Source organism: Lactuca serriola, chromosome 2, assembly GCF_051521515.1.
Source record: "Lactuca serriola cultivar US96UC23 chromosome 2, Lser_US96UC23_V15, whole genome shotgun sequence".
Lineage (NCBI taxonomy): Eukaryota > Viridiplantae > Streptophyta > Magnoliopsida > Asterales > Asteraceae > Lactuca > Lactuca serriola.
In genome coordinates, this window is record NC_136409.1 from 233,425,386 (window position 1) to 233,497,474 (window position 72,089).

General features: G+C 37.0%; 6 protein-coding genes and 2 long non-coding RNA genes across 24 annotated transcripts; all 8 read left to right on the forward strand.

The window, feature by feature from the left end:
* Positions 1–1,042: 1,042 nt before the first annotated feature.
* LOC145088894 (uncharacterized) lies at positions 1,043–7,819 on the forward strand. Of its 5 annotated transcripts, none has more exons than XR_013701313.1 (5): positions 1,043–1,428; positions 2,426–2,514; positions 3,235–3,371; positions 6,758–6,877; positions 7,125–7,819. It is a non-coding gene; the product is annotated as an uncharacterized LOC145088894 (long non-coding RNA). The 5 variants fall into 5 exon arrangements; XR_013701314.1 differs by lacking the exons at positions 6,758–6,877; positions 7,125–7,819 and adding exons at positions 3,759–3,983; positions 4,071–4,510; XR_013701312.1 differs by lacking the exon at positions 7,125–7,819 and having other exon boundaries at positions 6,758–7,085.
* A 1,334-nt stretch (positions 7,820–9,153) lies between these two features.
* Positions 9,154–11,983, forward strand: LOC145090876 (uncharacterized). Of its 2 annotated transcripts, XR_013701804.1 has the most exons (4): positions 9,154–11,155; positions 11,253–11,368; positions 11,625–11,665; positions 11,801–11,983. It is a non-coding gene; the product is annotated as an uncharacterized LOC145090876 (long non-coding RNA). The 2 variants fall into 2 exon arrangements; XR_013701803.1 differs by having other exon boundaries at positions 9,154–11,368.
* A 4,641-nt stretch (positions 11,984–16,624) lies between these two features.
* LOC145090181 (uncharacterized) lies at positions 16,625–18,063 on the forward strand. The gene is made up of 2 exons (XM_079028510.1): positions 16,625–16,673; positions 16,778–18,063. Exons 1-2 carry the CDS (start codon positions 16,625–16,627, stop codon positions 18,061–18,063), a joined length of 1,335 nt encoding a protein of 444 aa, XP_078884636.1.
* A 348-nt stretch (positions 18,064–18,411) lies between these two features.
* On the forward strand, positions 18,412–20,086 carry LOC145090183 (uncharacterized). Its single transcript, XM_079028511.1, has 2 exons — positions 18,412–19,251; positions 19,304–20,086. The coding sequence occupies exons 1-2, from the start codon at positions 18,412–18,414 to the stop codon at positions 20,084–20,086; spliced, it is 1,623 nt and encodes a 540-aa protein (XP_078884637.1).
* A 15,533-nt stretch (positions 20,087–35,619) lies between these two features.
* On the forward strand, positions 35,620–38,073 carry LOC145088895 (uncharacterized). 12 transcript variants are annotated; one of them, XM_079027332.1, is made up of 5 exons: positions 35,688–35,775; positions 36,301–36,499; positions 36,592–36,643; positions 37,247–37,289; positions 37,494–38,073. In XM_079027332.1, the coding sequence occupies exons 2-5, from the start codon at positions 36,425–36,427 to the stop codon at positions 37,945–37,947; spliced, it is 624 nt and encodes a 207-aa protein (XP_078883458.1). In that variant the 5' UTR covers positions 35,688–35,775; positions 36,301–36,424; the 3' UTR covers positions 37,948–38,073. The 12 variants fall into 12 exon arrangements, 11 of the variants coding, with proteins under 11 accessions (XP_078883461.1, XP_078883462.1, XP_078883458.1 ...); XM_079027330.1 differs by having other exon boundaries at positions 35,689–35,775; positions 36,589–36,643; XM_079027337.1 differs by having other exon boundaries at positions 35,690–35,775; positions 36,301–36,495; positions 36,589–36,643.
* Positions 38,074–44,144: 6,071 nt separating this feature from the next.
* On the forward strand, positions 44,145–44,615 carry LOC145090184 (uncharacterized). The gene has a single exon (XM_079028512.1). It carries the CDS (start codon positions 44,145–44,147, stop codon positions 44,613–44,615), a length of 471 nt encoding a protein of 156 aa, XP_078884638.1.
* A 12,054-nt stretch (positions 44,616–56,669) lies between these two features.
* LOC145090185 (uncharacterized) lies at positions 56,670–57,458 on the forward strand. Its single transcript, XM_079028513.1, has one exon. It carries the CDS (start codon positions 56,670–56,672, stop codon positions 57,456–57,458), a length of 789 nt encoding a protein of 262 aa, XP_078884639.1.
* A 10,508-nt stretch (positions 57,459–67,966) lies between these two features.
* LOC145090186 (uncharacterized) lies at positions 67,967–68,458 on the forward strand. Its single transcript, XM_079028515.1, has one exon. It carries the CDS (start codon positions 67,967–67,969, stop codon positions 68,456–68,458), a length of 492 nt encoding a protein of 163 aa, XP_078884641.1.
* The last annotated feature ends 3,631 nt before the right edge of the window (positions 68,459–72,089 follow it).

The following is a 72,089-nucleotide window of genomic DNA, read 5'->3' on the forward strand; positions in this document are numbered from 1 at the left end:
TGTGAATCTGTCTCACCTTGTCCTCACATTAGACGGAATAGATTTGGAAGAAGTTTTTGGAAGAAACGATGCTGATAGTGTCTAGAGGGTACATGTGGTGAATGAGGGAGGTTACGAAGGTGGTGGTAGGCAGCGGAATCGTCGTCAGCAGCGGCTTCTCGAGATGATTGACGCAGATCTTTAGGGTTTTTCAGAATCGAAGATGCTGAAAGCTGATTCGTCGTCAGCAGCGGCGTCCTCCTCCCCTCTGTGTTCGGGATCTTTGATAGCTGAGACCTGAGAGCGTGTTAGGGTGAAAATCGAAGGCGGGGAAAGGGGCATCTTTGGTGGTGTCGATGTGAATAAGTTAGATGGCAGATCTTTAGGGTTTTTGAGGATCGAAGATGCTAAGACGTATGTTAGGGTGAAAATCGAAGGCGGGGAAAGGGTTTATATTGGAAACACTGGAGATCCGCCATGTTAAGACCTTGACTGCTTGAAGGCTGACGATCGGATTGAGGATCGAAGATGCTGAGAATCATTAATTTGTCTTCATGTCCATCTCCGGATATGTTCATCAGTGCCTCCGTATGATGTTGGAAAGGGGCATGTCAATGTGAATAGGTTAGATGGCTGTGGTTAGGAGATTAGGTAAGGTCATTGTACGGTGTAGTATATGATCCTTGTGTAGCGTATAGTATAATACGTATATTGCTTAATGTTATTGTACATGAGGTAAGATATGTTGTACCTCTTAATTTTCATAAGAGGTGGGCAATATCCTTAATAATATATATATATATATATATATATATATATATATATATATATATATATATTTCTGATGAATATAAATGACTAATTTACCATTAAAATTTAAAAGTTATTCATTTATCATATTATTGATTTATCAAATATATTTATAAAAATAATAAATATTTAAAGTCTAAATATAATGGTGATAAACTAATAATATATGTGCAAACATGATAAAAATCCAATATATAGTAAATTTATCATATATGTGTAAAAATAATAAAAATTATAAAAACTTTAAGTCCCCACCAACCCACGTATCCAATCCTCTCCAAATCCCCCTTCTTGGTATTGACAGAAGAAATTCGAAGCATCCTTCCATTTAAGCGGTGAAAACCTGTCGCCGGTCTACTTTCCGGCAACACCGACCAACCATCCTTCATCTACATTTTTCATAGAAAGCTGCATCTCCACCTTCCGATTAAATATCAAAAGCAGAGGCCTCCATCGATTACATATCAAGTACATTCAATTAGGTCCCTTTTCCACAACATCTCCCTAGAGTACACATCAAATTTCAAACTTTATAGTAGAAGAAATATGGGTATCTTTGTCGATCACACGGTTTATAAATGATGTAATCGGCCATTCCATATATCGACCGAAGAAAGAAACGTAAGCCATAAATTAAAGGTAAGATTCAACCTAAAATTGGGCCTCTTCTTCCTGTATGAACTTTATCTCAAGCATAGTAAGTTTGTTTAGTGATTTGTTTGGATGTGTTCAACGTCTGATGCAGTTATTACATATAATCTTCAACATTAAAAAAAATTATGATTTCAAGTTTGATCTAATTATGTCAAACTATCAGTAATGTAAAATCAATATCGATATAAATCATCACAAATTTTACTGTTTCTATTTACATAATATGCCAACTTGTTATAATGTTAAAGTATCTGTTATACACACAGGCTCCAAATACAAGACTCTATTTTCTTCTTAATTTGGACTTTTGAAGCATTGTTATTTTAAACAACGGAAGTAACAATGGAACTAAAATGACAATTCAGTTTAAAATCAAATGAGCAGAAGGGTATTCAAGAAACATACACTCATCCACATTATCCCACTTAAAAGCCCTTAACAGAAAGTACCATTTTTAACAACCTATTTTAATTTTTGGGGGAAGTTGGTGTAGTGAGAAGAACATAAGGGTAATTTTGTAAAATGGATATTAAGTAAAGGATTTTTGGTGAAGATAAATTGGAAGGTCGTTGATGAACGAAAAGAAGGGTAATTCTCTAAATTTGGCACACATGTAAGAGTTTTTTTTGACAATCATGAAATAAAACATAATTTTTGATTAAGTGGTGGACCTTTTCTTAAAGTTTAATTTCAAAAAAATGTCCATGGCCTTAAGAACAGTTACAAACAACTGAAGGAAAAATTAAATTAAAATGGCAGTACTGGATAAAATCAAAGTAGGATGCTATAAATCTTTTTTTTTTGTCATTATGATGTTGTTGGGAAGTCTTTAATCCTTTGTTAGGCTTGTAGTTCGATGTGGTAAGGATGTCTTTAACCAGCACTCAGTTCATACTTACACTATGGTGACATGAAGATTTTTTATTTACATTTATAGATTTGAGCTCTAGTAATTTCAACATTCCTTTTTTTCATACCACAGAACTAACAACAATCACTAAATGAGGATATAACATCACATACACACAGATTCACAGACAAAAAACGACAGCAGTGACAAGGGTAAATCAGGTAATCACATTTGACAACTTATTATTCAATTTTCCAAAAAAACAGTACAACAGTAACATAATCTTGATTGATATTTCTAAACTTTCATCCTTATAAATTGAAGTTTAGAAAACATGTAGTTTGCAGGGATATGATTATCTTGAGACCTTAATTATGATTTTCCACCTTACAGTGGGTGGTTATAATCCAGTGGCCAAGTTCTTTTCAAACATATCGGATTATAATCCACTGTTTCGAGTAAAAAACGATAACAGGTAAAAGAAATGGGGAAAAAACTGAGAAAACTTGGTTGCTATTCCTCGAAATGGTTAACATTTTAATAAAAAAGAATTCAAGAATGAAAACTGGGTTGGAATCGATTAAGATTGTGATTGAAAAAAGAACATCTAAAAGGTAAAGAACAATGTAGTCTTGCTAACCTGAAGATGAATTTTTTTCCCTCTGAAATCGTATTAAAACAGGAACGTAAACAGGTAAACGTGTATATGTATACAAATATTTAAATTAGGAAGAGTAAACAGAAACGTAATTGATTGCCTGATTTATTGGGATTAATATTCCATACTCCATAAATAGATATAGATAGAGTTAACAAATATTATCTTCCAGATTTTTTGCAGATATGTATGGTATAATTGAAATTTGAATTTGAAATTTCATGATTTACTGATTTATAGTATTTCGTTTCCTGATTTACAACTTTTTTTTTTCGAATGCAAGGGCAAAATGGGAACTTCACTTACAAGTTTTGAGCGGGAACAATGAAGGGGAAGGCGTTATTAGAATGACACGTGGCGAGTTTAGTACTGTTTTATTAGAAGAGAAGACTAGGTTAAAACTCGTAGAAACCACGAGAGGTAAGTTAAAAATTTTATATAGTACATAATAGTTAATAAATATAAAAAAGCATTTGATTGTGGATGGTAAGTAAGTACAACTTTATTTGATTTAAAAAATAAACATAAAACTTCAACATAAATTTTGAAATACTTCTTTGAACACAACATTGGAAGTTTTATTAGTCAAATTACCATCCTTATCTAAAATCAATAACTTCAGTCCTTCTCTACTCTTTACTCTTGATAAAGCAACGTATAACTGACCGTGTGAGAAAACCGGTTCTCGCAAAAACAACCCAACCCTTTTTAATGATTGGCCCTGACTTTTATTTATGGTCATAGCAAAACAAACCGCTAGGGGAAATTGTCTCTTTTTGAACTTATATGGAATTTTGTTGTCTGAAGGTGTTAAAGACAACCTTGAAATAAAAACTCGATGCCCAATGTTACTTCCAGTTAAGACCACTGTTTCTATGACGCGATTACCCAATGATACGACCTGAAGTCTAGTACCATTACATAACCTATTTTTCTGGTCGATATTTCTTAGTAACATAACCAGAACACCGACCTTTAAAATCAACTTTTGGTTTGGCAAACCGGAGATTTTATGTCCATTTAAAACATCAGGTGAATATAAACTATCATCAAACTGATTGTGAATAAACTCTGTTTGGCAGATGCTATCTGAACTGAGGTATTCTTTTTCTTCTCTAGGAAACAATGAAAGCAAACGATCATTTATTTCTTGAACAACTTCATTTTTCGGTGCAAGAATTGATCTTTTTTCAAAATATTTGGGATCGTTCAAGTTGTCAAGAAGTGATGGATATACAAACTCAATTAATGAACCTATAGGATCAGAAGATTGAGTAATCAGAAGAGCTTCAGGAATACGAATAACTGCATCACCATCATTAGAACCACCAACATTTCCCTCTCCTATATCCAAGATCCAATTTGCAAATAACCTTGTTTGTTGTATTTCAGACGGATCTTTTCCAACAGTCAACCTCATGTTCTTCATTAATTTTAAAACTTTGCAATTTGTCCATATATATGAAGAACTTAACGACACGTTGACAATTTTTTGTCTGCTACCATTAGAAACAACTGGTAGAATCTGTCTAAAATCACCTCCAAATACGATTACTTTACCTCCTAATGGGATATGTGAGTTCCTAACGTTACCAAAACTTAAAACATCCCTTAAAGTGCGATCCAATGCTTCAAATGCATGCTTATGAACCATCGACGCTTCATCCCAAATAATCAGCAATGTTTGTTTTAGTAATTTGGAGGCATCACTGTCTCGATCTATATAACAAATTGAATTTTCAGTAAGATTTAATGGAATACCAAAGCGAGAGTGTGTTGTTCTACCTCCGGTTAGTAACAAAGAAGCAATACCACTTGAAGCAACAGTCAAAACAATTTGATCTTTAGATCTGATAGCTGTTGATAAAGTCTTCCAAAGAAAGGTTTTTCCCGTTCCATCATAACCATAAACAAAAAACACACCTCCTTTATTATCTTCAATTGCTGCCATGACATCCTCAAAACACCTCGTTGTTCATTTGTTAATGAAACAATCTGAAGTTCGTTTTGAAGACTTGTGATGTCATAAGATAACTCCTCAGCAATCAAACGATTATTAGAAGAAGATACACAATCAAAATCTGGGTAACTCATGCCTTTGAAGTTCTTGAGGGTGGAATTGTTACGAAGTAGAAATGATTCAATCTCAAACAAAGTCAAGTTCTTCAATTGATGATCAGTAAGGGATAAATCTGTAGAATGGTAAATATAAACTTAGAAAAAAAATAAAAATATATGGTTTATATATAATAGGTTAAATTCATAAAAGCTAAGTATTATACCAAAAGAATTTAACCGACGTCGTTGATTGTAAAGAATTTCGTCTGAAAGGTATTCCCATGTATTTTCCCAAACAAATATTGGTCTTCCCAAACTATCAGAGATCAACATCATTGAAAATAATGACCGTAGGTAATAACCAGTAACTGAATGGCTTGCTTCTTTAATAGCTTCAATATACTCTTTATCATCATCTAGAAGCCCTAAAGTGTATCATGCATCTCTAAAAGTAGGACATATTTCTCGATTTATTGTTCGGATATCTTCAAAAGATGTTGGACCTCTGACCTTGTTTAAAAGAACTCTTAAGAAATATGCTTCACCAAGTTTAGGTGCAACAACATGAATTCTCCCAATTGAAAATCCTATTTCCTTTGGTTCCCATTTCCGTGAATTAGCTTTCCACACAAACTTTGTAGGGAATTCAACATAAGTAGATCTCGGGCTTGTTTATAGATCTTGTTACACTCAAGCCAAGATGTGAACATTGAAGATGCAACAGACGGTTTGTCAAGGATATTGTCGATATCATCATCTGGATCATAAATAACTTGTTGTTGATCAGGAAGATGAAAAGGAAGCCTAACCACAGCAAGATACCTATAATGAATATCATAACCAAAAATTCTCCATGATGTTTCACATGCAGATATATATCTACAATCATAATACTCTTTGATTTCGTCTACTGAATTATCAGTAGCACTTTCATTTTTTGATTGTATGACAGCAAGTGTAGCTCTGTCACGACCTTTATTGATATATTTGAATAAATACTTTATAGAACTAGCTTGATTGCATCACTCGACATTAATGTGTCCTTGATATCTTTTCAAAAGGTCTTTGTTATAAGCAACAACATGTATGTTATCCAATTTGACACCAGACTTTTCAACAAAAGATCCATCATTTCATCTCCTATATATCGGAAAACCGTCTTCATCGGCTGAAGTTTCATTGGAGAATGTTTTCGGAAAGTTTTTTGAACACTTATTATCACCCATGCATGGGCATTTCATATTTTCAGCACCACAAGGACCATGCATCATGAACTCGCTCACAAGTGAATACAAATCAGGATCTTCATTAATGTTTGGAATCTCGGCCGAAATATACTTATCAATTTGTTCAACGGTACGAAGTTTGTCATCGGAGTGCAAAAAGAGACATATATGACTATGAGGCAGGCCGCGCTTTTGAAACTCAATTGTATAAACAACTATAATTTTTTTAAGGAAACTAAAAATAAAAATAAAAAATGTCAGTAATATAAATAGATAATAAAAATATAAATAATAAATGAAATGTAATAATTTTGTTAGGTATGATAGTATTTATACTATAAATATGAAGATGGTAAAATTGAAAATTTAAAATCAGACATACCTCCTTGAACTTTTCCGAATAATTTTTTCTCTCGCAGGTCTTTAATCATTGCATCAAGCTTTATTTTAAATATCCTACACAGAATATTTGGCTGTCTTCAGGTTTGAGATTTGTGTCTTTAAGAAACCTTTTGATTTCAGGGCATTTTGGATTGCATGTTATGGTTATAAAAAAATCTGGATATCCAAACCATTTACAAAGGGACATAGCATCCAAATAGTTCTGTTGCATGTAACGTGCACCACCAGTAAAAGAAGAAGGTAAGATAACACGTTGTCCAGTGTTGGAAAAAGTTGTCTTCCCCTTATCTTGTACGTTTCGAAGATGTTCGTAGGATGCATGTCTAAGATTTTTTTGTTTTTTCCGTACGAAAAAGTCTCTCGCTTTCGATCATTGTATAAGGCATTAACCAAAAATTGTTGGAAAAGCCTTCTTGAATTAAGAATTAATGAGAAGCTATTAATCCTATCTTGAATTCTGTAAGCAAAAAATTATCTCATTGTACAGTTAGGGCGCTTGCTGCTGCTTGAACTTGTTAAACCTCGATGAAGGATGTCTACTTTATACCCATCGTCATCATATGGAAAGAGTAGTGGATACTGAAGAGCGAGATAAGAAGGATGTAATTCACTAATACGTTGAAGAGAGCCCGATGAATTTTGTACAATGATATCTCTATTTTGAAAAGAATCATCAATGTCTCCAACAATTAGAGCAGCAACTTCAGATGCAGACAGTAAATTATATGTCCTTCCATCTTGTATCCTTTTTCCAATAAGGCGTAACTTAAGGTCAATGTGAGGATTGTCGTGGAAACAATCTCTCACCATCCTATAAGTCTGAACCAACACATTATTTGAATCCAACATAAGTTTCAAATCGTGTATAATCTGAAGATCGACTGAATCACAAGTTGATGTAGATGCATCTTGTTGTCGACTGCAAATAAAATGTAATTTAAATGTTAATAGTTGTAATGAAAAATAATGAAAAAACATAAAATAATTTTGATATGTGTGAATATGACCGTTAAGTCTGAATATGAATGGAGCTTTTCCACTATTAATGGATGCATCAACTTTCCCACCCATTGAGGTAAATGAGAACATTGAATTGTAACGACGAATGTTGTTAATGAAGTATTTGGATTTAGAATCTGTTGAACGAAAAAGATTTAGGTAAGTTGGTGGCGCTTCTTTAGAATCTGGAACTCAACCTTGCCATAACCACAACATAGTGAAAAACTTGTATTCTGTTTATCTTTTCCTCTAATAGATTCAACTGTCCATAACTTTGCATTACATATTTGACATACAACATTCTGGTCACCATGATCAATGTAATCTGTTTAAAAAAAATCAATGTCAAATATAACAATCTATGTAGCTGTAACAATTGCATAAATTTAAGATAATAATTAATTCAAATAACTTTTTTTTATTGTGATGGTTACCTTTTGATACACCTTTAGCTATGTTTGCATGGGTATGTTGATCATTAACTTCTCCGTGTATTGTAAAGTCAAACATAGGAATTGCTGATATGTTGGTAGGCTTCCTTTTTAATCTATGGGTTCGTCTTGTTAAATTATCAGAAGAAGAAGGTTGAATTATAGTCGACGAGTTGATGGATTGCATGCCATTGGAAAAGAAATAGTGATGTCTGCTATTTGATATTGGTGTTTGGATGTTATTATAAGAATTATATATGCCTGTAAAACATGATAGAAGAATTAGACAGTATAATTTTTGCTAGAATTTTTAAACATTTAATGAATGACAGTAATAATAGGTGGTAGAAAATTACTCATACCATTGGAAATGTTAGATAATGGTGTTCTAACATTTCGAATTGAAGGAGATTGTAAGCTTCTTTGTTGATATGAAAACGATTTATAGTTACTTGTATTTTCGTTACCAACATTTTTTTAGCTGTTTGAAGGTAGAAACTGTCCACAAGGAGTGCACATTTCTGTTATACAATATAAACATTTGTTAAAAAATATATAATTATCTATAAGAAATCAAGGTATGAAAAGAAAAAAAATATATTTATAAGAAATGGAAAACGATTACCATGGATGTGCATGTTCAAAACATTAGAATTATATGGACTTTGAAAGATTGATGCGGTAGAGATTCCTTTGGATTTTCTATTATCCAAATATAACTTTCTAATCTTTCTTCTCTCTCTTGCATAATTATAATACATGTCCATTCGTTCTATAAAACAAAAGTAATGAAACGATAAAAATATTACAATAAAATGTATTCAAAATATAATGGAAAATTAAAAATGTTTCAAGATACTTAAAAAGATTTAAAAAAAAACGTTTTAAGAGATTGATATGTAATTCGTTCATATAATAATCTTGAAAATAGTAAAAGTTGGATAATAGGTTGTAGAAAATGACTCATACCATTGAAAATGTTAGATAATGGTGTTCTAGCATTTAGAATTGAAGAAGGAGATTTTAAATTTCTTTGTTGATGTGAAAACGATTTATAGTTGCTTGTATTTTCGTTACCAACATTTTTTGAGCTCTTTGAAGGTAGCAGCTGTCCAGAAGGATTGCACATTTATGTTAAAAAAGATATTGCCCACCTCTTGAAAATTAAGACGTACAACATATCTTACCTCATGTACAATAACATTAAGCAATATACGTATTATACTACACGCTACACAAGGATCATATACTACACCGTATAATGACCTTACCTAATCTCCTAACCACAACCATCTAACCCATTCACATCGACATGCCCCTTTCCAACTTCATATGGAGGCACTGATGAACAGATCCGGATATGGACATGAAGACAGATTAAAGATACTCAGCATCTTCGATCCTCAATCCGATCGTCAGCCTTCAAGCAGTCGAGGTCTTAACATGGCGGATCTCCAGCGTTTCCAATATAAACCCTTTCCCCGCCTTCAATTTTCACCCTGACAGACATCTTAGCATCTTTGATCCTCAAAAACCCTAAAGATCTGCCATCTAACCTATTCACATCGACACCACCAAAGATGCCCCTTTCCCCGCCTTCGATTTTCACCCTAACACGCTCTCAGGTCTCAGCTATCAAAGATCCCCGAACACAGAGGGGAGGAGGACGTCGTTGTTGACGACGAATCAGCTCTCAACATCTTCGATCCTAAAAAATCCTAAAGATCTGCGTCAATCATCTCGAGAAGCCGCTGCTGACGACAATTCCGCCGCCTACCACCACCTTCGTAACCTCCCTCAGCCACCACAGGTACCCTCTAGACACTATCATCATCGTTTCTTCCAAAAACTTCTTCCAAATCTATTCCGTCTAATGTGAGGACGAGGTGAGATAGATTCACAATATTTTGTCCTATCCCATTCTTGTGTATCTCGAGAAGCCGTTGCTGACGACGATTCCGCCGCCTACCACCACCTTCGTAACCTCCCTCAGCCACCACAGGTACCCTCTAGACACTATCAACATCGTTTCTTCCAAAAACTTCTACCAAATCTATTCCGTCTAATGTGAGGACAAGGTGAGACAGATTCACAATATTTTGTCCTATCCAATTCTTGTGTATCAAGTATCCAAAAAAATGCTCAAAAGGTGTGCTGCAATTTGCTTAATATAAAATCTCAGAGGTTTTTTATGAGCAAAAGTTAAAAGTTTTAATACAATGTGAAATTCAACGGAGTAAATGTTTGTCTAAAGCATAATCAAGTTCAGAGTGTTGTTGTAGCCCTTGTATCTGGTTTTAGTTTTCAAAAGAGTTACGCAAAGATAGTTAAAGTAACTTTAATTATTGGTTTTATTGGTTAATCCAATACCGTGTCTCAGTTTGTCTACAAAGATCTCTTGCTCGATTGTCACTCTCTTTCTCTCCAGGTACTTTTTTTTCCAATAAATTTTCCAACATCACTCGAACTTGTTTTGTTAATTTTTGATCTTGTCCGATTGCAGTTGAAGCAACAGTTTGATTCTTTGGAATCCCGTGTCTCAAATCTCGAATTCCTGTAAATCAAAGAAGCAAATAGTTGTTGTTTGTGTTCCTCTTTGTTGTCTTGCATATTGTCTTGTAGCTGCTACCCAGAGTCTTGTTTTGACTTTTAAATGTCAAACAAAATGCTTTTTGAGACACGAAATTGGTATGAAATTATTTATCTCGAGCTATTTACAGTTTTCAAGAAGGTTAAAAGTGCATGTCTTTTTTGCTGATTATTTGATTCTCATTATATATATGTTGTTTTATAACTGAAAACATGCACAATATGTTTAGCTTCAATGAAACATGGAGAAGGACAAGCCATTTTCACAGCAGAATGTTCACATTCATTCCATTTTCATGGTATTGCTTCAAATGTGAAACATGGGAATCACATTTGCCATGTTTGCAGAGCAAAATGGGAATCACATTTGTAACTTTATTTCCTTTTTGATTAATATATTTTTTTTTAATTCCAAACCAAGTTGATGAAAGATTGAACATATCAAAGGCTTCAAGAAAGATTGAACATACCATTTGATGAAGAAAGCCTTTAACATCAAGTATATTTTAACACTGCTTTAGATTTTTGTTTATAATAATGAATAATCATTACTTTGGAAAATAGTTAACATAAATAATAATTTATGTTATCAACAGAAAGCTCTGATAGATTTGTGGTATTTAGCATATCCAGATGTTAAACTTCAAGGTTTGACCTCAGAGCAATGGAAGGATATGGGGTGGCAAGGAGTCAATCCGTCAACCGACTTTAGGTTCAATTGCACTTTTTTTTTTTAATTATTTGAATTTCTTGATAAATACAAATATCTATTTTGTTCATGATAACATATTAGTTACGAATGTATACAAAAATTTCAAATTGTTTGTTGGTATGATTACAAATAGACGAGTAAAAAGGTCATTTACTCAAACATTACATTCAGTCCAAAAAAGAAACAGACTATTCTATATTCTATCACATCTCCTGTTTTTATACAAAATTCTTTTTTGATGGATTTTTTTCTATAGGGGTTGCGGTTTTATTTCACCCTAAAGCCTGGGTTGAAAAGGTAAAAAATGAAAATATTATCATTCACCCTAAAGCCTAATCTATATATATATATATATATATATATATATATATATATATATATATTATAACTAAATTGAAATGAGACTAAATTGTATACTTTTTGATTGTCTAGATGGGTACCTCCTGCTTTGCCAATAGCCAAGAGTCCAAAAAATGAGGAAACTGGAGCCACATTTGCTGCTTGAAGAAGCAGGGTACTACTATCTTTTTTCTATTATAGGGTAATAGCATTATTATTTCTATTTAAAAGATTTTAAAAAATAAATAAAAAAAAAACTGTATTGGTTGCAGAATACTGTCAAATTTTCTGATTTACTTTGTTTTCAACTTATATTACATTTAAGTAAATGATAAGTTTCTTTTTTAAAAATAACTAGAAGAAATTATTTTTTTTTTTTAAATGTTACTAACATTTACAGTATTTTCAGCTTCTAATATATATTTTATTTTTAGTATGATATTATTTTAATGAAAATATGATAATAATATGATTAATTTTGGTAGGATTCTTGACAGTTAGTATTTATGGTATGATTTAAAATATTTTCGGTATGATTCTTGATAGTTAGTATTTATGGTATGATTTAAAATATTTTCGGTATGATTTTTGACATTTATTATTTATAGTATGATTTAAAATATTTTTGGTATGATTTTTGACAATTAGTAATATCCGAAAATACATCATTTGATACATTATTCTGTCTATAAATCTAATGTATTATGTTCTTATTTTTTACTTTCACAACACAATTCACCACCAAGGAATCGGGAATTAGAAATTTACTTCATTACATTGGATTACATTTCGTTACACAAATTTAGGTTTTCTTTATTTCTTCTAGCTGTTTGATGAATCTTCTTCTGTCTTCTGTCTTCTGTTTTCTTTACTTCTTCTACTTTACTAGATCGAATTTGGTGTAACCATGTGAAGATTGTTTGTTAAAAATTGCATTCAGTTTGTTCCTGTGTTACTTTGTTCCTGTTCCTGTAATGGTATAATCATCTTAATGTATTTGTTAGATCTTTAAATTATTATATGTTATTTCCTTACTATATTTATCTGTCTATTGTCTGTTCGTCTGAAAGATCCATAATTCCATATGTAGAATTAAGTGTTCTTTAAGTAACCTAATGTTAGACTGATAAGATCATTGCTCTCTCTTTCAATGCATTGTTCAACAGTATGATCTGTCACTAATGATTTTAGAAACTGTATAGTTGTTCTGATCCATGTGAATGACTCATAATTGTTCAACAGTATGTCCTCACAGCGTATTCTTTAAATTATTATATGTTATTTCCTTATCATAATATATTTTTCACATCCTTCAAAACATAAAAAAAATAATAATAATAATTTTATGTAATGGTAAAAAAAACATGGTGTTCTGATCCATGTTTTCGTGAACCCAATTAACGGTTACGTTTAGAGTTCCAAAAAGAAGGTTTTAATATCATATTTTATACAATTATAGAATCAAAAAGCTTTACATAAATTGTTTTCAATATATATCTATAAAATTAAAAATAAAAGCTATTAATATTATATTTTTGTGTAGAATAAAATATAATAAAACTCAAATGACTAAAAATAATGTCTAAAACGATGATATTAGAAAAAATAAGAATTTATCAAAAAAAAATATCTATAAACATGAAAAATATGGTCTATAAACGTTAACTTCGTTCACAATTAACTACATAATATGGAGTTATTTTGGTACAATTAACTACATAAATATAGAATATATTGCACTGTATGAATTTTAACACAAAATGAACAATAGATCCCATAAAATTGTAATCTGATGGATAAAATCTTATCTCTATCTAGCTATTTGTAAAGGAAAATAGAAGAAGATAATAAAAATACTGTAAAGTATTAATTAAAGAATACGACCATATTTTCTTTTTTGTTGTTGTATATATGCTTTGGTTTTTTTGTAATATTTAATGAATAAATCATGTAATAAAAACTCTTATTGCTTGGATATTTCAAATTTACAATACATATGTTATAATACTTTGGGCATCTCAAATCAATATAGTTTTTTATATAAATAATGATGTAAATCAATTCTAAGTCAACCACATCTGACTTTCGTTTTGTAGAATCATGAATGGTAATATTTACGTTGATGCATTTTCATTGCTACTAAACTACCATTTGTGGTATATTTTGACACCCGTTCGTATGAATTTCATTTGGAGGGACTCAAGAGCCAACAAACTCTTCATGGTTCTTATTGATCAAAATGTATGTTTAAAAATTATTTATATCTTATTTGTTTTTCATAATTTATCATAAGTATTTTGTTTATAAAAATATTACATTTTCTATTAGAGAGAGAAATTGTTAGCAGTTGTTCCACAACAAATGATGCGTTTTATTTATGGAGGGAATCTATTGGGTGGTGTGTTCTCTTTAAACCATTTTCAAATCGAACCAACCTATGCTAAGTATCCGAGGTATCAAGAATACAGTTTATTACGTGGCGATTTGATGATTAAGATCAGCAATAACACACGGTTTAATCGATTGGTCGATGTTATCATATCATGGTTTCTGGTTTTTCCATTGGTTCCCTCGATAAAAAGTTTAGTAGAGGATCAGACAGAGAGAAAAATGATGATCGGTAAATTTAATAAATTATATATATTTTTAGCATTCTAAAGTTTTTAAAATAATAACAAGTTGTCGTTTTAATTATCGCTATTTTTAGATGTTGTTGGAAAAATCATCAGAGGCAAGCGAAACTATTCTCGTTACTCTGGTTTACTGACGTTAACTTCGTTCACTTTATATCTCCAAGATGGGTCGTAAGTGTTTATTATTATTATTATTATTATTATTATTATTATTATTATTATTATTATTACACTGAAACAAAATTAGGTGACTTTGGAAATATTTGATTATAAATAGGGGGAGTATAATAAAGATGAAACTATATATAACCGACCGAACACGCCATCAGATTGTGACGACTGTCTATGCGATAAAGAGAAAGTATATAATATTTGTTTCTCGGGTGAAATTAATTCATTTGGATTCAAGTAAGTTTTTTCTAGAAAATTATAATACTTGTAGTGATATTAAAATAACTAAATCAATACATTTTAATAGTTTTTATCTTATTTTCAGTGAACATTTTGATATCAACCAAACTAAGCAACATAGAGTTCCAACCGAGGATGCCGGAAGCATTTAACATCATAAATATGCCTAGAAGAATTTTTAATTCCACGTGAGACATTTGGTGGTGTTTTTTTTGAAGTTTTGACAACTTTGTTTACGAGTGCGTTGCTTTTATTGTTGATCTACATTAATGTTAGACATATTGTGGTGAATTTTTTCATGTGTGGTTTATTTTTCTTGTGTTGACTTATGAATTGATAAATAATAACTTTTGGATATCTATGGAAATTTTCATGTGTGGTTTATTTTTCTATTGTGTTTTTAGATTACAAGTTTTTAGTATAGTTGGTTATTTATTAAGGGTTGTGTTACTTTCTGAAACACACACATACATGACTACTAAATCACATGGTCTACATTACAAAATGTTACATTCTTGATGATATAATATGTGCTTATTCTTAACATTTCCATTATAGTGTTCAATGAGGAGCGTAGATAAGGGAAACGAAAACTGTGATGATTCCCAAAACCCGATAGATATAGAAAAAGGTATGTCGTTTATATAAGTATATATTTGCATTTATAATATATGACTATTTATCCAAATAATATATTTGTATAAAATCAAAAAAGATACAATAGAAACTATTATGCACGAAAAAAGGAGTAAAACAAAATGAGAAGGATAGCTAACAGTGAAGGATGTAGTCAACCTACAACACTTACAAGTTGCAGTACAATGGAGACAAACGAAACAAATATCAACGAAGATTCCTCTGTAAGTGTTATAAGTGCTGCTCAGCGGACGAGGACTTATAATAAAGAATATTATCAATGAAGAAAGGAACGAACTATGATGACAAAAAGAAGAGTATACGCCTTTCAGGAGGATCCATATGATTTTGTTTACAAAAATATCCGTATGGAACATCGTATATTAAAGGCTCAAAACCCTTGTGTTTATTGTGGAGCAAAGGAATTACAATATGAATTCCCTACCTTTTGTTGCATGAGTGGGAAGACAAAACTGGCATACTCCCCTATTCCCATAGAATTGCACCAACTCTTCACAAGGCAAGAGCAGCTAGAAGAAAGCTTCAGGTACAATATAAGGGCGTATAACTCAAACTTTTCTTTCGCATCACTAGGTGTAAAGGTGGATGAAGAATTGGCAAGTATGACTTATGGAGTTTACACTTTTTGTGCGCACGAAACACTCTACCATAATATCGATCAGTTAATTTCAAGGGATGGAAAATCGAGGTATTTACAGTTGTATTTTTATGACGGTGAAGCTGAAATATCACAGAGATCCTCCTGGAAGAATGTTGATAGAAGAATCATTCAAAAACTAACACGTATTCTAGCTTCAAATCCGTACGTTAGAACATTTAAACGTCTTTCTGATCTAGGACCGCTTGATAATTATAGAGTGACTTTGAATGCATCGGTTGAACTTGACCAAAGGGTGTACAATAAGCTGACACATCTGAGGTGTGAATATTAACATTTATCTTTACTCATTTTAAAATTAAATGTGTCATATTTATTATTATACATATCATATTAATCACCCTATTGAACTACACCTTTGCATAGGTTGCTGGTATTTGGGTTGAAGGAAATGACAACATCACTGCATATAAAAGAAGTATTATTGTCTACGGGAGGTCTAACTATAGTACTGAAATTCAACCTCACTTTGGTTGTTATGATCCTTTGTTGTATCCTTTATTCTTTCCCAATGGTGAGTCTGGATGACATCCGGAAATACCAAGATATGGGGTCGCCATGGATGAAATTCATAGTGACAATGAAGACAATGATGAAGGTTCCGAAGGTACGCCTTTAACATTCTTTTACATATTTAAAACATGTAACATATATTGCCTTAAATATATGGATATTAAATTTATATTTTTCACATAAATTATGATATCACAGAATCTACTTCAAAAAAAGGCAGAAATACTGTAAGTATGCGGGAGTACTATTGTTACAAGTTCCAGATACGGTCGAATGATAATGTGATTTTGATGGGAGGGAGATTGTTCCAAAAGTTTGCAGTAGATACCTATATAAAGATTGAGACTACACGTTTGTTTTTTGTTGAAAAGAACCAAACCAAAATTAGAGCCGATTTATACCAGGGCGTTGTTGATTGCTTCAATGCCAGTGAGGCTCAACCAAGTAGGGTTGGACAGAGAGTTGTGTTACCTGCAAGTTTCATTGGAGGTCCACGTGACATGCAACGAAGATTTCTGGATGCCATGACTTTAGTTCAAGATGACGGGAGGCCTGATATATTTCTTACAATGACGTGCAACCCAAAATGGAAAGAAATCGATGATGAGTTATTGCCTGGACAGTCAGCTCAAGATCGACCGGACCTTGTTGCAAGAGTTTTTCACGCTAAGTTAGAGGATCTCAAGGTACAGTTATTCCAGAGACATATAATCGGTGTGGTGGGGTCGTATGTGTATGTGATAGAGTTTCAAAAGCATGGATTGCCACATGCACATATTCTCTTAATAATGACACCTGGATATAAGATAAATAATCCAGACGATTATGAAAAACTTGTGTGTGCGGAAATTCCCGACCCAATAAGGTTTCCTGAAATGCATGATCTTGTCAAAAGTCACATGATGCACGGTCCTTATGGTAGCTTACGAGAAAAAAGTCCATGTATGCAGGGTGTGCCAAAAATATGTCGTTTCAGATATCCTAGGCAATTCAATGAAAAGACATCACAGGGAGAGGACTCATATCCATTATATAGAAGGAGAAATAATGGAATTGAGGTGACTGTAAGAAATACATCATTGGATAACAGATGGGTGGCTCCATACAACCCAAAGTTGTTAATGATGTTCAATTGTCATATCAACGTTGAGGTTTGTTCGAGTATAAAGTCTGTGAAGTACCTCTTCAAATATGTTTATAAGGGCCATGACAAACAAGTTATCCATATTGATAAAGACCAAGAAAATGTTGTTATTAATGAGATACGAAAGTTTCAAGACGCACGTTATGTGTCCCCTCATGAGGCATTATGGCGAGTTTTTAGCTTTCCTCTTTCAAAAATCCACCCTTGTGTGATGGCCTTGCAAATACATCTCCCGAATCAACAGTTGGTTAGGTTCAAAGACGGTGACAGAATGGAAGACATTGTTGATAGGGAGAAAGAAAAAAAATTCAATGTTGACGGCATTTTTCAAGAAGAATAAAGAAGATTCCAATGCGAGAAAATATTTGTATAAGGATTTACCAAACATTTTACATGGAATCGGAGCAACCATTGTTGGAGGACCATGGAACATAAATCAATGATTGGTTGACTTGTTTATGCTAATCCATCTGAAGGAGAGAGATACTACCTACGCCTGCTTTTATGTCATATCACCGAGCCTACCTGCTTTGAAGATTTATACACAGCCAATGGTGTATTACACCCTACATTTCGAAAAGCAGCTCTTGAAAGAGGTTTAATAGAGACCGATGATAATTTATCATAGTGTCTTGTAGAGGCTTCCTTATTTCAATTTCCCAGCACACTTAGAAGGTTATTTGCGACGATGCTGATTTTTTGTGAACCAGGAAATGTTCGCAAGTTATGGGACGACCACTATGATTCTCTTTCTGAAGATTATAGGAAACAATATGGATGTGCCGAACAAGTGCAAAATATGGTATTCATCGACATTAGAGTCTTCCTAGAATCTATGAGTAAAAAGCTTAGTGATTGCGACCTTCCAAATGTCAGTGCACACATCGATTTACAATCAAGAGGCTATCGTGAGTTGCAAGAAGAATACTCTATAAATGTGGAATATGAAGACTTACATGCGCGGGACTCTCTCAATCCAGACCAGAAGTTTGCATATGATGAGATAATGAGGCATGTGGATCAAAATATTCCGGGTGTGTTCTTCATAGATGGTCCCGGTGGAACTGGAAAGACATTTTTGTACCAAGCTTTGTTGGCCAATATTCGTGCCCGTGGTCTTATTGCACTTGCAACTGCCACGTCAGGTGTTGCGGCTAACAACATGCCAAGAGGGAGAACAGTTTATTCACGATTTGGAATTCCCCTCAATCTTGATAATAATTCGACGTGCAAGATCACTAAACAAAGTGGGAAGGCTCAGATACTTCGTGAGGCAAAGGTAATCATATGGGATGAAGCAACAATGGCTAAGAGGCAGGCAGTAGAAGCAGTTGATCAGACAATGCAAAACATCACAGATGAGAAGCTCCCTTTCGGTGGAAAGATAATGGTTATGGGAGGCGACTTTAGACAAGTGTTGCCGGTTGTGAGACGTGGCACTCGAGCACAAATTGTCGACTCTAGCTTACGAATTTCATCCCTATGGGCTTCAGTTAAAAGGCTTCGATTAAATATCAACATGAGAGCGGTAAATGACCCATGGTTTTCTGATTTTTTTATTACGAGTCGGTGATGGAAAGGAGGAAACATTGGACGAGTCCTATATTCGTATACCTGATAACATGTCCATTCCATACACTGATAAAACTAAATCCGTTGACGCTCTGATTGATGCAATATTTCCTTCTTTGCAATCCAACGGCGCCGATTCAAAATTAATCATTTCGAGGGCGATATTGTCAACTAAAAATGAAAGTGTTGATGAGATTAATAATAAGTTGATCGAACGATTTTCTGGCGAGCAAAAAGTTTACTATAGTTTTGATGAAGCAGAAGATGACAAAAATAACTTATATCTGATGGAGTATTTGAACTCGCTAAATGTTAGTGGTGTACCCCCTCATTATCTTCGGTTAAAAATTGGGTGCCCTGTAATACTTTTGCGAAATATTGATCCTTCAAATGGGTTATGTAATGGCACCAGATTGATATGTAGAGCTTTCCAACAAAATGTCATTGATGCAGAGATAGCTGTTGGCCAACATGATGGAAAAATAGTGTTTTTACCAAGAATTCCTCTATGTCCGTCTCGCGATGAGATGTTCCCATTCAAACTTAAGAGAAAGCAGTTTCCAATTCAACTTAGTTTCTCTATGACAATCAATAAAGCTCAGGGACAAACAATTCCAAATGTAGGTGTTTATCTACCAGAATCGGTATTCTCACATGGCCAGCTTTATGTGGCGTTGTCCAGAGGAATATCACGTGTCAATACCAAGGTATTAGTAAAGCTGGAAAAAACGTTTGATAATGATGGAATCTACACATCAAACGTTGTGTACAAAGAAGTGTTATGTGATTAACAGGGTACAATCAACAACTTATTATTTTACAATTTCTTCAAATATGTATCTTAGATGCTTATTTGATGTTTAATGCAGGGCTAGCAGATGAAGCAACATGATTGCAGATTGGTGTAGTTTATATATTGGACGTGTTATAAATGTACAAAACTACATGGTTGCAAATTGTTGTTATTTATATATTTTAAAATCAAGTTTGAACTATTAGATGAATTATTTGAAATGTAGACTCAACTTTTGTCGCATTGTATGACTATGCACGTAGCAAGAAACTATATGTTGAAATGAACTATTCGACACAAAATAGTCTACCAAATGGCCGCAATGAATAGGTCACGTCTAAAGGAAACTAATCATCACATTAAAACTATCTTCCGAAAGAAACTTTTTGCCGTCCGGCGCTTAGCGCGGGTAAACGGCTAGTTTATAAGAAATGAAGGTATGAAAAATGATTACCATCGATGTGCATGTTCAAAACATCTAAATTATATGGACTTTGAATGGTTGATGCGGTGGAGATTCTTTTGGATTTTCTATTATCCAAATATAACTTTCTAATCTTTCTTCTCTCTCTAGCATAATTATAATATATGTTCATTCGTTCTATAAAACAAAAGTAACAAAGACGATAAAAATATTACAAAAAAATGTATTCAAAATATAATGAAAATTTTAAAATGTTTCAAGATACTTCAAAGGATTTATAAATCGTTTTAAGAGATTGACATGTAATTCGTTCGTATAATAATCTTGAAAATAGTAAAAGTTTGATAAAAAAACAAAATTGATACTGTCATGATTTTGTTTCATGTTTAAAACATGTACGGTTGATGAATTCTGAGGGACTGAAGTAGAAAAATAAATTTTGGATTTTTTTTATCCAAATATATTTTTCTAAGTTTTCTCTTTTCTTTAGCATGACTATAGTCCATATTGTTCGTTGAATCTGCAAAAAAAAAAAAACAGTATTTAAATGTTAAAAAAGATGATATATATTTGTAAAGATGTTATAAGTATATATGGAGAGTTAAATAATCACAATCAAATAAAAATTACTACGTGCTAGGCGAATAAAAGGGTTACTAATCGAAGACTCGATCTGACTTTTTGTGGTAAAAATTATCAATTTGGTATCAATAATGACTTTTTTTTTCAACCTTAGTGGCGATTTTGGTTTTGAAAGAGGAATGAATAGATAGTATAGAAGAAAGATATATGGATGGAGGTCAAAATCTGGATAAAAGGTTTTCAAGAATTAATGGCTTTGATGTTGTAACACGTTTGAAGAAGAGGAATCAAGGTAAAACTTTTTTTTTTTTTTTTTTTTGCAGAAGATGCATAAATAATTGTTTGAATAGATTACAGATTAAGTGTTTAGTAAACTGTTTAGGTGATTGATTTTGAAAATCGAAAATTGAATTTTCATTGTTAATGTGCGTAAATTTCAAAATACAGCATGTGAAATTTTGGTTTTATATTCGATTTCCCGCTTGGTGTTTTATCATGTATTTTGAAATTAACAAAAATGATGCATTTTTAAAAATAAGTCAGTGTTCATATGACGGGGGTGTATAAAATGTAATAAAATCAAACGATTAGAAATGGGTATAATAGGAATTTTAATTATATGTTTGTTTGTTAGGGTTAGGATGCATCTTTGTTTGCATTATGTTGAGAAGAAACTATCACATTATGATAATTTTAGTATAGTTTTCTCTAATTTATGTGTTTATGAGCATTTATAAATTTCTACTTATTGTGCTTCAATTAGTTCAATATCATTACACAAGTTTAAACAAAAACTTTGTAGTTCACAAATTTCCATACGTATAGCTTTTTCTTGTTAAGATAGCAAATAAGGTTTTCCTTAGGCTTTAAATAAGGGTATCTAACACTCAAATTTATGTTAGATATAACAATATATCTGTAGTAGAAAATAAAAAATGATGATTAATATATATGTATTAGATATAACCATATGTCACCCATCTGCCCATTTTGCCCTCTAGAAATAAGGAATTAAACTTTACATTATCGTTTTTTCCAAAAATAATAAAAAGGAATAAAACCTCTCTTTTCTTTAAACTTATTTAAAACATGGACATCATCAGTACCAAAACTGAAAGGCATAAAATACACAAATGAAAGACATAAAATACATTGCATACAATGATAAACTCGATAATTGTAAGAAAGGCATAAAACTTCATAACAAACATTTGGGGACAGAAATATATTCATATCAAAAGATAATTAAAATAGAAGATGCTTTGAATGCCAAAGAAAGGCATAAAATTTCATAACAAACATTTAGGCATAAAATGTCACCCATCTGTTCCACAATTGATGGTACCAGAGGATGTATGCGGCTAGAAGATGCTTTGAATGCCAAAGAATGCAGAGTGATTGTTAGTGTGTCAAACCAACAAATAATGGGATAAAATAATAACAATAAAACTCAAATCACTGCTACTTCTTACACTAAAGATAGTATATGATAAGCTGGGTCGATCCACAGGAATACATGACTTCTTATTTAGCCTTATTCTCACACATCATACAAATAATATTTAAGTGGGGGATTATGCTTGAACTAGAATTAAACTTCGTAAGTAAACAAGATTGATAACAAAATTCAGTAAAAGAAATACATTTCCGATTCTGATTCCTATATATGTATTATATTGAAAGATGTAATATGGTTATGACTCATGTTCAATCTAGGTTGGTAATTTAGATATTATCAAGCTCTAATATCCAGGTTGACAGAAGTGTTTTATTTAAAACATGTTCTTCAAATAAAACTTCATTTAATTGGTTCAATTCAAACAAGCTCTTGGACCAAATCATTAAATGGCATTAAGTTTTTGTAACAATTACCAACAATGTTCAACATTCCTTATAAGCTTGGGATTATGAACATTTAATCTTTGATTACATTACTTTTGATCTAATTACAACCAATCAAGTGCATGTTACTAACATCAAATCATAAAACATACATGAATTTCACAATTTGATTAACTAGATTGATAAGAACCCTAATTCATTGATCAAGTGAAAAGAAAACCAATCAAACATGTAATTAAGTCCAAATCAAAGATTACTAGATAATAAACATAAAATCAAGTGCAAGTTACAACTTAACAACTAACAAATCCAGAATCATAAATGATTTAGAAATCAGCCACTCATGTCTAAGTTAAACTACAAATTCAACAAATTTAGTCCTCAATTTGACTTACAAAATGCAAATTAAAGTGTTTCCAAATGTTAATCCCTTCCAAGATCTCCCCAAAATCCCTTTTCTTCTCTGTAAAATACGACTTAACTTCCCTAGAACTGGCTGTATCTCTTTTACAAATGATAAAACTGTTTTAAAACTGGCGACACGTTTACACGGCCCGTATAAATTATAACCGACCATTCACACGGTCGTGTAAACTCCAAAAGTAAAATGCTCCAATTTGTCAGGCCTTCAAAGTACACTACTGTTGAATATACGTTTACACGGCCCGTGTAAACTAAAGGCTTTCATTTATGCGACCCGTTTAAATATCTGTAAAACCAAAATCTTCATTTTCTTCATAACTTCCTCCTCGATGCTCCAATTGTCCCGAAACTTTGTCCATATCTCTTCTTCATCACCTCAACTAAGATTCTTCCTTCAAAAGTCCCTGAAATATCCCAAAAGTGTGTGAATGGAATTGCATCATGAAAAATCCCGAAAACTATGCAAAAATGCATGAGTTTAAACCTAAATGTAATGTACTTTTATGGATTAAAGCTACAAAATGAATGCATGAAATGCACCTAGCAGTGATTGATGAGTTGGTCGGAGATTCGTGGCTAGGTTTCTTTTGACGGTAATAGTCGGACCTACCATTTTCGGATCAATGGAGAAAAAAGATGAATGCCGATAATTTCCGAGATTTAGGGATATCTACCATTTTAGGATTTCAAAATTTGAATCCAAAATGTAATTTAGGAAGTAACAGGAGATATGCAAGATTAGGGGTGAAGAAGGTGGATGGGGTACTAAGAGGCGGAAGGTCATTTTCGAAACTTCACATGGAAACTTTGAGCGGGAAAATTCGCTTAGGAGGGGCTCAACAATTGCCACGTGGCAATTGGGTACTTATATATATATATATATATATATATATATATATATATATATATATATATATATATATATATATATATAAGTCCATAGCCTTTTTTTTATTTGTTGAGTTTGGGCAATTCGGCATACAAAGGAAGAACTAAGAACATGTTCATTTTTTTTTCTAACGGTAATATTTATAATTCATAATTATTATTACTTTTTTATAATCATCAGTATTTTTTTCTAGCTTACATTGTTATTGGTATTGCTCATTCAACATTTTGATATAGTCAATTATATTTCTAGAGTTCATTTATCATAATTTTACCCTTTATCGAGTATTTGGTTGATTATTGTTATTTTATTTTCAGAAATTATGCCTCCTAAATATTTATCCGGTAGTAAAAACGTAAAAAGAGAAATAGAATTGAAGAATCAACAAAGGCTAATAGTGGTTCTCTAGATAAGTTTTTCCAAAAAAACCTAAAGTTCCTTCTCAAAATCCAAATAGTGATGATATTCCTGATAATTTGGGTGTTGATGTCGAAGGAGATCAAATTAATGATGTTAATGTTGATAATGTTAATGTCGATGGAGATCTTGTTGATGTTGAGGATGGTAATGATGATGGTTATGACATTGAAGATGATTAATGATGTTAATGCTTCTCGATGTTGCTATTAACGAAGTGAATATGGAAATTGAGTACTTAAGGAGTTTAGAGAAATAGGGTTCTCCAGGGCGATTGATGATGTGAAGGAACTTTCTGTTGAAATGAATATTTGTAACAACGTGAATTTTTCAAAATAATTTTTCATTTCAAAAACAACATAAGAGTCATATCACAATTTCAAATCCACATGATAATAGTATTTCGAAAACAATCCCAAGATCTCTAAGTAAAATAAAACTCCATTGGTGTGTGTACGGATAACGCCGACGCCTTTCCACGGTCCTCGCTAGTACCTGAGACATACAACACAACAACTGTAAGCATAAATGTTTAGTGAGTTTCCAAAATACCGCATACAACAAATACGTCACTCGAGGCTACAACTCGACCTTCCGGTCGAGGTGTCTTAGTGGGACCCTCCAGTTTCGTAGCTCGTTGGGCCCTCTGGTCCGGTCATAGCTCGTTGGGCCCTCAGGCCCGGTCTGAATCGTTGGACCCTCTGGTCCGGTCTGTATCGTTGGACCCTCCAGTCCGATCTATACAATCATATAACATGCATATATCACATAGCACATAAATTCATTCATAGAACATAATCTCATACATAGCACATAAGACCCTCCGGTCCACATAAATACCACTCTAGGTAACGTATAGTGAGAAGACTCACCTCGCGTAGCTCGGTAACTCGTAAATCTTGGAAACCTCGGACTCCGTGGGATAAGACCTAGCCTCCGCTTAATCATATGAAATAAACACTCGGCATCAACACATTTCCCAAGGCTAGACCATCCCTTCTCTTAAGACTCTCATGAGGGTAAAAGACCATTTTACCCCTCACATGGCTCAAATACCCTAAAGTTGACCAAACCCTAAAAGTCAACAAAAGTCAACCCTTCAGGTTATGCTGCGCGTACCAAACATGTACGCTAAGCGTACCCGGTGCCTTCATAGAATCGGGGTGCGCCACACCCTACGCTGCGCGTTTTGGAATTACGCCCGACGTAATGCCCAGTTTCAGTCTTTCAGCTCTTGAGGTCTTAAACAGTTAAGACTCATGTCCAACTTTTAGATCTGACCATTTCTAAGCCTCTTAAACCATAAAGTCGATGACTTTAAGCCTTTGCATGGCTGGAAAAGTCACTAGCACCCAAAACATTCCATTCTCTAACCCTAGAAGCATAATACTCAAGCATGACCTCATATCAACAACCAAGATGGGAACTTTATGGATCTAGACCACAAATACTACTGAAAAAGGACAGATCTCGGACCATGGAGCACTTTACACTCATAAAGTCTCCACCTTTGGGGTTTTATCCCTAGAAATGGCACATGCAACAACAAACCAAAAGAAGATGAAACTTTTGAACTTTATACCTCTAAATGCAGTTCCTTGCTCTGTAGATCTCAGATCCAAACTTGCACTTCAAGCTTTAGACTCCACAAGCTCCTTTCCTCCTTCTTCACTAACACACTAAGGCACTATTAGCTCCAAGAACACACACACTCACTAAGGACGACTGAAGGCTCTCACTTAGGGTTTTACTCGCTGATATGGAGGCCGAGAAATGAGCCTTAGCATCCTTCAAATAGTGCACAAGTGCACAAGTCTAATTAGGGTTTTGCATCTGGGTCGGGTACGCCCGGTGTAACTATGGGTACGCCCAACGTACCTTAACGACTTCGCGTCCAAAATAAGCGTATGAGTACGCGCAACGTACCCCTTTGGTACGCCCAGCGTACTCACTTGCAAGGCTTCTTCCACTCAAGGGCCAATCATGACAAATTGACAAAGAATAAGGGTGGAATAGATATACCTGAATCTCGGGGTGTTACAATTCTCCCCCACTAGAACCAGACTTCGCCCCCGAAGTCTCATTCGGCGAACAACTCCGGATGTTGCCCCCGCATCTCCGACTCTGACTCCCAAGTCATCTCGGACCCCCTCCGATGTTGCCACTGAACCTGAACCAGAGGCACCTCCTTGTTCCTCAGAACCTTGATCTTCCGATCCACTATTGCAACTGGTCTCTCGACATAATTCAAACTCGCGTCCACTTGGATATCCTCCAGTGGAACCACTGCCGACTCATCGGCTATACACTTCCTTAGTTGCGACACGTGGAAAGTATCATGAATCTGATCCAACTCCGCAGGTAGCTCCAAGCGATATGCTACCCTGCCCACCCTCGCGATCACTCTAAACGGTCCAATATACCGGGGCCCCAGCTTGCCCTTCTTCCTGAATTGAATCACTCCTTTCCAAGGAGATACCTTCAGGAGCACAAAATCATCAACCTGGAACTCGAGCTCGGATCGTCGCCTAACCGCATAACTCTTATGGCGACTCTGGGCGATCAACAACCTCTGTATGACCTGATGTATCTGCTCTGTCGTCTGAAGCACTATCTCCGTACTACCCATCACACATTGCCCTACCTCTCCCCAAAAAATAGGAGTCTGACACCTCCTTCCATACAACAGCTCAAAAGGTGGCATACCAATTCTCGAGTGATGGCTGTTGTTATAAGAAAACTCAGCCAAGGGAAAAAACGTGTCCCAACTCCCGCTGAAATCCAATACACATGCCTGAAGCATGTCCTCGAGCGTCTGAATCGTCCGCTCGCTCTGTCCATCGGTCTGAGGGTGGTATGCGGTACTAAAATGTAGCCTCGTACCCAATTCCTCGTAAAATTTCTTCCAAAATCTGGAAGTGAAACGCACAGCTCGATCTGAGACGATCGAGATTGGTACTCCATGCCGCGATACCACCTCCCTCACATACAACTCCGCCAACCTCTCAGCAGAAGAGTTCTCACTGATGGCAAGGAAGTGGGCGCTCTTCGTCAATCTGTCCACAATCACCCAAATCACATCGACACCCCTAGCAATCCTCGGCAATTTGGTGATAAAATCCATGGTAATCTGTTCCCACTTCCACTCGGGAATCTCTAATGGCTGCAACTTACCATGCGGACGCTGGTGCTCGGCCTTAACCTTACGACAGGTCAAGCAACTCTCTATGAACCATGCAACATCCCTCTTTATACAGGGCCACTTTTACTCCCTCTTCAAGTCCAAATACATCTTAGTGGCCCCGGGATGGATCGAGAACTTCGATCTATGCGCCTCCTCCATCAAGATGGTACGCGTTCCGCCTACAAACGGTACCCAAACCCGACCTTGGAAGGTCATAAGTCCTCGACTATCAGTAACGAACTCCAATACCTGTCCGATCACTCACTCCTTTTTCGGTTCTCCGGTCTCACGGCCTCCGCCTGGGCCCCACAAATGGTGTCCCGCACCGGAGTCATCACTGTCAATCTCATGCAAACATCTCGAATCAGGGCTCCCTCTGCCCTACGGCTCAAGGCATCGGCTACAACATTAGCCTTGCCCGGGTGGTACAGGATCTCACAATCGTAATCCTTTACCACGTCCAACCATCTCCTCTAGCGCATATTTAGATTTGGCTGATCCATCAAATACTTCAAGCTCTTGTGGTCCGTGTATATCGTACATCGAACCCCATACAAATAATGACGTCAGATCTTGAGGGCGAACACCACTGCCCCTAATTCCAGATCATGAGTGGGATACCTCGACTCATGAGGCTTCAACTGTCTCAATGCATATGCTATCACATGCCTCCTCTGCATAAGCACCGCTCCCAACCCCGATATCAATGCATCACAATATACCACGAAATCCTCCATCCCTTCTGGAAGGGCCAACACCGGGGCTTCGCATAATCTCTGGAGAAGTGTCTCAAACGAGGTCTGCTGCTCCGGACCCCATGAAAAAGCAACACCCTTCCGGGTCAACTTGGTGAGTGGCACGACGATCTTGGAGAAATCCCTGATAAATCTCCGATAATAGCCTGCCAACCCTAAGAAACTCCTGATCTCACTAGGTGACCTCGGCACCTCCCAACTCATCACAACCTCGATCTTGGCCGGATCGACCAATATCCCCTTCTGGTTAACAAGATGCCCTAGGAACTGGACCTCCCGTAACCAAAAATCACACTTGGAGAATTTAGCGTAAAGCCTCTCCGATCTCAGAACTCCGAGGATTTCCCTCAAATACTCCTCATGCTGCTCTCTAGATTTCGAATACACCAAAATATCATCGATAAAAACAATCACCGAACGATCCAACATCGGTCTGCATACCCGGTTCATGAGATCCATGAACGCTGCTGGTGCATTGGTGAGCCCGAATGGCATCACCACGAACTCGTAATGCCTGTAACGAGTCCTGAACGTTGTCTTATGGATATCCTCATCCTGAACCCTCATCTGGTGATATCCCAACCTCAATTCTATCTTGGAGAACCAAGACGCCTCCTGCAACTGATCGAACAGATCGTCGATCCTCGGTAACGGATAACGGTTCTTGACCGTCAACTTGTTCAACTCCCAGTAATCGATGCACATCCAGTGTGAACCATCCTTTTTCTTGACAAAAAGGATCGGTGCTCCCCAAGGTGAGCTACTCGGTCTAATAAACCCCTTTCCCAGTAGCTCCTGAAGCTGCGAGGATAACTCCTGCATCTCAAGCGGCGCAAGGCGGAAGGGCGCCTTTGTAATAGGTGCCGCTCCCAGTACCAAATCGATACGAAAGTCCACCTGTCTCTCGGGAGTCACACCCGACAACTCCTCGGGGAAAACATCGGGGAACTCCCGCACAATCGGAACATCATCAATCGAACTTGGCCTCCTAGCGGCCACTCGCGTGTCCACCACATATGCTACAAACCCACTGCAGCCCTGCTGTAAACTCTGTCTTGCCCTAGCCGCCGAACAAAATGCTGATCCAGAACGGGTACCCTCGTCGTACACCATAAGAACTCCCCCACTAGGATCTTGGATCGTCACCAACTGACGCTCGCAGTCTATAACAGCCCCAAAACGGCTCAACCAATCCATGCCTACTATAACACAAACGTCCCCGAGCTGTTTCAGCATCGAGCAGCAGACTTCGAGGACGAAGTCTAAAATAAGTGGGGGAGATTTGTAGCACCTGGTTCCTGGTATGTAAGATTTATCTAAGTATTTTGTATTATTGGCCTTGGACTCGGCGAGTTGGCGGCCCGACTCGCCGAGTAGAGACGGGACTTGGGACGCGTTTAAGTTGGCGACTCGGCGAGTCCGCGCTGTCTGATGAGACCCTAATTTCCAAGGGTTTGCACCCTATTTAAACCAACCATTTGCGCCCCAACTCTGTCCCCTTCACCCTCAGAACCTCCAACATCGTTCTAACCCTAAATTTTGTGAGATTGAAGTGTGTAAGTGTGTTCTTTTGAAGATTTGGAGAAGAAAGGAGAGTAGATCAAGAGGAAGGGAAGGAGGCCAAGCATCTGTGTGTTATCACAGTGATTTCTTTGAGGTATAGCTCGTTTTCCCTCTGTTTCTATGCTTTTAGTCCCTTATAACTCCATTAAAGTCCTTCTTGGGCCCTTCCCTAAGCTTGTATGTGCAATATAGTTCGTAATAAGCTAATTGACCTCTAGATCTAGGCATGGTTGAGCTCAAGGAGCTCAGATCTACTGTCTTTTTGGAGCCATAGTGCATGAAAGCCCTAGATCTACTCTTTTGATGCATTTTGAGCCCTAAAACCTTTATAAGTGATTATGTACACGTAAAGTTTGGAAACTTTACGTGTAATCCATGCCCTAGAAGCCCAAATCTGTGAATGGCATGAGTTGGTTTCAAGCAAAAATCGAGTGTATAGTATTTGCATGTAACCGACTCGGCGAGTCGCTCTTTGGACTCGGCGAGTCGAGTCGCGAGTCCCCGAGTTTTCCCCCTTTTCGTGTTCGTGGGGTGGAGTAGTGAGTCATGGGGTATGACTCAGTGGGTCGGAAGCCAGACTCACTCATGTAGAAACTCGGCGAGTCAATGCCATGACTCGGCGAGTTCAAGGCAATCTCCTTAGAACAAGAACAGACTCGGCGAGTCACAGCATAAAGTGTTCTTCGGATGAAGATGAACTCGGCGAGTAGGATGAAGGTCTTAGACATCAGTTAAGAAGGGGAACTCGTCGAGTCAATTCCTAACTCGACGAGTAGAGATAGGTTAAAGGACAAACGTAGGGATAGGGACTCGGCGAGTTGGCGAGCCAACTCGGCGAGTCGGGTCAACTGGAAGTTGACTTTGACTTTGACTTTTGAGTTGATCAGGGGTAAAATAGTCATTTTACCCCAAGGGACAATTAGCAGTGTTTGATTGGGTGTTTTGTGGGATTTATAGTCGGAGGATTTCCGGAGCAGCAGCAGCAGCAGACAGTCAGTTCCCACGCAGATCAGCAACTACTTTGAGGTGAGTTACCTTTCAGTAATGGTGGGTCTAAGGCCACAATGCCGGCCCACCAGTAGGAGATGTATGATAGATGATTGTCTCTGTGATATCATCTAGGTTGCTACTACCTGATACGTTATATGCTAGCATGATATGTTATATGTGATAGTAGTAGAGATCGGTTGTTAGGACTGAAGGGTAGTCAGACACCCCAGATACGTCTGACAGTATGTGATGATATGTTTATATGCTAGCATGATTTGTTATATGAGATAGTGGTAGTAGGAGGGGGAATGGTCCCCAAGTTCGGTTGTTAGGACCGAAGGGTAGATCGGACACCCCATATATGTCTGATAATATATTATGTTATGATATATGTGATAGTAGCAGTAGGGGTGAAATAGTCCCCGAGGATCGGTTGTTAGGACCGATGGGTAGTCAGCACCCCAGAACGGCTGAACATGGGTAGTCAGCACCCCATAATGGCTTGACATGGGTAGGACGACACCCCAGAATGGCCGCATGGGTAGGTCGGCACCCCAGAATGGCTGTATCGGGTAGTCAGGCACCCAAGAATAGTCTGGCAGTATTTATGTTATGTGATTGTATGGTATGTGGTACGACGGGGGAACTCACTAAGCTACATGCTTACAGTTTTAAGTTTTGTTTCAGGTACCTCTTCTTCGAAGGGGAAGGAGCTGGCGCGGTAGCGGCACATCACACACATGCCTTGTATTCCGCACTATGAGATTTTCCTGGGGATTTGTACTCTGACATTTCGATTATTTGTATGTTTTGGTTCCTAGACATGGTTCACGATATGATGTGGTTGATCTAACAATGTTTTAATTAATTAATGTTTTTCTAAAGTAATGTTTTTAAAAAGAAATTTTTGGACGTGAATTTTGGGTCGTTACAATTTTGGGGATTCACCGTTCGGGCGCTGGCTGACCGTACACACCGTTCCACTCTGGATGTTTCTAAACCTCTTTTTCTTTTTAGAAAAAAAATTAGTTTTATTGTTGAAAATTTCTCAAATCCTCGGTTTGAGTTCAAATACGTCCGAAGGTGCATCCGAATCCCTCAAACCAAGGCTCTGATACCAATTTGTAACAACGTAATTTTCTCAAAATAATTTTTCATTTCAAAAACAACATAAGAGTCATATCACAATTTCAAATCCACATGATAATAGTATTTCGAAAACAATCCCAAGATCTCTAAGTAAAATAAAACTCCATTGGTGTGTGTACGGATCACGTCGGTGCCTTTCCACGGTCCTCGCTAGTACATGAGACATACAACACAACAACTGTAAGCATAAATGCTTAGTGAGTTCCCAAAATACCGCATACAAAAAATACGCCACTCGAGGCTACAACTCGACCTTCCGGTCGAGGTGTCTCAGCGGGACCCTCCAGTCCCGTAGCTCGTTGGGCCCTCAGGTCCGGTCATAGCTCGTTGGGCCCTCTGGCCCGGTCTGAATCGTTGGACCCTCCGGTCCGGTCTGTATCGTTGGACCCTCTGGTCCGGTCTATACAATCATATAACATGCATATATCACATAGCACGTAAATTCATTCATAGCACATAATCTCATACATAGCACATAAGACCCTCCGGTCCACATAAATACCACTCTAGGTAACGTATAGTGAGAAGACTCACCTCGTGTAGCTCGGTAACTCGTAAATCTCGGAAACCTTGACTCCGTGGGATAAGACCTAGCCTCCGCCTAATCATATGAAATAAACACTCTGCATCAACACATTTCCCAAGGCTAGACCATCCCTTCTCTTAACACTCTCATGAGGGTAAAAGACCATTTTACCCCTCACATGGCTCAAATACCCTAAAGTTGACCAAACCCTAAAAGTCAACAAAAGTCAACCCTTCAGGTTACGTTGCGCGTACCAAACATGTACGCTAAGCGTACCCGGTGCCTTCATAGAATCGGGGTGCGCCACCCCCTACGCTGCGCGTTTTGGAATTACACCCGACGTAATGCCCAGTTTCAGTCTTTCAGCTCTTGAGGTCTTAAACAGTTAAGACTCACGTCCAACTTTTAGATTTGACCATTACTAAGCCTCTTAAACCATAAAGTCGATGACTTTAAGCCTTTGCATGGCTGGAAAAGTCACTAGCACCCAAAACATTCCATTCTCTAACCCTAGAAGCATAATACTCAAGCATGACCTCATATCAACGACCAAGATGGGAACTTTATGGATCTAGACCACAAATACTACTGAAAAGGGACAGATCTCGGACCATGGAGCACTTTACACTCATAAAGTCTCCACCTTTGGGGTTTTAACCCTAGAAATGGCACATGCAACAACAAACCAAAAGAAGAGGAAAGTTTTGAGCTTTATACCTCTAAATGCACCTCCTTTCTCTGTAGATCTCAGATCCAAACTTGCACTTCAAGCTTTAGACTCCACAAGCTCCTTTCCTTCTTCTTCACTAACACACCAAGGCACTATTAGATCCTAGAACACACACACTCACTAAGGACGATGGAAGGCTCTCACTTAGGGTTTTACTCACTGATATGGAGGCTGAGAAATGAGCCTTAACATCCTTTAAATAGTGCACAAGTCTAATTAGGGTTTTGCATCTCGGCCGGGTACGCCCGACGTAACTATGGGTACGCCCAGCGTACCTTAACGACTCCGCGTCTAAAATAAGCGCATGAGTACGCGCAGCGTACCCCTTTGGTACGCCCAACGTACTCACTTGCAAGGCTTCTTCCACTCAAGGGCCAATCATGACAAATTGACAAAGAATAAGGGTGGAATAAATATACCTGAATCTTGGGGTGTTACAATATTGATCCGGTATTCTCTCAAAAGTGGTCGGTTAGTAGAAAAAAAAACAATGTAATGAGAATTCAAGTGATAAGATGTTGTATTTTCAGTCGAGGAGAACTTTAAAGTTAATTACTTTTTATATATTATTGATCAAGCGAGTGCTTCTCTTAAAACAACATTACAACAATACAAAGAGTATGAAAATATTTTTGGTTTCTTGTTTCCAAATAAATTGAAGGAATTTGATGACAAAGATCTCAAGTCATGTTGTAGCCGTCTCAAAGCCGCACACCCCGCACTTAAGTCTGGTGAACAATCAGATATCGATTCTCATGAACTTTATATGGAGTTAAAGTTGCTTGATATGTTTTTACCGAGTGAAATTATGAGCCCTATTGATGTTTTAAAGTACATGAAAAAAGTCGATTGTTTTCCTAATGCAATTATTTTTAAAGGAGAACTTTAAAGTTAATTACTTTTTATATATTGTTGATCAAACGAGTGCTTCTCTTAAAACAAGATTTCAACAATACAAAGAGTATGAAAATATTTTTGGTTTCTTGTTTCCAAAAAAATTGAGGGAATTTGATGACAAAGATCTCAAGACATGTTGTAGCCGTCTCGAAGCCGCACTTAAGTCCGGTGAACAATCAGATATCGATTCTCATGAACTTTATATGGAGTTAAAGCTGCTTGATATGTTTTTACCGAGTGAAATTACGAGCACTATTGATGTTTTAAAGTATATGAAAAAAGTCGATTGTTTTCCTAATGCAATTATTGCCTATAGAATCTTGTTGACTATTCCTGTAACGGTCGTGTATGTAGAAAGAAGTTTTTCAAAGCTAAAGTTGTTAAAGTCCTACCTACGGTCCACAATGTCATAAGAAAGACTTAATGGATTGACGGCAATAGCTATTGAGAAAGATATATTAGAGACTATTGATTATGAAGAGTTAGTGAACAATTTTGCTTCCAAGAATGCTAGGAGAGTCTCGCTATTCATGTAGTTGTCTAAGGTTATCTATTGTATGATCATTCTTTTGTTTTGCTTCATATTATAATAGTTATGGAATAATTAATGAATTTTTACTATAAGTAAAAAATAAATATATATATTTAGGGGCCCCTTTTTAGTTCGCATCGGGCCCCTAAAATCAACGGACCGACCGTGGTATAACATGAATAATTTTTAGATTTAAAGTCGACAAATCCAACTTCTTAATGTTAAAGTTATAAGTTTTTTTTTGGAAATTTTATATTAGCCACATGCCCCATGATCCAATGCCTAATTTTTTTCATGAATAATGGCCTTAAAATATAGGTTATTTTTCAAATACATCATGCCCTCAACTTTATGGCATAAGGTCAATTCAGATAATATAATGATTTTTTGCTCAAATTATTCAAAGTTAAATTTGAAGAATGATTTAAAGTTTAGATAAAAATGATAAATTACCGATAGAATTTCACATTATCTTTGTATGTTACATTTTCAATATTATTTTTTTAACTTATTAATCTACTTATTATTATTTTTTTTTGTTTTATCAAATAATTTATTTAGAATCAAGAAAGATTTATATAAACTCACAAGGGACGAAGAATATATGTGATTGGTCGATTGGGTACCTGTTTCACAGTTCAATGGGCCTCGGCCCAGTGGATAGGGTTTGATGTTACGCCTTACGCGTATAAAAATTGATTCATCTCCATCTTAGGGTTGCAGTACAGCGTAGAGGCGGAGGAGAAGACGGCAAATCAGGGGACGATTGCTTCACGTAATAACGGTAATCGTGAAAACCTAATCTTCCGAGTCTACTAATTTCATTACTGTGTGATTTATGATACGGATCCCGATCCCGATTCGAGGACAATGGTTTTGTTTAGTTATTTTCTAGGGTTTGTTTTCTGTGTTTCTTTTTCTTTCTGATATAAGTTTCAATGATTCATCGACTCTGAATAAACTAAGTCTATTTATTTTGCATCAAATTTAGGCATAAAGATGTTTCAAATTGATCGAAAAATTAGTTTTATGCCTTTACAAAGTTGTTTCATTTTCATTTTCATCGTAGTTTGGTTATATTTGGTTTGAAGGCGGACAAGAAAAGTGGAATAATAATGTAAAATTTCTGTATGTGTTGAATTCACAATGGTTTTATATGCTTTTTTCATGGATATGCCGAGTAATTGGATGGAATACATAAATAAATAATCTCTTGGTAACATACTTTTGGTATTTGTTAACTTTCTTGATTGGTTTTATTCTGTTTGCTGCTATTATGGATTTTGTTTGTTCATAAACTTTATTGCAGTTTTGTTATAAGAAATAAATAAATCGTCTTGGTGTTTTTTTTTAAACATCTCCAACCATGAAGAGGCAGCTGAATAACCAATGATAAACCTTTAACATTTGATGGCATCCACAGCAACTTAAGTATGAGTACGTCAGTTTATGCTCATCTGTACACTCATACCATGAGCATATGTAATCTGCATCAATATAGCGAGTTGGTGAATTATTTATGCATATTTATATCACAAGGCATGGCTTTGGTTTTTGTTCTCTTAATTAAGATGAGCTTTCTAATTCTACTGTGCAGCAGGGTTCAAAAGTCAACAAACTGCAGATGGTTGGGGAAATGAAGAATGACTCAGGTTTGGATGTATTCTTTTGCAAGAAGTTACTGTAAATACGTTCAATTAGAATTTTAGATACACAGACACGATTCATATAAAAAAATCATGCTTTGTATTTAAAATCTTTAGAATGCAAAGTCAAATAGTTTAAAATAAACACACAGAACAAGTTAAGTTATTTAGAATCTCCATGTGGTGATGCTAACCACTTAGTTAATTATGTAATAACTTGTGCACCGGTGTTGTCTTCTTCTATGGAGAACAGAACAGCCAAAACCCTAGATTTGTCATTAATCTGACTAGGTGTAGAGTTTTCACATCCGGCTAATTTCTCTTTTTCTTCTTCTTTATACTTCTGAAGTTGTTGTTACATAGAACTCTCTCTCTCTCTCTCTCTCTCTCTATATATATATATATATATATATAGATATATATATATATATATATGTTTCAAAAAGAGAAACAGTATTGAAAGAATAAGGTTTAAATCCTTTTGTTCAAAGTTTTAAGGTTTTATTAGGATGAGTTTATATTTTATTCCAAGTTTAGAGTTGTGTTTGGAAAAAATAACCAATCTACTGGGAATTGTTTGTTATGCTGAATTTAAATTCTTTGATGCAGGGAAGGTGACACAAGACATGGATCAAGGACACTGTGAATCCAGGTTACTTACTGGATATTTTAATTCTTTTTTGAATGATAATATTTTAAAAATATGGACATCAGAGATTGAAAAAGAAGTTTCACAGATTTGTATATTCTCTAAAGTTTCCATTATTTTGGATTTAATCGGTTTCCTAGTTTTATCAACTATCTTTTTTGAACTTGATATTTTTATTCTCCTATAAGTTAGTATTATATTTTTCAGTGTAGATAGCTTTTCTTTGGATTCGTTGGTCAAGGATATAAATAACATTGTGAGGTGTATTTGGCCCATGGTAAACAAGTTTGAAGATCTGAGCAAACGTGTACAACTTATGGAGAAGAAGTTAAAAAAATATCAACAATATAAAGATTATAAGTTTGAGATTCCTACAGAGGAGAAGCCATCATCTAACAATCCAAAGGTACTTATACCAGCTTTCCCTGAGAAGTTCGATTGTGCTGTCTTTTGCCAATGGGTAAAGGATGTAGAATTGTATTTTGAGTCTGGTTGTGTCTCGGAGTATGAAAAAGTAAAACATGTAGTCTGCACATTGCCACACGATGGAGAGGCTTTTAAATGGTGGCAAGGTATCCAAGAGCTAAGCAACACAGTCGATAAAATACATGTCATCAAGTGGAACGAGATGAAGAGGTTGGTTATCAATAAATTCCTTTGAACAAAGATTGTTTGATAGCTAACAAAACATCCTAAGTTTCTTTGTGATGGATTTGGAAGTTAATGGATTTGCATGTATTTGGAGTGTAAGGAAAATTAAAATCCCTTTCGGTGGTTTGCTTGAAAATATTTTGATTCAGCAACTCTTTAGTTATATATGTTTTTTACAATCTTCTATTGTGCGTTTGTACATTAATGATTAGTTATTTAATTATTATATGCTGTATCATGCAAGTATTGTTTCAAGGTAATCTTGCTCTTCATGCTAGAGTATCAATATTCTTGTTAAAACATCATGATTGAATTTTACGGGACAAATATGTGAGTGAATAAACATATACTCCTTATGTTTTATGTAGATAGAGTTATACAAGTAAAAATGTATAATAAATTAATAATATGACAAGAAGTTTGGAAATTCAAATCAGAATTTATAACATCTCGCGATTAAACTTGAGATAGCACGAACATAAATTAAAAACATAAAGTTAAACTTTTTACATATTCAAAATAGAATTTCCAACTAGTTGTACATTCAAAAAGAATCTCCAACACCATGAACATAAAGTCAACATTCGTACAATCTCACGTTCATGAGTAGAAATTCTACAACTAAAATTCATAAAAACAATAAGAAGATAGAAAAATCAAAGAAACAAATATCTAATTGCGAAACTTAAGTGAACTTGTGGTAGAAAATATATGTACATGGGTATATGTGTGTATATATTCGAATGAAATATCCAAATTTTTTGTCGATAGTGGGACGTTAAAGAAAAAAATATTTTTTTGGAACATTGTGTTGAATTATCTGAGCCTCTACCAAGTTTCAACCTAGTAATTTAGATGGTAAACCTATAAAAATAAGAAATCTATTCGGTCTTCCAATTTAGATAATAAACCTACAAAAAGAAGAAAACTATATGATAATACACACCATATAATCATTTATTTGACTAACTTTTGTACATTTGCTTCATAATAACTCAATCATTATTGTTTTTATAAACAAAATCATATATTTAGATGTAATCCCACAAATTTAATATTAATTTTAAACTTCTTTTTAACCTTGTTTTCATTGATTTTTTAACTTGGTTTTTAGATGCAATCTTACAAATTTAATATATTTTTATTTTTTCCATTTTCATAAATTTAATATATTATATTTTTTTTGTTAGAAGGCCATTATTTTTTTTTCATTTCAATAAACCTAATATCATCAGCTGAAATATATATATATATATATATATATATATATATATATATATATATATATAATATTATAAGAAAAATATATTTTAAGCAAATCTTTTTTATAAAATATAGACATGACTTATATGTAGTTTGTTGTAATTATGGTTATTAATGTTAGATTATCACCTCAAAGTTGTGTATCAAATAAAAGCTTTTACGAAACCGTATTTTATATTAATGATTAAATGTTATGAGCCTTATAACAATTATATGCTTTAAAAATAATTAAACGTTAGGGTGCCATATCTCCGATAACTCTCTGTCGAAATCGATTAATATTTTTATTTCAATCCACAGACAGAAAAGTATTACAATCTGAAAATAAATCATCATCATATTTTTTATCTTTATCGTAAACCTACAAACTTAATACATTTTATTTTTTTCCATTTCCGTAAACTCATCTTTTCAATAGCATAATTTTTTTGACTGTTTTTATTTTTTGTTAGACCGTGGCAGAACACAAGAGGGCTGGGGGACCCATGCCCCCCCACCCCCCCACCCCAACATTTTATCCTTATATATATATATATATATATATATATATATATATATATATATATATATATATTAAACAATTCCTTTTATATAAAACTCTTTTCCATCTACTTTCAATCATAATAATTTTAGAAAATATATTACATAACTCATACCATTCATATGCTGCTTGACCTTGTCATTACTTTTAGATAATAGTATATCAATTTTAAATGAGGTTTTAGATTATGACGAAAAGGATATATATATAATTAATAAAATTAATTATGTGGTTGAATTTAGTGCATCAAATAATATGAGTAATGAAACGAGTTACCTATTAGTTTTCTTCTATTATTTTGTTTGAAGATTTAAATTATATTTACTCTTTTTTTTTTTTATGTACAATCATATTTATTTAATAAATTCACATCCAAATAATCTGCTAAGTAAAAATTGAAATAATTTCATTAACAACAAACCTTTCCATATATAAACAAATAATATTTGTTTAATATTTGTTTATTTTAAGTTATATAAAAGATACCATGTCAAAAATACAAAATCAATATTCATGTATTTATATGGTTTTGTTTTAAAACACAATTATATAGTAAAACTGAAAATAAGTTCTACATTGATTAACAATATAAGAATATATCCTATTGGTTGTATTGTTTAGATCGTTTGATGTATTATAACTTTGAACCATATTAAATTATATGGTTTTGTTTTGTTTTAGAATTTAGGTTTTGGCCCCCTAGTTGTAATGTTTGTGTTCCGCCCATATGTTAGCCGTAAGCCACAATTGTCTTTTTTTAGACCTTTTTATTTCATTTTCGTAAACCTAATATCATTAATTATAAAAAATTATATGTTACTATCTAAAAGAAGTACAAAGTCATCTATGCCGTTTGATAAAAAGATATTACCTTAAAAGAGTATGTATATGTATAGTTTAAAAAAAGTATGTATATATATAATTACAATATATTATAAAGTATAATACAATAATTATAAAAGTTAGACGTCATATATGAAAGAGAGAGACAATTTTTTTTTTCTATGTCGGTTGATAAAAAATATTATCTTAAAAGAGTGTATATGTATAGTTTCAAAAAAGTACATATATGTATAATTACAAGATATTATAAAGTATAATACAATAATTATAAAAGTTTGACGCCATATATATGAGAGAGAGAGAGAGTAATGGGTAGAAAAAAACCGGGACTCCTAATCAAAAATAAAAGTAGGTGTATGTGTGTAAATTAAAAACCTAGAACCATACGGTAGACTTGTGTGTCCATTAGATTGGTGTGTTAAAAAAACACTATAGTTTTAGGAGAAAAATTAATAATTACACTTAAAATGTTTTAAAAATTTTAATTTTCCGAAACAAAACAAATTATTATTAAAACATTTTGAGAGAGTTTATTTTTGGAAACTGCTTCTTTTCATACAAGAGAAAGAGATGAAAAACTTAGATTTTAAATTTCACATTTTTCCATGCCTTATTTCATGTGTAATCTAAAGTTCTAAGATAATACATATAAAACAAATAATTAAGAAAATCCACCACTCAACAATTGATGCGTGCAGTGTCAACGCCACAATCAAGATAAATTTTAATATCTTAAAAGCGTGTGTGCACTGTGCAGTGTCACCTGATTGATGTTTCATCTTAATCATCTTCTTCACTAGTGACAAATAGCAAGTATTTTCGATGATAAACCGTGGAAATTGGTTTTAACCAATTTATAAAAGTCGGGTTTCACCATTTTTAACACGAAATTTGAACCCTAAAGCATTATTAAATGGTTATATGTTTGTGTTCTCCCCTATGATACCTTCGTTTTGGTATATCACATGTTCAAAACGGATTTAAGATGAATGAAAAAATAATCCTTAACCACCAGAATGCCAAAATTCTCTTATTCTCCGGTTTATACTCTTAGTTTTTCTTGCTTATATCAAAGGTATAATCTAGGCCTATTGAGGGTTCCGGTGGTCTTGAAGAGTCACTTCAAATTGTTGTATCCTGGGAAACAAACACCCGATAGTATGCAGATTTATTTTAAGGACAATGTGTTAAACACATGCCTCTGTTTTTTTGTTTTATTGTTTGTTTTCGTACATTTCCGTAATATTATTCCTACAATCTTAAAACAAATTCGTTTGTACAAAACGAACAAATAAAAGATTTTTTTTATTGTTTTACCTATTGTTCGATCGATTTTCACTGCAACTAAAGAAAAAAATTGATCTTTATATATTCTTCATCAGAAAGATCAAATTTTTACCAAACAATTTTTTTTATTGTTTTACCTGTTTGTTTACGTACATTTCCTTAATAACAGATTTACCTCTAGGGACCATTTATGAAGTTCATATTTTTACCAAACTACAAAGGTTATTTCTGTAATTTTTCTTTTTCATTTTATTGAATTATTATATATTAATTCTTTTAATTACTTTTTTAAAGTTTATTTCTTATTGTATTATTTTGTTGGATTATTATATATTAATAAATCTTATTTTTAATATATTATATTTATATATTAATAATTATTTTTTATTACTATATTAATTTTTTTAATACTTATTATTTTTTTAAATTCTTCTTTGTTTGATTAATTCTTTGGATTATTATATATTAACAAATATATTTTTTATTATACTATATTCATATATTAATAAATACTATTTTATTATATTACTGTTTTTTTAATTTCTTCTTTATTAGAGTAATTCTTTTTATTTTTCCGATTATTATATATAATTTTTTTATCTATTGATAAATATTACTTTATTGACTTATTAATTTCTTCTAATTATTTTAAATTTTTTTTATTACGTTAATTTTTTCATTGGGTTATTACTTTTAATTTATTTTATTTATATATAATAATTAATTTTATTAGGTTAATAATTTGTACCGTATAATATTAATTTTTTTTAATTTTATAGGTTCCTCCACAAAGTCGTCAGAATACGCAAAATTGCCGCCTCCCATCGTCAAAAATCGGCAAGACAACCGCCAATCACTTTCATCGATGGTTCGGCGAAAACCCCACCAACTTGTTACACCCAATGCCGTCAATAGCCACCTATGACAACCTCATCGTAATATGTCAGAATCCTCCATATTCTGTTACAACCACTAGGAGGTCTGATCTAAATAGTCCTGGTCAGCTCCTCCATCCGTTGCTTTCTACCACCTTGTGTCGTCGTATCATCTCGCTAGAAATCTCTGATCATTTCCTACAGTGGGCCATTCTCGATGAAAACTACATCGGTCGACTTCCCACATAATGCGCAACAAACACCAGAAAACATACAACATCCAACCGACAATTCGTTACTGACACTGCCATCGATGGCTACAATGTTAAATCGAGGGTTTTCAAACCCCCATAGCCACTGCAAGTGGTGGCAAGGTTGTATAACACGTTATTCGGTACTCGTTCGTTCGACCAACCGCCGAGTAGCTAGCACTCGCAAATACTCGAATTTGGTAATTCATGTAGAAATATTTTTTAAGAAAATTATATATGTCAAAATCATATTTTATTGAAATATATAACAAATTTAGATACATGCAGTGGCGGAGTCTCGTTAGAACCAGAGTGAGCCCAGGCCCACCCTGAAATTATGTCTTTTTTTTTTTTTTTTTTTTTTTTGTTACTAGCCCAGGCCCACTTTTGATACCAAATTAATTAATCGGAAACTCATAATCCCCTTTTCTCAAATCAGCGCCAAATCAGAAGGGTGGAGCGTGGAAGAGTTCTGGCACCGTCCTCGTTCTAATCGCTAAATTGAAGTTTGCAGCGGCAACAAGAGTTGGAGATCGGAGCAGGGCAGCAAGCAATCAGGTTATTGATCTTAATAATTTGTATTATTAACAAAAATTAGGGACGTAAGTAGCAGGGTATATGTTTACCGGTTATTATTATATTTTGTTTTATATAAGTCATGTGTGAAACTCCATAATTGATATGTCGGCCATATATCATGTGTATATTAGTTAAATAGTTGTCTTCATTAAGGTAGACACAGGTAACAGTAAATACGATATGCAGTCATATGTTTCTTGTCTCCAAGTGGGCATGGAAGTCTTTTTTCTTAGTTTATTTAGAAGTCCAATGTGGAGATTGGGAAAAGATGCAGAAGCCCCACCTTTTTTTTGTTTTTTAATATGAATAAAAGGAGAAAATGACAGCCTTATTTTCTATTCAATATACATATTATTTATATCTTTCTTTTCATTATGCAAGCATACAGAAGTAACAGAAACATCAAAAAGCAATGTTTATTATTTACTCTAATATCTTTCTTTTCTATCCAAACCCATCTTCTCTTTTGTTTTCTGTTTACTTTAAAGATCAATGTTTATTATTTATTATTGTGTATATTATAAGAATCAATGCTAATTATTTATTGATTACTTCTCATTTAACAGGCATGGAAAAATATTTAACAAAGAGAAAACTTACGGATTCATCAGAGACATCTAATGCTGATTTTTCTAAACATAGTCGTGTGGAAATCAATTTAGAAGATCTTCCCTCGGATCCTGGAAAGAGGAATAAGATTTTAGATTATGATCCTAATGTTCCGGACGAGGTTCGAAGAGCATACCTCTTAAAAGGGCCTTGCCAACCTAAGTCCCACGAGTTTCCTTACATTCTTTTTGGAAAAAAACCACGAAGATTCAATGTTGCTTGGTTTAATGTTAAAGAATATTCAACATGGCTAGAATATAGTATAAATCAAAATGCTGCATATTGCTTATGTTGTTATTTGTTCAAACCATATGTTGGAGCACAAGGAGGCGGTGAAACGTTTGTTGGTGTCGGATTCCAAAATTGGGCACATAAGGAAAAATTGACTAGTCATATTGGGGGTTTCAGTAGTGTTCACAACCAAGCTTAGGCCAAGTGCAAGGATTTATTGAACAACAAACAACGTGTTGATGTTGCTTTCGCAAAGCCTTCAACACAAAGTGCAATAGACTATGATATACGGTTAGATGCATCAATTGATTGTATTTGGTTTCTTTTAAGACAAGGTCTTGCAATTAGAGGCCACGATGAAAGTGTAACACCCAAAGTTTTGAAGGCCAAGAAAGGAAAGAAAACCCTAAGTTTAGGGGTCGACTCGGCGAGTCCAAGGAGGGACTCGGCGAGTCCGAGCGGGATCCGGGTCGGGAGTAAGTGACCGACTCGGCGAGTCGGCCAAGGAGACTCGGCGAGTCTGGTCTGTACGAGGAAAACCCTAATTCCGGGAGTTGTATCCTATATAAAGGGTGTTATGTCCCTCCCTCAGCCTCCATATCATCCTAGAGGACCTGTAAACCCTAGATTTCGTGGGAGCTTCCATCATTTGAGAGAAATAGCTTTGGAGGAAGGAAATTTTGGAAAGGAACTTGAAGATCAAGAAGGTTGCTTCAAAGGAGAGGTGTAGATCCGAGATCTACTTCAGTTTGTGTTCATCTTGGAGGTATTAAGCTGCCATTTTTCCTTCTTTGCATCTAGATCTATTTTTGTCATGAGATTTGGGGGTTTTATGGTTGATTGAGACCCAATCGAGTTAGGGGCTTAGTTATGTTGTTGCCACTTCAGATCTAGTGTTGGGATGGTCCAATATGTCATAAAGCATCATAAGATGAGTAGTTGATGAAGCCCTTTTGTCCTTAAACCAAACCCTAGTATGTTTTGAGCCTAGATCTCTTTAGTTATACGTAAAGTTTGCAACTTTACGTGGGGATTAAGCTTGGGAAGTATGGATCTATGGTTTGGAGTCCCTGCATGACTCAAAAGTCCTCTGCATGTATGAAGGACCGGATGGACTCGGCGAGTCCTTTGAGTGGACTCGGCGAGTAGCTTGAAGACGGGGAGGAACTCGACGAGTGGGATGAACAGCTCGTCGAGTCGGATGAAGTTGGGCATGAACTTGGCGAGTTGGAAGAACAACTCGGCGAGTTGGATGAAGATTTCCTTGTACTCGGCGAGTCAGGTCGCGGAACCCCAAACCCTTCGAGTTGAGACTCGAATCAGTGAGTCGAATGGAGACTCGGTGAGTTGGACAGGTCAGGACTCGGAAATCGGTAGACTCGGCGAGTCATGGACTGACTCGGCGAGTCGAGTCGCGAATAGAAGGACTCTGAACAAATGAACTCGGCGAGTCAATAGGGTGACTCGGCGAGTAGGGTTGACCTGGGAGGTTGACTTTGACCAGGACTTTGACTTTGAACAGAGTTGACTTGGTTGTCTTTCGGGGGTCAGTTAGACTCAGTGTTGCATTGATATTGGTAGCTCGGAGAGCGAGTGGAGCAGGAGTTCAGAGAGTTGCTGGGCAGTAGCTAGTGGGTTCATCAGCTAGTTCAGCCAGTGCATGTGAGTTTCCCTTTGTATGAATGGGTCTACGGCTACAATGCCGGCCCATGTAGTTATGAGTAGAAGACCCGGGGGTTAGCCCTAGGCACAGTATGCTAGTATGATATTCGGACGAGGTCCAATGATAGAGGGTGGGTGCCCAAGGAATGGTTTATGTGATAGTTTATACTTGTTGTCTGTGTTATACTTGTATGTGCCTGGTAGGGAGGTGAGTGTGGGCGAGGTCCCGTATCTCACCAATAGCAGAGTGTGGATGGTGTTCCACATCTGTGACAACCTGAAATTTTCATTTGTACAAACATCATCTATTCAATAGAAGCTAGTTCAGTTTCTGTGATTTTCAAGCTTTTCCGAACAAGTTTGTGTACATTAGGGTTTATGTTTTAGATGATATCAGGAGAGTGGATACTCTTGGTTTTGTGAAATTTGGGCATTTCAAGTTTCATATTGTTGCAGTCCAACATCAGGAATAAAAATATTTTCTGCCAAAATATTCCAGGACTATAAATAGTTTTCTGAATTAAATTAATTCATTATTCACAATTCCAAATAGAGAAAAACCATATTCTCTCTGACGGATCTTCGGGTTTTCATCCCAGATTGTGAGTTTACTTTTCTATATGTGATTCAATACTTGTTAAGTGTTTATTAACATCAATTACATGTTTAGATTACAAGATCCGGGAGTTTACCGCCCAAGAACGTTCTTGGGGAGTAAACTCCAAAATGGAACTTTAATGCTTTCTAGACCCATCCACATGTTAGAGGACTTATCAAGGACATTGTGTATGATCTTTATAGCCTAGAAATCATCCAAGAAACACAAGTTCTTGGAGTTTACGGCCAAGGAACTCCCTTGGGCCGTAAACCCCTTTTCAAGGGCTTAAAGTGCCCCAAAACTTCCCCAAATGCTTAAAGACTTTAACTACTAGTACTTGTGCTTATTTAGAACATCAAAAGCTCATCAAAACCATAAATTATTAGGAGTTTACGGCCAAGAACTTCTCTTGGGCCGTAAACCCCTTTTTGTAGGGTAAAATGCATTCCAATCACACCTAAGGCCTTAATACAATTTTCCTTGAACCCTTGGGACTAGAATGAAGGAAGAAAACAAAATAATCACTCCTTGAAAGGAGTTTACGGCCAAGGATCATGCCTTGGGCCGTAAACTCCAAGTGAAGGCACCAAAGTGTGCCTCTTGTCCCCATTAGCCTTAGATAAATTCATGGAAGCCATCCTTGATGTTTAAATGCCTCAAAACAATTAAAATCCAAGAGTTTACGGCCGTAAACTCTAGGGTGAAGGACTTTAGGCCGTAAACTCCCATATGGAGTGTTCTAGAGCCTTAAACTAATTCATGTGTTATTCCAATAAAGCTAGGAGTGTTCTAGGATCAAGATAGCACCACAAAACACCCAAAACTACCCTTTGAGGAGTTCACGGCCATAAACCTATGAGTTTACGGCCGTAAACTCCAAGGTGTGGGGTTTGTTGGGTGGTGAACTCCTATACAAGGCCCTTTGATGTTTCAAACCCTTTTGCCTTGTCCCGTAGCAACTTAGATGCAACCATTTGAACCCTAAACACTCATAAAAGTGTTTAAATGTTTTCTAAGTGTCTTAACTTATTTATTTAAGTTATTATATGTCTAATTAGTTATATATATGTTTATTATATGATAACTAGGCTCGTGCGTGTAAACCAGTCTCCGTTTGCCACCTAGCACGGTAGCCGACACTGCAATTCAAACGACTCACCACAAGTGAGTTCATACCCCTTGAATCAACCTTTGAAATGATTTTAAGTGTTTTAAATACTTTATGGGGGGCGGGGAATACAAGTCAAATACTTATAGTTATTGCTTCAATCACATGTGATTGCATTTAATCACATGTGATTAATAACTAGGAAAACAACGATTTTTACCACTGTTCAAACTGTTTTTCAAACTGCTTTACTATTGAAATGTTTTACAAACTGTTTTACTATCCAAACTTATTTATAGACTGTGATTCAACAAATGCTTCTTATACTTAAACTGTTTTATCAACTTATGCCTTCAAAATGTTTTATAGATCGACATCAAGTCGATCTTCTCTTGAAATTATATTACTGCTTCAAATGTTTTATGAAAACTTATTTATGCTTTTATATATCCAATTGCATGCCATATATGTATAGATATATAAATAATGTTTAAAGGGCTTAGGAAGGCCATCCGCCCTATTTCCTTTTCCTCGATTTGGATGTGGTCTGGTGGGATTTCGGGTGACCATCCGAAGGTCGTTTCCATATTACTTATATATCATATATACATGTATAGACATAAAAGTACTTCCATATTCATACTCATCAGTACATCATTAGCTGGTTACCATTGGGGTAACGCAGGATCATACATATACGGATATACTAGAAACAATACATATACAGAAATACTAGAAACAATACATATACGGATATACTAGAAACAATACATATACAGAAATACTAGAAACAATACATATACGGATATACTAGAAACAATACATATACAGAAATACTAGAAACAATACATATACATATATACTAGAAACAATACATATACAGATATACGAGAAACAATACATATACAGATATACGAGAAACAATACATATACAGATATACGAGAAACAATACATATACATGAATACTGAACAATTGTGATCCACTGTATCGGTCATGCCTTAAATGTCATAGTCCGAGTTGTAGCCAGAATTCTCTTGGAGGGAGAGCGTGAGTTTGCGTATAGATCTATACTGGATTGACTATCCTACACCTTGCTGCTAGCTACAGCCGGACCTGCAGGTCTGCGGGTGCCAAACGTCATTTCTTTATTACGACCATTCATTATGTCGTTGATTTCTAGTCGATAGTATGGTGCAATTTATCACAATAAACCTTAATATAAATCCGGTTTAAGGTAGTAGTATTTAGTACAGCAGTAGTCTTATTATACAAAGCTACAGTACTACAATGATTTACCCATTACATATTTTAGTGATAACCTCACTTAAGCATTAATGTACAAACTATATTTTTAACAGATGATAGTTATATTTGGGTAATCACACACTTTTACAACAGAAAAGTTTACAAAACAGTCTAGCCTTGGTAGAAGGTTACTTTTATAGAAAATATAGGATTTTCTGAGTGATTCAAACTTTTACAAACACTTTCAAACATTTACTTACATTTTTACAACTTATACATTGAGTCAGGTTCAAACGTTTTTACAAGATACATTGACACTAAAATACTTATGAACTCACCAGCTTAATGCTGATAAACTCTTTCAAAATAACTTGTATTCTCAGGTCATCAGTAAACAGGTACCGAGGCCAGCTTTTGAGAAGATGGAGTGCATTCAAGACTCATCTCATTTTATTTTGTGATTCATTATTTTTGGTGTCTATAACTGTACAGAACACACTTGTATTAAAATTATATATTTAATGCAATGGATGATGTTGTTTGCTTATTTACATTTACTGTGTTGTGATACTGTACATGACGTCCTCCGCCCCGGAATGTTTCCGCCGTTCTTGGTTTTGGGGTGTGACAACATCTCAGTAGCAGCAGTCCAGGGGCGAGGCCCAAGTTAGGAAAGGAGTGAGGTTGGGCTGGGCCCGTATCTCACTATCAGCAGGAGTATGGACGGGGTTCCATGACTCATCAGTAGCAGGACACGGGCGGGGCCCAGAGATAGGCGAGGCCTTAGAACAAGATCCGTTAGTATGTGTTTAGCTTATGTGATGTGATGTGATATGTTTATGTGCGATTATATGTTAGTGGGCGGGGCCCTGTGATAGGCGAGGCCTAAGTGAAACATATCTGTATCCGAGTGGGGCTCGAAGCCAGGTGGGGCCTGGAGCGGCGGGCCGTTGTAGCGGGCGAGGCCCGAGGTAGGGGGCGAGGCGCAGGATAGCGGGCGTGGCCCAGTATGTGCAGTATGTGGTTATGCATGGTATGTGGTAGGGTGGGGAACTCACTAAGCTTCGTGCTTACGGTTTTTAGTTTTGTTTTCAGGTACTTCCGGTAGCGGAGGGAGGAGCTCGGGGTGATCGCATGGCACACACCATAGTTTAGACAGCCTGAGAATGTTTACTCTGATAACGAACATGTATTTTGGAAACTAATACGCGGTTTATGTTTTTAAATGATGAATTTTCTTAAAGTAAGGCTTTATTAAAAGAAATTTTTAGTCTTGAATTTTGGGACGTTACAAGTTGATATCAGAGCCTTGGTTTGAGGGATTCGGACATGCTCTCGAGCGTGTCTGAACTCAAACTGAGGGATTGGTATAGAAGTTTCAAAATGAAAAGACAGTTTTGTAAAAGAGAGTTTTGGGAAAGAAAACAGTTTTAGAAAAGCAAAAATAATTCAGAAAGGAAAGAACTTTGAAAAGAGAAAAAGGGTGTGGTGCATGCAATCAACCGAGCTCAAGTAAGTACCCCAAAATACCCATACCAGTTTATGTTATGATTATCAGTTGATAGAACAACATGCTAGATTAGGACTAAGGATCTAGGAATGATGCCTTATGTGCCTATTATATGTGTTTGAGCTGCATGACAGTGCTGATTAGACAGTAGTAGGATAGCTTGTTTAGGTTATGCCTGAGTTTATGAGTTTGTGTTGCATGCTAGTTCAGATTCTTGCTATTTGGATATGATTGCTTGAGTATGTTGTGGTTAGATTTTCCCTTGTCTGAATGCTGCTTGCTTTGTGCATTGTGGGATTCTGAGTGATGGAAGTTAGCCCTTAGGTGGATACGTCACGCCACATGTGATCGGGTTTGAATAATCTCAGAGTGCTGGATTTGGCCCTATTGCGTAGCTCTCGTCTGAGTCCAACCGTTGTAGGGACGAGTCTCTTACTCGAAGGATTATCCGAGCCTCGTCACATGTGATGGTATCCAGGTAATGGCTAATTGGCATCACAAGGAGACCTTCAACAGCTGAGGACTGGTTTGAGCTGAGTTAGAGGTTTCCCTAGGGTAAGCCTAGGATGAGATAGTGATGGGAGCAGTGGTAATGGATAAGGGACCTGGTGGAGTCGAAGAAATTCCTAAGGAAAGTACGGATAGATGTGGAAGGTAGTATGGGCCCGTACTACTGAAAGTAGAGGATCCGTACTCGATTCGGGAAAGGCCGATACAGGACCGGGAACCTGAAAGGGTATGTGTTTGGTCGCGCAGCAGTGATAAGTATTCTGATAGAGGATGTATTATATTTTCAGTATGGTGACATTGCGGGAGAGACCAGCAGGTAGATCAGGCGCTGGAGAGGGATCAGGCTCAGGTTCTAGAGCCGGGCAGCTTGATGATCAGATGAGGGATTTCATTTCTGCAGAGATTGTGCGCAACATCATTGATCAGACTCCATTGATTTTTGGTTCGGTTAGAGAGGCCATCGTGGAGCTTATGGACGGTCATCTTGAGGCCTTTAGGACCGGGATAGTATCAGGAAAGTTTGGGGCTCGTCTAGAGCCCGGTTCTTATGGAGTTCGGGGATCCATCAGAGAGGCGGATTCCATTTCAGGCTTTTGCCATCAGGAGTCAGGAGTGAGTGTGACACCCTGTCTCCAGGAGAGACCCTTGCATGACTGGGTAATTAATGAGGTTTCTCTAGTCATTCGCGAGGAGTTGCCCAACATCATTGAGCGGGTCACGGGTCGGGTGACCGCTAAGTTCCAGGGACAACCAACTGCTGTTCATATGGTTGATGGAGTAGTCGGGGTCACACGAGAGCAGGAGATTGGTTTGGATGGGCAACTCGGAAAAAGGAAGCGGGCACGTGTTGCAGGGAGATTGGGAAGGAGTGTGGATTCCTACTCAGCTGAATTGGGCGCTAGAGGTCAGGAGGACCTAGAGGTGTGTGGTAAGTGTGGAGGGACTCATGGGTTTGCTTGTCACAAGTTCAGGTGTTTCAAGTGCGGGGAAAGGGGGCAAGTGTATCGGGATTGTAAGCAGGATCAGAGATGTTTTCATTGTCACCAGCCGGTTCATTTCAAGTCTCGTTGTCCCGTCTTGGTGGTGGAGAGAGTTCAGGGCCAGGCGCCCACCGTTTCGCAAAAAGTCAAGATCGAGCCGCACTAGATCGTAGGTATGTAGTTTGAATCCTTCCCTTTGTAGTAACTCTATTGTTATGGTACTTCATCGATGTTAGTAGGCATGTATCTGTGAGTATTATATTACCTGCTTGTGATCGATTGATATGCTATCTGCATACCTTGGATATTCGAATGGTAGTGAGGGGATGTGCCCTATTGGAAAAGGTTACATAGGATGCAGAAATTGTAGCATGCTTGGGAGGGACTTGGTATGTCTCGCTAGATCGGGGTTGTGTAGTGTTAGAGATGGATTGGTTAGATCCCTAGCTATGGTAAGCTTGGGTTCCTCAGCAGATTGATTCTGGAATGGTAGCAAGGATTGGGTTTTCTCTTTGAGTATTGAGCAACAAAGGGGTAAGCAGGATCGAAGTGGGGGAGAATCCTCCGAGTGTACAAAGGTAGGAGCACGCAGACCCAGAATGAGTGCGCGACCTCCGAGGAGGAAAGGAAGTAGTTCAGCGTTCGATGGATTGAGGATTTCAGGGTTGGGAGTTTGAGAAACTCCCCATCAGCTAGTGCGTGTGATAGTAATGGTTAGTTCGTGGTTGGGAATTCAGGTTGTGGATCGCCCGTAGGACTCGAGGGAGTCGGAATGAGGATCTTGAGAGCTAATGGCACATGGGTGCCTTCGTATTAGCAGTCAGTGGTGGAAGTGATGTAAGACTACGGGGCAGCCGTAGCATTCACTAGCAGTCAGTGGTGGAAGTGTTGTAAGACTACGGGGAAGCTGTAGCATTCACTAGCAGTCAGCAATGGATGGTGATGTAAGACTACGGGTAAGCCGTAGCATTCTTTAGTAGCTTCGTTAGCGAAGTTGAGGCGAGGCCCTTATCTCCTAGTGATCAAATAGGGATCAGGAATGGTAGTGGATGAGAATGATAGGGAGTTTGCATGTATAGACCTAGAGAGGTGAGACCTTGGGAGAGGCCGCTCCAGGATATAGTTGGGTGAGACCCGTGGGCGAGGCCCGTATGAGATTAACAGTGTAGATGAGACCTAGGAGCAGGGTTGCTCAGTAGTATGGTTGGGTGAGACCCGTGGGCGAGGCCCGAGCGAGAGTGATTAGACTAGTGGGACTACAAGGATAGAGGCGGGTGGGACCCGTGGGCAAGGCCCGTGAGTTTTAGCAGTGCAGGTGGGACCTGGTTGGGACCTTAGTGTCAAGTTAGGGGATAGGGAATCCCAGGTTTGTAGTGCCTGAATGGCAGAGTAGATTGAGCAGTTATAGGTGGTTGAAGTTCTTTGGAAGTCGCTGGGAGCGACTAGTGGTGGTGTTGGGACTAGCTACCGGTGGAAGCCGGTAATCCAGTCATTGATAGGTTGGTAGGGACCAGTGTGGTCTCAGTTCATACGGAAGGCAGGCAAGGAATAGCAGGATTTTCAGTCAGTAGTACCGCGGGTAAGCAGTGTATGGTGGAATTCAGTTAGTTGAATCGAGGGGTGCTCAGCACCAAGTTTTGGCAGAGAGGAGAGTCAGTGGTTACTGACGGTGATGACCTGTACTGGGAAAAGCGGGGGTGATGGAGTTATTGAAGGATGGGACCTTCGCAGTGTCGGAGGAAATAGTTGGATATGGAGCTTTGCCTTGGGAAGGCAAGGAATTTGCGCAAGGAAAGAAGGGGTGAACCCCTATAAGTTTAGTGCAGTGCTCGTTGAGTACCAGAAGGATTATCGGTTGAGTAAGTTGTGTTTCTAAGTTGTTCAGGGTCAGGTTTGACCCGAGGTTTATCCGCGAGGTTTATGTTAGTCAGAATGACCAGGTGGAAGACCAGCGAAGGTAGGCAGCTGGTGTTGGGATAATTGGTGGGTATTGGAGGCAGATCGCAGGTGGTGGGCCATGGCAAACTTCGAGGACGAAATTTAGTTTAAGTGGGGGAGAGTTGTAACACCCAAAGTTTTGAAGGCCAAGAAAGGAAAGAAAACCCTAAGTTTAGGGGTCGACTCGGCGAGTCCAAGGAGGGACTCGGCGAGTCCAAGGAGGGACTCGGCGAGTCCGAGCGGGATCCGGGTCGGGAGTAAGTGACCGACTCGGCGAGTCGGCCAAGGAGACTCGGCTAGTCTGGTCTGTACGAGGAAAACCCTAATTCCGGGAGTTGTATCCTATATAAAGGGTGTTATGTCCCTCCCTCAGCCTCCATATCATCCTAGAGGACCTGTAAACCCTAGATTTCGTGGGAGCTTCCATCATTTGAGAGAAATAGCTTTGGAGGAAGGAAATTTTGGAAAGGAACTTGAAGATCAAGAAGGTTGCTTCAAAGGAGAGGTGTAGATCCGAGATCTACTTCAGTTTGTGTTCATCTTGGAGGTATTAAGCTGCCATTTTTACTTCTTTGCATCTAGATCTATTTTTGTCATGAGATTTGGGGGTTTTATGGTTGATTGAGACCCAATCGAGTTAGGGGCTTAGTTATGTTGTTGCCACTTCAGATCTAGTGTTGGGATGGTCCAATATGTCATAAAGCATCATAAGATGAGTAGTTGATGAAGCCCTTTTGTCCTTAAACCAAACCCTAGTATGTTTTGAGCCTAGATCTCTTTAGTTATACGTAAAGTTTGCAACTTTACGTGGGGATTAAGCTTGGGAAGTATGGATCTATGTTTTTTTCCTATTTTTAGGGAGACGTTAAGATCCTACAGTGGGGGGAGGGGGGGGGGTATGAAGAAATTAGAAAATTTCTTTGGGAGTATTTTTATAAGGGTACAATTGTCATTTTAAGCTATAAGGTCTTCCGAAGATTATATTCAACCCATACAACTGAACTCATAAATCGAAATCAATATGCCATCAATAAGAATGAAAAAACTATAAAGATTCAATCATTATTCATTCACATATCGTATGAAATAGTAGCCAAGAGAGATATAGAACTCCTATAAACATAAAAAGAACCGAATAGCAATGCTCAACTCTCATAAATCATAATATATAGTTATATACAATCAAAGACATATTTTTCAAACCTCATGAAGATGATGCAGCCTTAATTGCTCTCTACAATTCACTCTCCACATCTACCGAAGTCAAATTCTTCTTAGTTTCTCTCTGCCCATTAGCCTCACCACTGCCACTACTCTTCTTCATCCTCCACTGTGCAGATCCATCAGAATTTTCAACCACCGGCGCTGGCCTCTTTCCTCCACACCACCTCCACCAGTAGCAGCAGCGTATCCATTGTAATTCCTCATTGAATTCAGTGATTTCATGTCCTCTAATGTGTGTCTTATATCTCTGTTTTCCTTCTGTAAGTCTCTCAATTCTATGCTCATCCAAGAATACACCCCTTCAACATCTCAAACTCACCGGAATTACCCTGGATTCCCTGCTTCGGATTCCCTTTCTCTTCCACCACCTCATCAATTCAAAGTATCTCCACATAATGAGGTCTGAAAGATTGGATAGATTTGTGAAAAAGCTCAAAGAAGATAAGGATGTTAACCTGTTGATCGATGTCATAGACATGAACAGTTCTCCTAATTGTTGGAATTTTATATATAAAGGAATTGCAAGTTGGCAATTTCCTTTGTATCCCACATTGGTGGAGAGAAGAAACTTTTGAGGGTTTATAAGCCTATTCCCTTGGTAAGCCTTCAAAGGCTTTAGTGGATCAAAGGATTGGGCCAAGCCCACGCGCGCGCCTAGTCTAGCCTAGCACTAGCCGACACCGTGAGTGCACGAAATGGCGCGATTTAGGCGCACTTTGCACTTAGCACAATGCATCAGGAGCTGAGGAGCTTTTATTTTTGACGAGTTCGGGTCAAGTCGGTTTGACCGATCCTGGTCAAATGGTTGACTGCCGTTGACTTCGTGGAGGCCAAGCCAGGGTTTTCTAGAAGGATCAGGAAACGGCTTGCTTGGAGAGCAAGCTGTCGCCCTAGGGTTTCTGGGGCCGACCTATGGGGGCCCGTTTGATGCCTTCTAGGGTTACAATACCTATAAATACAGCTCCCTTGGAGCCACATAAATACTCACGAAAATCTGAAAAACTCTCACTCTCTCTCTACGTTTTTTCTTCTAGTTTCCGAGTAGTCGCTTTGTGTTTGTCGATTTCTAGTGCTGTTGGAATATCGATCAAGCTGCATTAAATCCTGGGGTTTTACTCTGTTGCTTACAGCCAGTAGAAGCGAAGTAAAAACCTTTAAGGACAGGAATCTGATCCGTGCAGTTGCTTCAAGATCAAGTCAGCAATCAACAGGTCGGTTTTATTTTTTTGTCTTGTGTTTAATTCGTCCAATAACAGGACAGTCTTCTTCTACCTTTCTTATAATCAGATCTAATCGATAAGGATAGATCTGGTTTCGGATGAAACTTGGTAAATTTAATAATAATAATTGAATTTATTATTCGCAACTAATCGACATATAATTCACAATATTATTTGTCGATTTCCTTGCGTGTCTTTTAGTTTGATTTACAACAATCTTAAAGGTTTTTATACTTTGTGATCAATCAAGAGACTAATGGACACTACTGCTAGCCTCCACTTCATGAACCAAGAGTTTGCTAAACTTGACCAATTCGATGGTCAAAACTACACTCGTTGGGCCGAAAAGGTCAAGTTCATGCTTCATGTCTTGAAGCTCTCCTTTGTGTTGGACCCAAAACTGCCACCAATTCCAGATAATCTAATTCCCAAGGAGGGGGAATCTGTGGACCCAACGGTCATTACAGAATTGGAAAAGCAAAGGATTCTGCGTAGAGAATCCGAGGAATTGTGTGTGGGTCACATCAAGAATTCCCTATCTGATCGGCTCTATGATCTTTACTCACCGGTCAAAGATCCAAAAGAGCTATGGAATGTGTTGGAACTTAAGTACAAGGCACATGAGGAAGGTACTAACAAGTACCTTGTGTCCAAGTACCTTGAGTTTCAAATGGTTTATGACAAATCGATTATGGAGCAAGTGCATGAACTCCAAGTCATGGTCAACAAGTTGAACGCACTCACCATCTCTCTTCTAGAACTCTTTCAGGTTGGTGCGATCATCGCAAAACTGCCACCCTCATGGAAAGATTTCTCTAAGAGAATGATGCACAAGTCTGAGGACTACTCCTTGGATGATCTGATGAAACACCTCCGCATTGAGGAGGAAACTCGCATCAGGGACAAGAGAGGTAAAGTTGGACAAAGTGTGCATCAAGTGTCAGCTGGGAGTTCTAGCCACAAAGGCAAATCTGGGGGGACAGAACAAGAAGAACTTTGGACCCAAGAAACAAAGCTTCAAGAAACCGGGTCATCAGAATCCTAACTCAAAGCCAAAAAGGGCTGGTCCTTGCCACGTCTGCGGAGAGATTAGGCACTATGCAAGAGAATGCAAAGATCGCAAATCAGTACCGGTTGCACACGCAGTCGAGAAGGTGACTGACATGGTGGCCAGTGTGAACCTTGGAGAGATTTTCATGATCTCCTCTCTTACTCGAGCAATCTGTGCTCGAGGTTGGTTCGTGGACACAGGAGCCACTGTGCATGTTTGTGGGCATCGAGAGAGCTTTAGCATCTACCACCCCATGCCACAAGGGACGGTTGTCGTCTGTGCTGATGGCCACATAGCTGAAGTTCTAGGAAAGGGTGATGTTCGGTTGAAGTTCACACGTGGTGAATGGGTGACTCTTCGAGATGTTCTTCATGTTCCTACCATCTCGAAGGGTTTGGTTTCTGTGGATAAGTTTGACAAGGTTGGGTTCAAGATGGTGCTTGAGAGAGGCAAAATTGTGATCACTAAAGGCAGAAGACATGTTGGGAGGACGAACAATACTTCGGGAATGTATCGCTTGTGTCTTAGTGATGAGGGTAATGTGAGTGGTCCTAGTGTTGAGTGTGGTGTTTCTAGTGTTGCTAGTGTGTCGAGTGTTGGTAATGATGTAATTGATGGATTGGTTGCTAATGTGAATGAAGTGAACTTTTCTGGTTATATTGTTTGTTCAATTTCTTTATGGCATAAACGTTTAGCTCACACTAATGTTAAAAACATTGAAAAAATGCAAACTAAATGTATGTTAAAATATGACTCAAAAGATTTTGAAAAATGTGAAACATGTGTAAAATCAAAGTTCACTAAGAAACCATTTCCATCAGTTAAGAGAAACACATCTTTACTTGAGTTGATTCATTCTGATATATGCGAGTTAAATGGAATCCTTACTCGAGGAGGAAAAAGGTATTTCATCACATTTTGTGACGACTTCAGTAGATATCTACATGTTTATTTGCTGAGATCAAAAGATGAAGCTTTTGATGCATTTAAACGATATAAGGCTGAGGTCGAAAATCAACTTGAAAGACACATCAAAATTCTTCGCTCGGACAGAGGCGGAGAATATTTCAACCAAGAGTTTGACACATTCTGCGAAGAGAATGGAATCAAACATGAGAGAACATCACCATACACCCCTCAACAGAATGGTTTGGCTGAAAGGAAGAACCGAACTCTTTGTGAGATGGTCAACTGTATGTTGAACCAATCGGGTCAACCAAACAATCTGTGGGGGGAAGCACTATTGACTGCTTGTTATGTTCATAATAGGATCACTAGTCGTGTGATCCCTACAAGCCCTTATGAGTTGTGGAAAGGTAGAAAGCCTAACCTAGACTATTTGAAAGTGTGGGGGTGTGTTGCTTATTATCGGACTCCTGATCCTAAGCGAACAAAATTGGGAGCACGAGCTAATAAGAGTATATTTATTGGATATGCTCAAAATAGCAAAGCTTACCGGTTACTAGATATTGATTCAGGTGTTGTTGTGGAATCCAGAGATGTGGAATTCTTTGAGGACAAGTTTTCTAAGGATGAAGGAAACTCTAGTCATACAACACCTACACGTACCTCTCGAGAAATACTTCCACCTCCTTCCATTGTGGAGGAACCAAGGAGAAGTACTAGGGCTAGAACTGAGAAAACCTTTGGAGAAGATTTCTATTCTTATTTGGTCGAAGGAACACAAAATAAAGTGACGAGAGAGGTCATCTTTTCAATTAATTTGGATGATGATCCTAAGACTTTTAATGAAGCCATGACGTCTTGGGATGCTCCTCTGCGGAAGGAAGCAATCAATGACGAAATGGATTCAATTATGGGTAATGGAACTTGGGAGTTAGCTGATCTACCCAAGGGGAGAAGACCCATAGGATCCAAATGGATATTCAAGAAGAAATATCATCTTGACGGATCCATATCTGCCTATAAAGCAAGGTTGGTTGCAAAGGGCTATAAGCAACGAGAAAGGATCGATTATTTTGATACCTATGCCCCAGTTGCTAGAATTAGTTCAATTAGAACTCTCATAGCAATATCAGCTTTGAAGGGATTGTACATTCATCAAATGGATGTGAAGACAGCCTTTCTGAATGGTTATCTCAAAGAGGAGATTTACCTGGAGCAACCTGAAGGTTTCGTAATACCTGGACAAGAAAACAAAGTATGTAGACTTGTTAAGTCTTTGTACGGGTTGAAACAAGCTCCTAAACAGTGGCATGAGAGATTTGACACCACTGTGACTGCTTTTGGTTTTCAGCACAATAGTGTTGACAGATGTATTTACTCTAAACATACATCTGATTACATAGTAGTTATATGTCTTTATGTTGATGATATGTTGATCATTGGCACTCACCTAGAAGGTATTCTTGAGATGAAGAAATACCTATCCTCGAACTTTAAGATGAAAGATCTTGGAGAAGTAGATACTATTCTTGGTATCAAGGTGAAGAGGACAGGTGGTCAGATTTCTCTGAGTCAATCTCATTACATAGAGAAAATTCTGACAAAGTTTCAACATTTGAACATTAAGGAATTTAACACTCCTTTTGATTCAAGTGTGAAACTTAAGGTGAATTCTGGTCGAGCTGTGGCCCAACTAGAATATGCTAGTGCAGTTGGGAGCATGATGTATGCTACTCACTACACGCGACCTGACATCGCATTCGCTATAAGCAAGTTGAGTCAGTATACAATTAATCCAGGGACGGAGCACTGGAAAGCAGTGGGTAGAGTACTAGGATACCTGAAAAGGACAAGTACTTTTGAATTGACATATTCGTCATCTAATGGAATACTTGAAGGTTATTCTGATGCCAGTTGGATTGATCACACCAGTGATTCAAAATCCACAAGTGGTTGGATTTATACTCTAGCTGGTGGTGCTATTTCTTGGGCGAGCAAGAAACAAACATGCATAGCTCATTCAACGATGGAAGCCGAGCTAATTGCCTTAGCAGCAGCAGGCAAAGAGGCAGAGTGGATTCGAGATCTACTTATGGATATACGTTTGTGGGATATTCCGATGCCTTCAATACCCATGTACTGTGACAGTGAGCACACTGTCTAAAGTATATAATGCGGTATATAATGGGAAGTCAAGACATGTAGGTCTGCGTCACAATTTTGTGAGACAACTAATTGGAAGTGGTACCATCAAGGTTGTCTATGTCAAGACAAGTAGGAACTTGGCAGATCCGTTTACCAAACCTCTGACGAGAAATTTGGTTACATCTACCACGAGAGTCATGGGTCTAAAACCACAATAGAATCGTTTAGTGATGGAAACCCAACTTGACATTAGTGCTCCTAATTTTCAAGTTTAAAGGGTAACAACGAAATCACTAATGATAGAAGGTACTATCATTCATGATAGATCCATGTGAGGTAGGATAGTGCGTCGTTGCCAAGAATGAGTTTGAGTTACGACTCTTAACGTAGTTTTGGAGACATCTAAGCAACGAAGATGTTGTAAAACTATGCCTATATGATCTAGAGGTGGTGCCGCCTCAAGTGAAGATTAGTGGTTTATCTTCTAAAGGGTCATGAAAAGGATTTATAGCGCATAGCCATAATAACGCTCAGGGAGAACACAAATATGACTTGTGGTGTGGGGGGGTAAACCGGAGAGGTCATTGAGGTTCATGGTTTAAACCTATAAGGATACCATTGAATCGCTCTCTTCTTGTTTGTTCTCATTAAACTAGGGTTTAATCTTCGTGACATCCGAGTGACATCATCTGTCTGAGTGAAAGGAAACTTACCAACTTGGTGGGGGATTGTTGGAATTTTATATATAAAGGAATTGCAAGTTGGCAATTTCCTTTGTATCCCACATTGGTGGAGAGAAGAAACTTTTGAGGGTTTATAAGCCTATTCCCTTGGTAAGCCTTCAAAGGATTTAGTGGATCAAAGGATTGGGCCAAGCCCACGCGCGCGCCTAGCCTAGCCTAGCACTAGCCGACGCCGCGAGTGCGCGAAATGGCGCGATTTAGGCGCACTTTGCACTTCGCATGACGCATCGGGAGCTGAGGAGCTTTTATTTTTGACGAGTTCGGGTCAAGTCGGTTTGACCGATCCTGGTCAAATGCTTTTATTTTTGACGAGTTCGGGTCAAGTCGGTTTGACCGATCCTGGTCAAATGGTTGATTGTCGTTGACTTCGTGGAGGCCAAGTCAGGGTATTCTAGAAGGATCAGGAAACGACTTGCTTGGAGAGCAAGCTGTCGCCCTAGGGTTTCTGGGGCCGGCCTATGGGGGCCCGTTTGATGCCTTCTAGGGTTACAATACCTATAAATACAGCTCCCTTGGAGCCACATAAATACTCACGAAAATCTGAAAAGCTCTCACTCTCTCTCTCTGCGTTTTTTCTTCTAGTTTCCGAGTAGTCGCTTTGTGTTTGTCGATTTCCAGTGCTGTTGGAATATCGATCAAGCTGCATTAAATCCTGGGGTTTTACTCTGTTGCTTACAGCCAGTAGAAGCGAAGTAAAAACCTTTAAGGACAGGAATCTGATCCGTGCAGTTGCTTCAAGATCAAGTCAGCAATCAACAGGTCGGTTTTATTTTTTTGTCTTGTGTTTAATTCGTCCAATAACAGGACAGTCTTCTTCTACCTTTCTTATAATCAGATCTAATCGATAAGGATAGATCTGGTTTCGGACGAAACTTGGTAAATTTATTAATAATAATTGAATTTATTATTCGCAACTAATCGACATATAATTCACAATATCATTTGTCGATTTCCTTGCGCGTCTTTTAGTTTGATTTACAACACTAATCACATCTTCTCGTTGTGCCATGGTGGTTCTGTTATTCATCCTTCGTTTACCATGAGTAAAGTTACCCTTCTTCTAACCATTAACATAAGAAACTCAGAAGAGGTGTTCGTTTTGGAAATGATAATCAAAGAAAGTAAATGAAAAGAGAAGAGAAGAGAAGACCAAAGACATACCTTTCTGGTGGAAACGCCATTGATGTTTGGGATAGGGTTTTGGTTAGTTTGAAGGACGAAATCGTTGACGACAGAATAACCGAAGTGAGCAGCAGCAGCACGCCTTGAGAACATGGAGAAGCATAGATAACGAAGATGGTGGAGCGGGAGTGAAGCTGAAGATGTGATAAACAATGGAAGAGACGATGGAAATAGGGAGTAAAACTGATGAGGCGAAGAAGCGGTGGGAAGTGGTTCGTGGAAGAAGTTTATTCGACAAAAGATAGGTACAACAGCATAAAGAAGCATGTGGGTGGACAACAAGTCCATTTTTATCGGCCTATGCAGGTGGTTGTGCGTTGATGGAACAAATCACATAGAAAAGGGGAAAAAATAGAAAACGGGAAAAAAAATTGATGGTGGTCTAATAAGATTAATTTACTGTTGAATTGGAACTTGGTATTAATATACTATAATAATCCAATAAAAAAGAATAAATCCAATAAAAAAGTTAAAAATTTAATAATCAATTAAAGTAATATTTATTAATATATAAATCTAATATATTAAAAATATTATATACATATATTAAAAATCAACACGTCTGTGAACAATGTACTTTTACAATTTCAGACTTTCACCACGTCAGTTTATACATAATGACTATTTCGTCATGCGATGTTTTGACCATATTATTTTGTAATCCACAAACCCACTGCCATCACTTTGATAATTCTTCAACCCCTTTCTTCTTCATTTCGACGACTTTCTTTCTTCGTTTCCGACAGTCTTGGTTTGAGTCCCCCGATGACTTTTCATCCAAGAATTTAGGAATTCAATTTCTCTCACCAAGAACCGCCAACGCAGTATTGCCGCCACCAAATACCCACCAACAAACGCGTGTACTGTGTTGCTGTGAGAAATTTGGTATGTTTTATTATGATTTTTTTGTTCAATTTTTGTTTAATATCTGTTCAATTTCTGTTATTTCTGATCCTCCCAACAACTTCTCATCCAATAATTTAGGAATTCGATTTCTCTCAACAAAAACTACCTACGTTGTATTGCCACCACCAAACGTCCGTCAAAAACCGGTTGTGCTGTGTAGCAGTGAAGAATTTTGGTATGTTGTATCTTCTTTCAATTTTATAATGGTTTTAGGCTTCAATTCCTCTTCTTTATGATAATTTTTTTGTTTTTTGAGCGATGTCTCCGACTTTGTGGGTTTGAGGTTTCTGACGATTTCCCGTCCAAGAAATCAAGGATTTCAAAATTTTGTCGCCGACCACGTCTGCTCTCAATTGCCGACACCAATGCTCTGGTGTTGTATGAAATTTCGGTACGTCATATATTGTTTCTAATTGATTTTGATTTTCTGCTTGATTACTCTTGGTTCTGTTTTTTTAGTGCGCTGCCTCCCATTTTAATTTTTAGGAAAAAAAAATTGGAACTTAATTTCATTTTAGTCGTGTATAATTCAAGTCATTTAAAAGAAAAAAAAAATCAAACCTGCATCTTTAGTTTTTGACAAGCTAATACATTGTCCATTCAGTGGATACCATGGTAGTATCTGATGCTTTGTCATTGGCTCCCATATACATAAAAACTTGTTTATCTATAATTGTTTATGCTTCTGATAGCAAGTAATCAATAGCAATGAGTCACACGTTTTTAATTTTCTTCAATAAGGGATTTTCTTTAGCTTCTCTTCAAGTGTACATTATTATTAACATTTCAGTCTTAGTAAAAACTGATAAGAACTTTAGGCTTCGTTTGAGGGCAAAATGGTCAAAAAATATTAATGATTTGAAGCCTAAAGTTGTTTAATGCTATCTTAGGTCGTTTGTGTGGTAAAAATGATGACATTCAGATGTTTTTTTAGTTAAATAGATAAACTAAGTGATTATATTTTGACAATTGGTTCTTGATATTCCTAAAAGTATTAAGTGATTATATTTTGACAATTGGTTCTTGATATTCCTAAAAGTATACATTAAGAACCAGGCAAAACATTTGAAACAAAACATGGGTTAAGTTTCCATCTTTTTTAAGTTTGTTTCGAGGTCATGAATATCATGATCTCATCTTGGAATATATATATAGTGGTTCAAAATGTTTACTGCTAATAGTGATTTGTTGCTATTGCATTACATATACTCCAAATATTTAAAAAAAATCGTTCGTTAGGCATGACTACATATTCCAAGATGAGATAATGATATTCAAAGCATAAGTTTTATAAAAAAATTGAAATCGTTTTTAACATATGAAAAGAAACATCTCATTCCACCGAGATAATAAGAACCACAAAAAAGTTTATCTGTTTAACTAAAAAAGATCTGAATATCATCATTTTTAATACAGAAATGACCTAAGATAGCATTAAACAACAAAAATATAAATTTGTTAGCTACTCTGAAACAAATACTTTAGGCATCAAGTCATTGATATTTTTTTGACCATTTTGCCCTCAAAGGAAGTTCAAAGTACTTATCATTTTTTACTAAGACTGAGATGTTAAAATAGTGTCTGATAACTGATAAGGAATAATAATTGTTGGATAAACCTAAAAACTAAACTGATAACGTATAAAGTGGTAAACTACTATTACAGTGATGGTCATTGTGGCATAAACTTTTAAAAAACTGGTCCTTATATCAATAGTTTGTTACAGTAATGGTCCTTGTGGCAAGAATCTGTTACAATAACTGTCCTTTTGGCAAGAATCTGCTACAAAAAGGTCCATGTACCAAAATCTGTACAAAAACGTCCCAGGTCAATAATTTGCTTAATTTTCCCTCTTTTTTCTATGTTTTTTTTAACATATAATTAGTTTTTCGCAGATAATAGAAGTTTTGGTATGTGTGATAACTATTGATTCCCTATTCCATTTTCAATTTTGATTTTGCTCTCTTTTTTCCTTTCCAACTCTGTGTGTTTGACATTTCAAAAGCCTTCTCCAAATGAGGACAACATATTGGATCATTAAAAATGATAAAAATGAGAATTAGAAGCATACAACTATAGATGCATATAAGGAACTAAAGCTACAAGTAGTATTCCTTTGTATTTTATTAAACAAATGGTTCATTGAAATTCTCCAGTGTAACACATGTGAAATGATAAAATATGCTACAAATCTGGAAAAAAATCTCATACAACAATTCTAATCAGGTAACTGCATCAAACACGTGAAATGAAAAAAAATTATGATATGAATGTTTACCATCTTTCTTAGTGGAGGTTATGTTTGTAAACCGTAAACCATGTTTTATGTTCAACATTCTAGGTTTGACATTTTCGTCGCCAACAACAGTTATGCTTTGTTGCCGCCTCCAACCGTCTACACTCAGTTGCAATTTGAAGTTTGGGTATGTTGTCTGTCCTTTGTATTTGAAATTGATTTTCTATTCTATACTTTAATTTTGATTTTTCTCTATTTCTTCCTTTCTACTCTGTTGGTTTGACATTTTAAAACCCTTCTTGGTATCTCATGAATTTGTGTTAATATAAGAATTATATAGTTTTTGTGTTACAAGAATCTGATATCAACTCTACCTTGGATCTTCGAAATTGGGTAAGTTGTCTTTAACCCTTTCACTGGATATGGTTTGTGTACATAATTTTTACAGATTTTGGTCCTTAATCAATACTCTATTACAATAATGGTCCTTCAGGCATAAGTTTTTATAGAATGGTGTCCTTATTTCAATTTTATCCTATTTACATGGAGTTTTAGTTGAATATATAACAATGTATCCATAGATTAATACAATCATAGAGTAGGCTATTAATCTCTTCTAAATATTTTTAAATTATTCTCCAAAAGTTAGTTACTAATCATAATAGTTAGTTTCAAATTTACTTTTTAGAATCTAATTTTCCATATGGATTACATATAAAGTATGTTAAAAGTCGATGAAATTGTTCCTATATATTACGATTGTTGGAATTGTTCCTGTGTGTGTGTGAGTATTGTGGGGTGTTTTTTTGGTATCATGAGAGAGTATTGTATTTATCTCGAGGCAATAATCCACGATATATGAAATGTTGTAAGTCGGGAAATGTTGTTATTCCCTACCCTCTTCGCCCGCCTGAAATGCTTATGCAATTTTATGAAGATGATCACTTTATGCATAACATAAGAGCATATAATTCCATGTTCTCTATGATGTCTTTTGGTGCAAACGAATATCACTCAATCAACAAAGGTCGTGCACCATATGTGTTTAAGGTCAGTGGTAAGATTTACCATTGGATTGGATCCTTTTGTCCTCAAGACGTTCATCAACCCTGATTTCTATAGTTGTATATGTGTGATACTGAAAATGAGGTTGCCAATAGACTTCATTCTTTTTCATGGAGAGGGTGAAGTACTTTTTTCTAAAAATGTTGTAGATTCATTAAGTCACATGTTAAACACACATAATGAGTATGTCCGTACATTTAGGACTGCGAGAGAAACAACTCAGTCAATGAATTTAGATTCATATGGTGTACAGTTATTTTTTCATGTGCCTGACAGAAGATATGGGCCACCGGCCCCTGGAAGTTTGGGTTGTATTGTTTGTGGTGATGATATTTCCGGGGCTGTTTATGATATTGATGTCCATTCAAAGTCTAGGTCAGCTAGGCGAGTTAGTAAGCTACATCCGACTTATATGCCTTTGTAGTATCCATTACTATTCCCATATGGTGAAGAAGGATGGTATCCCACCTTGCATTTAAGTATTGACTCTAATAGAAGTTTAACAAATAATACGTATAACAATTATCAAATTCATGATCGAAAAAATCACTCTCTTATTTTACATGCATGCCGCCTTTTTCCACCAGTATTTGGTGGATGCCTATACTTGCATTGAACAATCTAGGCTTGACTTTATTGAACACCATCTACAATAATTGCATTTAGATTACATTAACAATATATATGACGCTTTGTACAAAGGTGATACGGGCAATCGTTTCATTGGTAAGCGTGTCTTTCTACCCGCAACTTTTGTAGGGGGGCCTAGGTATATGTATAAACACTATAAGGACGCTCTAGCCATGTGTAGGGTTCATGGTAAGCCACAATATTTCATCACTTTCACTTGCAATGTTAAATGGTCTGAGTATGGAAGATACATGGATGTTGTTGGTCAGCGTGATATTCAAAACAGACCAGATATCATTGCACACATCTTTAAGATCAAAGTTCATGCTTTTATTAAATTCCTTAAAGAAGACAAAAATTTTGGAGATGTTAGTGCATGTACATTTCTAATCTCTTATTTCATTCTTCTTTTTTTTTTTTTTTGCCTTATGTTCCTTTTATGCCTTACGTAACATATGGTAAATTTTTATTTACAGATCTTACACCATTGATTCCAAAAATGGGGTTTACCACATTGTCATACGTTATTGTGGGTTGCATCTCCCTTTAAAATACAAGAAGGTGCAGATATTGAAAAATACATAACCGCTGAGCTTCCTTACCCCGTACTCAAACCAACACTATATAGGACTGTTACTACATGCATGCTACATGGTCCTTGTGGTTTATTGAATATAGGTTCCCCATGTATGGTAGATGATAGATGTGTGAAACGGTTTCCAAAACCATTCAAATCATTAACAACTTTCGATGAAAATAGGTATGTGCATTATAGAAGACGTGTTGGACCGTATCATGTCTTACAAAGTGGTGTTAGAACTGGTAACGGGTATGTGGTGTCGTACAACAAACGTTTGCATAGTCGATTTGATTCTCACATCAACGTAGAAAATTATGGTTGGAATATGATGATTAAGTACTTATTTAAGTACATTTCAAAGGGGTTTGATCGTGTTCATTTCACTCTTCAAACATCAGAGGCGAATACCACTGCTTTCTCATCTACCATACCTATCGTTGTGAATGAAATCAAGTCATTTCTTGATGGTCAGTATATATGTCCACACAAAGCAGCATGGCGAATCCTAAATTTTTCCATTCACGAACGAGATCCAGATGTACAAGTCTTGTCCGTCCATTTGGAGGGGATGAAAGCAACTATTTTCAAAGAAAACAGTTAATTAGGTTCTTTAATTGATACCCCGGGTTTTGGTGTTACGACTTTAACGGAATGGTTGCACAATAATCATCGTGATGTTCGAGGCATTGACTTGACGTATAATGATTACCCTGCTAAATATTGTTGTGAAACCACTGACGAGAGATGGATTCATTGGACTATCATAACAAATACTACCATTGGCAGACTTGCATATGTACATCCAGTAGCCGGGGAGTTATTATATCTACGAATTTTACTATGCCATGAAAAAGGATGTAAATCATTCCGTGACAGTAGGATTGTTCATGAAAGAACATACTCAACTTTCGTGATGCATGTGAAGCGTTAGGGTTAACTGGTGATGTAACATCCCAAGTTCAAAAGTGTAAGTTCAGGGTTCAAAGTGTAATTTTTATGGGCAACTCGGCGAGTCCATGGGTGGACTCGGCGAGTAGAGTCGCGATTCTGGTCGCGTGTTAAGTTGCCAACTCGGCGAGTCGGCGGCTGGACTTGGCGAGTTGGTGCTGGGTGGAGAAAACCCTAATTCCCGGAGTTGAGCCCTATTTAAGGAACATAATATCCTCTTCCCAGCCTCTTTACCATCCTTTGAGTTCCAGAAACCCTAATTCGTGAGGAGACCCCATTGTTGAGTAAAATAGAGCTTGGTGGATGATCTTTGGTGCTTTAATCTTGAAGATAAGAGGCTTGGAGTAAGGGGCTTTGCAAGGATCTGTCTTAATCAGTTGTTGGAGCTTCCATTTGAGGTATTATTTCGTTATTTAAGCTGTTATTATCTAGATCTATGATTTTGGGGTTTTATGGAACCATTTCTTGGGATACTTCGAGTTTGGAGAGTAGATCTGAGGTTGCTACCTCAGATCTGGAATGGAGAAGGTCTAGAGTGCATGAAAGTCCCTGTTCTTGAGTGATTGGTGGAGCTATTTGGTCCCAAACCCAACCCAAGTGTGTATAATGCCTAGATCTCTTTGGATTCACGTAAAGTTTGCCACTTTACGTGATGGATGGCCTTAAGAAGAGTAAATCTATGGTTTGGAGTACCTGCATGGCTTGGAAAGCCTCTACATGGATTCAGATCTGATAGTACTCGGCGAGTCACATGGGTGTACTCGGCGAGTTGCTTGAAGATAGGCAGGAACTCGATGAGTTGGAAGAACAACTCGGCGAGTTGGATGAAGATAGCCTTGGACTCGGCGAGTCTGGTCGTGGAGTCCCAATATTTTCTAGTTGAGCCGTGGATCAGTGAGTCAAGGGATGACTCAGTGAGTTGTGTGCGAGTGGACTCTGAGTTGGGGAAACTCGGCGAGTCTTGGGGTGACTCGGCGAGTTGAGTCGTGATTTTGGGAGTTTTCTGAGTAAGGGAACTCGGCGAGTCAGCGGGGTGACTCGGCGAGTAGAGTCATTCAGAAGAGTTGACTTTGACTTGGCCATGAGTTGACCAGTTGTCTCCCAGGGGTATTTTGGTAATTATGAGTATTTATTGAGTTCAGTGTTTTGGTGTTGTTCAGTGAAGGAGTTCGTGTCAGCGTGATCTCATCTATTCAGTCGGCAGTTGCGAGGTGAGTTATCCTCACTATATCAACAGGGTCTAAGGCACCAAGGCCGGCCCTTTTATCGGATGGTAATCCGGGTATTGTGTAATGTTATGCTTTGCTACATGTTGCATCCTGGTAGTTAGGATGGTATATGTTAGAGGCCTAGTAGGGCTAGAATCCTGGTATATAGGATGATGCTATGTTAGTGACCGGTTAGGTCGGTATCCTGGTAGGGATGTGCTATGCTAGTTGATCTGTTAGATCGGTATGGTTGATTGTGAATTGCTATGTGGTTATATGTTATGTGCGCATGGTTGTTTGACTGAGGGTGGGTTGAGGCGGGTCCTGCTTTGTGCTGTAGGCCAACATACCCAAGGCGGACCGGAATTTTCGAAGGCCCAGCGAGCGGTCCGGATAGGCTGTAGGCCCCAAGAGGGCGGACCAGACGTACCGAGGCTTGGAGAGAGAGTGGACCAGGCTGATTGAAGGCCCGGTGCGGGCGGACCAGTCATACTGTAGACTCAGAGAGTGGACCAGGTGGGTTGAAGGCCCGGTGCGGGCGGACCAACCACACTGTAGACTCGATGGATATGGCTGGACTCAGAGGGTGGACACGGTGGACTGAAGGCCCGATGTGGCGGACTAGTCACACAGTAGACCCGAAGTGCATGGCTGTTCTGTTTATGATATGTGAGATGTGTATGGTATATGTGGTTGGTATTTTGGGGGTAACTCACTAAGCTTTCGGGCTTACATTTGTGGTTTAATGTTTTTCAGGTTCTTCGGGAGACCATGGCAAGGCGAAGGTGTGATCGTACCGCTCCTCATGTTTATGTTTTGTAAAGAGATCCTGGAATACTTTGATAATTAATGTATTGAAAACCTTTTTGTAATATTTTAATGAAAATGGATGTTTTTGAAAAGTTTAAATTGTTTTGAAAATTTTGGTCGTTACAAGTTGGTATCAGAGCTTTGGTTTGAGCGAATTGGAGGAACCTTCGAGTGAATCCAGTCTCAAATCAAGGAGAGTTTTCAAAGAGAAATTAAAATGGTTTTCAAAAATGAGTAAAGGAGGACGCAGAGGGTACGATCAGCCGGAGCCAGTAAGTTACCCCAAATTTACCATACAAGTTGATATTTATGTGATATGTTAGAACAACATGCTAGAGTTAGGCTAGGGATCTTCAGGAATTGCATGATAGAGTTGCCTGATTATGATGCCTGCTAGCCTAGGGTCTTTCTTATGAGCTTTTAGTGTTCCTCTAGGAGTGAGGATTGAGCGGTTGTTGTGTTTTGTGCTTAGGGTGTTGTGATGATACTTGAGACAAATATGGGTAGGTGTGGAAGGTAGTATGGGCCCGTACTACTGAAAGCACATGACCCATACACGTTTCAAGGAAGTCACAACCCCTGGGTCGTTGGGTAGAGAATCGTTCTCGGTAATTATGCGAGGTTTTTGAGGAGTTTATGGTGTATTTTTCAGTATGGCGATTACGAGACGCATCGGAGCAGGATCCGGTTCAGGATCAGGATCAGGAGAGGGTGGTCAGGAGGGATCAGTACCGCCCGAGGTCATTGGTCAGGCGAGTACGGATGAGTTGGACGCCAGGATTCGGGAAATACTGCATGATGAGGTTGCTGCGATGTTCCGTGCTGAGTTGCCGGAACTGTTTGGGTCGATCAAGACCACCATGGTTGAGTATTTTGATGAGCGTTATGCAGCTCTTGCAGAGACAGCGTCTGCGACAGCTGCAGCGGCTGTGGCAGCGGCAGGGGGAGGAGCCAGTCGAGGTTTTCAGTATTGGGACTTCGATAATACGAAGCCCCCTACGTTTGATGGAGTTCAGGATCCGATTGTGGCTATGAGATGGTTGTCTGATGTGCAGGGTTGTTTCTTCACATGTTCGTGTCCTGCGGATCAGAGGGTGAGGTGCGCGCTGAACCTGTTAAGGCTTGGTGCGAAGGATTGGTGGAGGTTGACTATGGGATCTTATTCTGATGCGCAGCGGGTTGCGGTTTCTTGGGATCAGTTTCGGAAGATGTTTAGCACTCGTTATGTTCCGCGGGTTGAGAGAGAGAGGTTGGCTCAGGAGTTCC

Coding starts and splice junctions, on each gene's coding strand:
- LOC145090183 (XM_079028511.1), top strand. CDS start 18,412: ATGCTGATTTTTTGTGAACCAGGAAATGTTCGCAAGTTATGGGACGAC. Junction 19,252..19,303: donor TAAATATCAACATGAGAGCG/GTAAATGACCCA, acceptor GGTGATGGAAAG/GAGGAAACATTGGACGAGTC.
- LOC145088895 (XM_079027330.1), top strand. CDS start 36,425: ATGAGTACGTCAGTTTATGCTCATCTGTACACTCATACCATGAGCATA. Junction 36,500..36,588: donor TGCATCAATATAGCGAGTTG/GTGAATTATTTA, acceptor TCTACTGTGCAG/CAGGGTTCAAAAGTCAACAA. Junction 36,644..37,246: donor GGAAATGAAGAATGACTCAG/GTTTGGATGTAT, acceptor TCTTTGATGCAG/GGAAGGTGACACAAGACATG.
- LOC145090186 (XM_079028515.1), top strand. CDS start 67,967: ATGGTAGATGATAGATGTGTGAAACGGTTTCCAAAACCATTCAAATCA.
- LOC145090181 (XM_079028510.1), top strand. CDS start 16,625: ATGGATGAAATTCATAGTGACAATGAAGACAATGATGAAGGTTCCGAA. Junction 16,674..16,777: donor CAATGATGAAGGTTCCGAAG/GTACGCCTTTAA, acceptor ATGATATCACAG/AATCTACTTCAAAAAAAGGC.
- LOC145090184 (XM_079028512.1), top strand. CDS start 44,145: ATGGAAAAATATTTAACAAAGAGAAAACTTACGGATTCATCAGAGACA.
- LOC145090185 (XM_079028513.1), top strand. CDS start 56,670: ATGGACACTACTGCTAGCCTCCACTTCATGAACCAAGAGTTTGCTAAA.